We start from the raw sequence: 62,820 nt of genomic DNA on the forward strand, positions 1-62,820 counted from the left end.
AGTTTCTGAGAGCCTATAGAATTACATCTGGTAACTTTTGCATTCCTAACACAATTCCAATGTAAATAAACAATATTCTTAGCACTGATTACTTTTCAGAAATTCTCCCAAGGCTATAAAAATCTCTATAAAATTGAAATCCAACCACAGTGCTGTTATTTTGAGATCTTGTACAAGATAAATATAGTAAAGATAGGGTGTGGTTTCTAAAGTCAAAATGTTTCTACTACTTCAGTCATAAACACTGGAAAAGGAAATGTTTTGCTGAAAAATATAAGTGAAATATTTAGGTTAGAATCTGTAAAATTTGTATTGGAACACCAGATTCCTTTGACCTTCTGATGTCCTGCTCTATTCTAACTAACAGAATCTCTAAAAATACTATAATGTGCAGGTGAGATATACAGTTGTCTTCAGAAGGGAGCATGTTCTTTCAGTTTGTTTATCAGTGGTCCAGGAATAACCTGCATAAAGTCAGCCTTCCTGTGAGCAAGAATGAATTGCAATAAATTAAGTAGTCTGGAAGATATTATGCAATTCTTAATGCTTGCATTAATCCATTATTTCCAGTAATCTACATTCTTACAATTACTGAGTAGTTTAAAAATTAAAAAGTAATAATAAATGTTTATTAAAATCAACGCTTTTATGCTTTTAGTGCTACATTACATTTTTTATCTAGCTTTCAACTCTTGAATGGTATAGTTATCATTAGTTTTTTTTAAAAAATAAATAAATAAACCTAAATTTGAATGCTGGGAGACCATGCTGTATGTCTATACACCTGGTTGTAGAGTAGGCCCCTGTTTTAGGCTTTAGGCTTCTAAATTAGTTTTCATATTATTTCTGCTGCTATTATTGTTGGTTTAGTTAATCATTTCAGTAACATTGCCAAGGTAATCACTCCAGTTGGAGTTCCATTGGGTTAGGATTTCTAATAGCGTAAGGTAAATATGTCTGCCAAACATTCAATTGAAATTTGGGCAATTATTAAAAAAAAAGCAAAAAACTGCATATACTTACACCAGCCATTTAATATGAGAGAACGGTACAGTCATTCAGAACTCAGCGTATTATTTCCCAGAGTGAAAACACGTTCTGTCTTAGGCAGATTCTGATGCAGATTTGAGCCTTCAGTAAGGCTCAAAGCATATAATTAGTACTCAATACTTAAGGCTTTAGAGCAAAAAGTGTTGCTGAATCATTGTCTACATGTAGGCAGTAGCTATAATACTTACTTAGGAAACCTGAGAAACCTTTTTCATGTGGTGTTTTAAATGCGCCAGTGTGCAATGAGAAGGAAAGTTCAACACAGTGTTCAAATACCTACTCTAAATAAGAGACCTTGTTACTTCTCCTTTGATCACGTATTCCATCAGAAATAGCAGTGGAAGTGCAAAACATGCATTAATGATGTTGCACTTCTGACATTAAAGTGCTAAATGTATCTGTTAATGTAACAGAAAAAAATTGTTCCCTTCATCTAATGCAGGCACAGTAAATCCATGGGTGGACTGTTTCACCAGTGTTTTGGGGTTATTCAGTTCTGATTTCCTCTGCAAGATTGGTTGTTACATAAATTGGATCTGTCCGGAGGAAACTTTCTTTTAATGTTTAACACATTCTTAAATGCTGTTCTATCAATCTCTGTTCTGCGTCAGATTGTAATTTTTGATCATATCATTCTGACTGTCAGACTGTTTTTTAACATGTATTACTGTGGCACTGCTGGAGCATAGGTTTCCACTTCTCGCACACATGAATATAACAGTAGCATTGGAAATGACTAGATAAATAATTTGCTCCATGATGATTAGCCGTAGCTTTCTAAAGCTTATTTTTTACAAGAACATAGACTTTAAGGTTTGTGTTTAAAACACTCATAATAAATTCACATGCTGTCATGCCAGAAGCACTATGGTTTAACTGAGATCCTCATCTGCTTTGTGTGGTAGCGATAAGGGCTGATAGTGAACTTGCTGAAGGTTCCATTTGCTAACATTTGCTTTTGTCAACCGGAACTGAAACGTTTTTTTTTCTGACTCAATGTACAGAAGTAGGCCTCCTTAAAATTGAGTATTTCTTAGAGTCAAAGATAAATGTTAGCACTGCCTTCTAAAACAGAGGGCAGGCAAAATTAATCTTTTATCACAGCTCTTTGATGTTCACTGAAATGCTCCTCATAAATTGCAAGTAAAATGAGGCATCATTTAATACAGGCAGTCTGTGATTTGGGAAAAAAAAAAAAAACTTATCTTTCAAAATAGGCACAAAATACCTACTGGAATATGTATTTGAATTTAAACTAATTTACTTTATGGAAATCCTGAATCAAGTTATCCTTTTAATGGAAAAATGTACTCACTGACAATAATAGAAAAATTGATAAAGTTAAATCACCATTAATACTTGTTATAAACATGCAGCATGTTAGAACTTTAAATCATATATTGCTTGTTCATTGCTGACATGAAACTTTGCAAATACAAAATAATTGAAAATTAGCAAATCAGCATGTTATAAAAAATGCAGTACTGCACAAAAATGTAAGTCTGTAATGTCTGCAGGTAGGTGTGTGTTGTTCCAGAAGTTGCAGTTACTTATTTTATTGCATTTCTTTAATATATGAGCACCTGATTGAACTGCGCAGTCCCTGCTTATTGTTGGATTGGACTAGATGGACTTCATAAGGCCCTTCCATCTTAAATGATTCTATGATTCTATGATCAGTTTGAAATCTGAACATGTAAAAAGAAACTTTATTTAAAAATTCATCTCATTGTGTTCTGAATGATATTTGTTAGTGCAAACAAGTATTCAGTGTTCAAAAGGTATTCGTATCACTCTATAATGATAGGTATGAGGAGATCCTTTATATCTCTGCTTACTTTGAAAACCATTTTAATATAGTTTCATAAAACTGCATCTCAGTGATATGAAGGAGATGTCATATACTCTTCTAGAATTTGCCATGAAGAATGTTCTTTCTGCAGTTGCCACTATATGGTTATTTTTTCCAAGCATGTTGAACTAGTGCCAAAGCTGAAGGACAGGGCTGGTTTTTGTGGCCTTTGGGAAAACTTTTTATGTTAACTAGAAAAAGTGTAATTTATATGTTTTCACTGAAGTTAGCTTTTTCTTTTAGCCTCTGGTTTCAATGCTAATTCTAATTTGACAGGCCTTATTATTAGAATTTTTAAGGCAGATCAGGCTGTTGCATTAAATGACCTTTTAAAACTTTTTGTTTTCCTTTTCTTAGGATATTCAATTCTTCCTTCAAAGAGATGAACCAGCACAGACAATTGATGAGAAAACCACATGTAATGACAGTGATGTATGAAAACCTGTGGTTCATATACAAATTGTTTTTCTAAAATGTATGTAAGAAATGAGCGCTAGATCTCCATCCCTCCCTCCCATAGGAAAGGTTTATTCATTTACTGTCACGAGAGTCAAATCCTGAAGCACTTACACATTTAGTTATTACTTTGAAAGTTATTACTTTGAATTAAGAAGAAGAAGAAAATAAGGAAACAGCAACCAACAACAGTAAAACCATTAAAAACAAGGAAAGAAATTTATGAGTTCATACTAAACAGTCTGATATAGCCAAAATAAAACTTGTTTCTGAACTTAAATGGAGCTGATTGTGTTTCCTAAAAAGAAATGGTAGAAGAATAATATACATCACATTCTAGTAAGTGAGTTAGTGTATCCATTCAAATATTGTTAACGTATATTAATTAATTTTATTCTTCAATTGTTTTTCTAAACATGTTGCAGTTCACAGGGAACAGCCACAGCACAGGCTGGGCTGGCCCATGGGCTGGGTGTGCCAGGGCTACTCCACATGCATTTCCACATTACTCCACATAAATTTGGTATTAACCTGAATTAATTTTATTGTTTCACATAATTGTATTCAGTTATTGACCTAAATTCAATTTAAAATCATCTCTGTATACCAAAAGAGAGTATATATAAAGATAAATACAAATTGTAGGCTTTTGTGCATGATGTGTGTTTGTCTAAAAATTTCTGTGGCACTTGAGAGGTTATTGTATTCTTTGGCAGATTAAACAGTCTTAGTAAAACTCTCCTCATTTACTGCTGAAGTCGTTTTATTTTTTCTACATCCTCTCCAACTCCTGCTTTCTTCCTGCTGCAGGTTGTTCTGGGGCAGTTCTCATATTTGCAATCTGACACCTGCATTCCATGTTCTATTACTTGCTTAGAAACGTAGTGAATAAGTAAACACTTCAAAATGTCTACTCATACCAGGACACTACTTTGTCATTCTGGGATACTTTTGTCTGCATTTTGTCAGTGCCCTGGTAACAAGCACACCAAACATTTAAAGCTTCCTTTCTCTGGTTTGATTCAGCACAGTGCTCAAACAAATGATGCTCTCTAAGAATACAAATTGTCCAACTGAAGTCAGCTAGCTTGTAGGGAACCAGAAACGTTTGTTGAGAAGTGCTCTCTGCACAAAATACATTAACATTTTTATTGCTTTTTATTAGTTTTTAGTCAGATATGCTTGACATATTATAGTATTTGCATAATGTGTTGATATTCCTTTTTTCTACAAGAACTATAAAACGATTATGTACAAAAAAGTAATAGCTAGATGTAAAACAGAGAAACTGGCATAGTGATAGACGATGTCTAGCAGACCAATTTCTGACGTATGTTCTGTCTTCTGTAATGATAAAATAAGAAGCACTTTGTTTGATTTTTAAAACTTCCTTATGTCAATGGTAAGTTCATTTTTTCTGTTATTTCAGACAGCCAAATTTTGAATGGAAACTTGATGGACTAGTGTAGCAGATCGAAGGATCTATATGTGATATATGAATTCAGAACTCATAAAGCTTACACTTCAGGCAAATAATGTTGTGTCTCTTCAGTCTACGTGTTTTGTGCTAACCACACTAGCGCATTGTAGCTAAGTACTATCTTAGAAACAGATACAACCCTGCTGTGCCTCCACAAACCATGCTGAAACCTCAACATCCTCGTTTTACTTACGACAACAGACTGTGTGATGCATACAAATCTGCTTTTCACCAGAGTAAATTATTTTCATAGCACATGAAACTCAGTCAAAATTTCATTGTATTTTATCCCCAGTATTCTTTAAACGTGACATATATATACTCACATGAGACTCTGTCCTTTTTTAAATGTGGTGAAAAATACTATGTAGGTATAAAAACTTACAGTGTGGTTCTCTGCCTCAGGCTTGACTTGGAGTCTTTACTTATTTTTTGCTTTTGTTCCATATCTAGTTTCTTTAATTAAAACCAGGTTCAATCACTTAGTGTTAAATTCTAACTTTACATATTAAAGTTTCTCCATGTGAAAATAGAAAGGCATTCTTTTCAGAAAGGCTTGCCCAAGATCTGTAGATACTAATAAGTTAAAAGGGAATTTCAGCTACTAGAACTCATAAATTGCTCTTTCAGGTAGGATTTTTAAAGGGTCATTATTTTGTCATCTGGTATATATTTTATTGGTGGCCTGAAACAGAAAGAAAAAATATCACTGACAAAATTTGAGAGTATGAATGAGTTATGAAGCAGTGCTGAATAACAGAAAATGAAGTGGATTGCATGGCAAAGAATAAAGGAATACAAGCATAGCACAGTGCATGCATTTATATGGTTAAGGCAAAGTAGCATAGTTTAAAAGGCAAAGAATGTAGACCCTGTATTCCTTTAATACAGTTGATTATCATGGTGGATATCTTGAGTTCCCTTCATAACACCAGGGCTCAGAGCATAAGGAGGTGCTTGTACTTATGAAAGGGGAAGGACGAGTAGCAATGCATTCAAACTTGGCAGTAGATGTGTATCATATTATGGTTGGTATGGTTGGTATCTGTGCTTCAAGCATGGAGAAAACTGGTAAGCGTTCAGAGAAGAATCACAGGAACAATGGCAAACCATGTTTTGAATCAGAAAATTCAAGGAACTTGGCATTTTTGCTTCAACAAAGTAAAAGTTAAAAGGGGTTCAGATTTTTCCTTGGAAGGATTCATGTAAAGAGTATACAAAATGCATAGTGTACAAAGGCATAACAGGATTCAATGGCTGGAATCTTAGGTTTCAAAATAGCACAGATTTTTATCGGGGAAGATTGAGGGTTGAAGGAACTTGCTAAATGTCATGCTAAATTCCTCATCGCAGAGCCACAGAGTCAAGATGAATAATTCTTTTAAATCTATATTGTGACTGAAGTTAAGACATAACTGCACTTCTGATATTAAAAATATATAATTATTAAAAAAAAAAAAAAAAAGAAAAACTTGTTCAACTATGAATTAATTGTATGCTATGTGTTTGGTCCTGTTTTTATATTTGCTGTCTTCTGTTTTATTTCATTTACTTCTTTGTTTGTCTTAGAAAATGCAAAGAATAGCCAGCCTTAAAAAAAAAAAGTTTCAAGAGAATTTGTAGTGTCAGTATTCTTATCATAATTAAAACTACTTACTTTTCATCCTTGTAATTATGTCCCTTCAAGAAAAAGTAATCTAACCAGAAACTACTGCTGACTTTGGTAGTCTCTAAACACTGACTGGCATAAAATCTCACTGCAAAAATCTGTCTCAGCGCATCATTCTGTAATGATTCCAGGCTGCATGAAAAGCAGCCCTCCAGGCACATCTCTCATGAAATGGTCTGGCAGAAGAGTCAAAACATTGTACAAGTTACCAGAACATTTTGAAAAAGCAGTATTTTACTTACTTTAAAATGTGGCTACGTGATGTCACATTGTCACCATACTAGCAAGTTCCTCAATCTGCTCTGTGGTCCATACCTCAAAATTTCCACTGAACATGAGGTTCAGCCATTTTTCACAACTGAAGCAAGACATTTTGTGAAAGGCCTCATAACTGTGCTGAATTTTGTTATGCCTGTAGCCTGCCAAAGTACTGATACCCACTGAAAGGAGAACAGAATGATAGATATAACCTGGATAATGAAAATCAAGTGTTGCTAAGCAAAATTATTGTTATGAAAATAAAGCAACATCAATTGAAAAAAAAAAAAAAAAATAAAAAGCAAACGGAAAGAAGTTGTTCAATTTATCAGTACAAATTACTTGCTTTGGTACTGCTTTTGTTACCTCTAACAGATTCCATAGCAAATATACACGTGTAATTAAAATGCAATTTTATTTCATTCCTGATTTTACAAACTTTCCTTGATAGCAACATATAAAATGTTTTCTTTCCTTTGTTTTTACATATTATCTATGATGAAGATTGTGTAGCTTGACATCTGATCCCTAGATATCCCTGTATATTCAAGAAGGACAGATGCAAAGCGTTGTGCCTTTGGAAGTAGTAACCCCTTGCACTGACAGACACTGTGTGGTTACTAGCTGGGGAATAGCTCTGCTGGGAAGGACCTGAGAATCTTCATGGACAGAAAGCAGAGAATGAGTCAGCATGCCCAGACAGCAAAAGCCAGCAGTACCTTGGCCTGTATTAACAAGAATATACACAGCAGGTTGAGAATAATTACTGCCTTTAGACAGCACTCATCACTTCCACAACACTGTGTCCAGTTTTGGGCCTCCAAACACATGGAATACATCAACAAAGAGTAGAGGGTTGAGTGGAAGGACACTGAGAGGTTTGAGGGGTAGATCACTTTCCTGGAGATTGGAGTCTGGAGGAACTGGGTTAGTTCAGCCTAAAGGAGAAAAGTCTTTGAGGGAATCGGATACCAGTTATAAAACACCTATGACACAGTTGTCAAGGAGACGAAGTCACACTCTTTACTGTGGACAAGAGATAATGGGCACAATTTTTAACATGACTCATTCTGAGCAGGCAGAAGAAAAAGCTTTTTCCTGTGGTGACAGTCCTGCAGTGGAGCAGGTTGCCCAGACAGGTTCTGCAAGCTGTTCCTGGAGGTTTTCAATGCCTGATTCCATAAAGCCCTGAGGAAGCTGGGCTGGCCTCATGATGATGATGCTTTAATAGGAGACTGGACTAGGTGACCTCTGGATGTTCCTTCTGAATTATTCTGTGATGTTAAATCTATTATTATCAGGTGTACTATTTCAAATTGTCGACTTCATTGATGTCACACAAGCAAAACTAATTGGCTCTTAATAAGTAGTTCTCCTGAGAATGAAAATAGATAAGAGCCCTATCAAGTGCTATTACTTACTTCGTGAACACTATAACAAGAAAAAAGAAAAAGTGAACATGATTGCTTTCATCTTTCATATCAGCAGATATGACTCTGGCTATTTTCAGCTAGCACTGCTGTAAAGCAGGAAGTTATTTTCTACCGTCAGTTTTAAATGTATGCTAGATTTCAGCTTTGTCTTTGTCATATAAGCAATAAGCACTTTATGATTAAGTTGACTCAGAACTGAGAGATAAAGCACCACTACATACATTCAGTTTGGAAGTGTTCATTTGGCAAATGTAATAGCAGGGGAAAATTCCTGAAATGTGAATATTCTATATATAATTTTAAAATTCTGTGAAACATTTTTAATTCTAGATAACTGTAGAAGAGGCCCTTAATGAATGATCAGGAGAACACATCAAGGAATATGTGAAATACAGGAGGCTTCACTGGTTGCATACAGGCAAACAAGGGGAACAGAAGGGGAATGCAAGAATCGATTTGTGTGCATCAAACTTGGGTGATGGACTGCCAGGATCCCAGCTTAGTCTTCTGCTGTTTAAGCATGGTGGTGATTGTCTGCAGCAAAGACTGCTGGTTCCACACAGATAGTTTCAACAAAGGTATGGAGTGCCCAAAGCAGTTTGGAAGGCCACAAAATCTGGAACAGCAGAATCTGTTCAAGTGAGGAAGCAAAGGCCTATGCAACACTGAAAGGAGCTTGCCAGGCGCACAAAATCACACAGTCAAAATGGCGATGTTTTGAAGTAAGAGGTCATGTTCTTCAAGGCTTGTCTGCTTCCCACTTATATCTTAAGACAGGTTATAGGAGCTGTTCCAGGTCATTGCTAACTCTAAAGAAACAGCATTTAATTTTGTCATTGCATAATTATTATTTTGCTTTTATTTTTATTAATACAAATAGAAATGCCTACCAAGATCAAATGATTGTTTCCAGTATTTAAAACAAAAGGCTGTGAAACTGCTATGAATTTCAAGGCCTATGGGATGGTCAGCACTGTTTCCTACAGGGCACACTGTTGGTCCGAATTGAAATTGAAATCAACCAGAACCCCAGATCCCTTTCCATGGAGCTGTTTTCCAGCCTCTCATCCCCCAGTCTGTACATATAGCCAGGCTTTGTAGAGTAACAAGTGCAGAATCTGGCACTTAGCTTTTCTGAATTTCATGCTGTTGGTGATTGCCCAGACCTCCAGTTTTTGTATGGCCTTTCTGCCTTCAAGACAGTCAACAGTTTCTTCCAATTTTGTGTCATCCACAAACTTCTATAGTATGCATGTTATGTCCTGCATCCAGACCACTTGTGGTAATGTAAAAGAACACGTCCCAAATGGAGCTCTGGGGAACCCCACTGGTGCTGTCAACCTGGTGTAACCATTTAAGTGTGAGCCGTCACCCACTGCAGTTTGTTTTACTCTGGCTGTGTGCTGGACATTTTATCCAGAAGGACAGTGTTGAAAGCTTTGCTGAAATCCAAACATCAACTGGCCTCCCTTAGTCAGCTGGGTAGTTTGCTTGTCAATTAATATTGTTTAATAAGGCTTTACCCTTGTAAACCCTTGTTGGCGCTGAACAATCACTGCACTGTCTTTAAGGTCTTTTTCAACTTCTAAAACAGTTTTCTCATTGATTTTAACAGGCTGTGAAACTGGCAGGCCTGTTATTGCCGGGCTCTTCTTCCACACTTTTCTGGATAATTGCAGTAACCCTTGCCAGCATCCTGTTGATTGGAACCTCTTGTTAAAAAATAATTGAGAAAGGTCACGCAATGACATAGGTCAGTTTTTCAAGTGCACTAGGATGAATTAAGCACACGGCAGAACTGTTTAACCATGACAGCTTAAAATCAAGTATTATATGCTGATCTTGGTTTAGCATTGCATTTTCCTTTTGAGCTTCATGGTGATTAATAGTGATACAATGACTTGTGGGTTGTTTTTTTGTTTGTGTTCTTGTTATTTTTTTGTTTTCTGTTTTTTGTTTTTTTAATAGTGGGCACATCATTCACATTGTTTCTAGGAGGAAGCCTGAAGGAGAAGATGGAAGGTCTTGTGGTTAGGGTTCTGTTCTGCAATAAGGATGCATCTACTTTGTCAAGCAAAATGTAATTCAGAGGTGTCAAAGGGCAGTGAGTAAGTTAATTAGTTACTTTGGGCAATAGAAACAGTCCTGCTGCCATCGAGGCTGGTATTTTATTGTACTTCCATCACTAAATTTAGAGAACCTGAACTCCTTACCATGTACTGCAGCAGGTAATACATTCCTAGGTGACAAAAATCAGTTTTCTGAAAAATGCCTCTCATATTTTTGTTCTTGTATCAGACAATGGAAAGTACCAGCTTAGAATCAGCTGGAATCAGCTGGAATCTCGAAGAATACATTCAAGTTACTTTGAGATTAATGCGTATCTCTCTCTCTCTCTCTCTCTCTCTCTCTCACTTTTTTTTTTTTTTTTTTCCCTATCACTTTTAGCTACAATTAACTTTTATTTTTAAAGAAACACGTTTTCAGTACCACAGCCTATTTGGCTTTTTTTCCCCCCTTACCACTTCCTTTGAAAATCTCTTGAATTAGATGAGCCCTCTGAGGCTTAGCCCATGGAGTGTTTTTACTTCTCATTACCTGAATTACTTAGGCTACTCAATAACTAAAACCTTCTATTTTCCTCAGTTAAGCTTTTCCGATGTGAGCAGCTCTTTCTTCAGTCAGGAGTGAAGGACAAAGAGAAAAATCTTTCTTCTACTTTGTTCTTGCCAATCTTATTTGTAAGCACAAATCGGTGAAATGAAAAGCTCCTTAAACAATCCAAAGTTGAGCAAAGGAAGGGTTAGGGTGGCTTCTCAGAAACAGATGAATTAGAAGTAAGAAACAGATTTCCTCTTCTATACCACTACCCACATCTGAACATACAAACAACAAAAACAATGGTAAGGTAAGGAACAAAACGACGACAAACTCAAAAAGAAAAAAAAAGAGAAAGAGAAAAAGCTGATACTCAGATAAAATCAAAGACTGTTTCTTACGTTCAGTTTGTTTTGGAGCATTTATATTTAAGGGGCGATTTTTTGCTGATACTGAAGTAATTCTTATTGATGGTTTTAGAAGTCTCCATTTGTTTAGGAGAAAGTTAACAACATCATATGCTAATTTATTATAACAGCTAATTACTTTCAATATTAAAGATGTGCACCTCCTCTTCAGATTTCTACCTTCAGATTCCGCTGCTGGCTGAAAATTTTTGTTTCTTTTAAAAACCAGTTATAATGACCATATTTTTTCCCAATTTTTCATTCATAGGGAATAAAAAAAAAAAAAAAGATCTGAATTTTTGATTCATCTCCACATATGTCTGTGTGGACATTCTTTCACATTACTGAGTTCTGGAATAAATCATTGCTGGTATTTGGCCAGATTTACAGTCTGGCTAATACTAAGTTGTCCTGTCTGTGAATCAAATCTTATTTAATATTCACAACTCTCCCATCCTATGTCTCATCAATAAATCACTATCAAAGCTTTCTGATAAGTCTTTAGAGTAAAATAAGTCATTTATAAACAAACGCTACACAGTTCAAGACCAAAACAGAAGATTAAAATAACCAGTGAACCATTATTGCTGCAGAACATGGACGCAGTTTCCTTTAAAATGTGCTATTGACACCAACTCTGCTCATATGGACCTGGTAAGGATTTGGGAATTGTGCAGTCTTATCTTCCAGCAGCTTAATTCATTACCCATGATATTTAGAGCTATCCATGAGCACATCAGAGCTCTTGGAGGCTTAGTTGGGAAACACTAAGCTTGCAACAGTGTTGGTTTTATGCTTGCAATATTAGCGACTTAAGCACTCTAAGAGTTAGAGGATAGGCTTAGCAGTTAAGTAGACTTAGGTGCTGTAAATGGTGTTTTCAGATCAGCATTATTCATTGGTGTATTAAAATCCAGAGGCAAGAGTTGATACCAGGACTGGATGAACTTACTCACCTGTCCTATATTTTGAAACATGGACTCATTCTCATGTAGTAGAGGTCTGAAAATTCTTGCATTAGATTGAACAGAATTAGGCTTGCACAATATTTGGAAAAATATGTTACCAGAGGTTTTCAGGATAACACTGTAATAGTGGTGGGTTAATGAAGCTACCTGAGTTCAGCCAGGGTACACGACCAGGCTTTTAGCTCAGATGGGTGTAAATGACTAGGCTTTTAGCTCATACAATACACACAACAGAAGTCAGGGAGAATTTCAGAAGGTTAGCTAAAATTTTATTTCTATTGCAAGCATAAAGCATGATTGTATTACATAACTTGACTCCATATGAGGAATCTCACCTGTTCTCTGAAGTGCAATGCCAAGAATACTGATCTTATCATACATTCCTGTTTTTTAAAACTTTACAGGGAGTTTATGGGGAATTAATAGTTAAGCTGAATTTGCAAGATACTAAGTTAATCTTATTCTATCATTACTGTGTTATTAGAGATGTTACTCCGCAAAGGATCACCTGGTATAACATAAATACCCAATGAGTGCAGTTTAAATAGTTTAGGGAAACAAATACATCAAGTTTAGTTAGGGAAGAAACTGTATACTTTAAAAAAACTTCCAATACATATTTTATTGTTCCTCCTTAACTCAAGGGTGCATGAACATGAAAAGTAGACAACTGAAGGACAGGAATACTTACACAAAATCAAAGATGAAAAACTACAAGTTTTATACTGTAAGCAGAGAATATATCTTTACTAATTTTCAACCGACTGCTTAAGCAAGTATACTCAGCTAGACATGCAATAGGAATAAAACAAATGGTGCTGGAGAAGGAGATGTGTAATACTGGGATATGGGATAAGAATAACCTTACATTACCTAAATAAAGGTAAATTGAAAGGGTATTTTCTCACTTCCAATAGCCAAGTTTAAATACGCTATGTTTCACACTGCCACACACTGATGTGGCATATTCCCAGTTGTTCTGGCTTAATCAGTTAGTTTTCCAACAGACCTTTTATCTTTTGTTCTAGAGGCATATTTTGGCAAGCAGGACACCGCAGGCTGACCTAATTTGATTTGAGTAGGTTACATATCCAGCACACTCATAAATACAAGGTGACCTAATTTAGATCATGCATTACTGTTGTAAAGGCCCCTGCATTAGCTTGATATTCACGCGTGTGCAAAAAGAAGGTGCTTTGGAAACTTTTGAGGCAGCCAAAACAAATGATGTGAATGTCTCGGTAATTTCTGTAGCAACAGTGACTCAGACTTAATCATTTACATATTTGAATTTAACACAGATGCCTAAAGCACCGTGTTTCTATTTCAAGTTTGAAATATCCATATCGGCATTAATTAGGACCTTTTTCTATTTTTTCTTCTTCTTTTTTTTTCTTTCTTTTTTTTTTTTTTCTTTATTTCCTTTTTTTTTTCTCTGCCTTCTTGGTTCCATAGCAAGTTTTCCTTTAGTTCCTCCCTTTCTTCATTGTGTCTCTAACTTGTACTGGAGGTCTAGAACATCAAGTTAGGTTCAGTTAGACCCTCCTGTTTAAAAGAGAAATGCTGCTATTGTAAGGGGAATTTGTGATTTTTATTCTTTTCAGCCCTGCTGCTGTTCTATAGTTGTTTTGTAGTTCAGATAGCATTTTGAACAAAACTAGTGAGTAGTGCTCCTGAAGAGTATATCACTGGGGAAAAAGGAGAGGAAGGACAGAAATGGAAGCCGTCAGATCTCAGAGAGTGCACTGAAGATGTTGAGACCTACTCTTTGGCAGCAGAAATACACAGTCTCGGTCTATACTGCTAAATAAAGTATAAAGACTATCCTAACTTGATGCTAAGCACAGGCTGGCTGGCAATCAAGATGTTCGGGATTAACCTCTCAAGAGCATAACGGCTGCCTTCACAACACATCACATTTGAACTGAAGTCTGCTCCAGGACTCACATGATATGATACCTCTGTTTTTTTTGTGTGTTCAAAGAGTTTTGTGTGACCACCCATCAGAGCAGCCTTGCTGTAACATGAGCTTGGAGATACATTCTGCAATACTTCCAGATATTATGCTTGGCAGCCTGAAGTGGCATCTAAGGATGAAATAGCAACTGAAACTGTGTTGGAAGGCTGTGGAGAGTCAAAACTACTACAGTCCTGTTCATGCATCTCGAGGCATTGTTTTGGAATTGTCCCACAGTGCAGCATGGATCTGCATCGTATGAGAGCTCATTTCAGTGGTCCTAGAAAGAATTTGAGTTTACCCAGCAAGTCAGCAGAGTGGCAGGTCTGGGGTGCAGTGCTCAAACTGTTTTCTCCCAAGCTTTTAAAACCAGTGTAAATGTACCTTGCCTGACTTTGACACTTAAATATTACTGGTTTTGCTACACATCCTTAATCTTTGTAGCATTGTGGATGCTCATTTTAAGCACTCATATTAAAAAACAGATCTTCTATTGCAGACCAGTGTCTCCAAGTGGACACTCACCAAGTGAGTTCTGAAGAATTAGTCTGCATTGCATGTCAGTTAGATCTTCCACTTAGCATACTTGGAAGAAAACTGTCTAGATAGAAGGGAAGGGAAGAGAAGGGAAGGGAAGAGAAGGGAAGGGAAGGGAAGGGAAGGGAAGGGAAGGGAAGGGGGAGGGAATGGGAAGGGAAGGGCAAGGGAAGGGAAGGGAGAGGAAGGGAAGGGAGGGAAGGGAAGGGAAGGGAGGAAGGAAGGGAAGGAAGGGAAGGGACAGGGAGGGGAAGGAGAGGGAAGGGAAGGAAGAGGGAAGTGGACAGGGAAGGAGAAGGGAAGGGAAGGGAAGGAAGAAAGGGAGGGAAGGGAAGGGAGAGGGAAGGGAAGGGGAAGGGAAGGGAAGGGAAAGGGAAGGAAGGAGGGAAGGGAAGGGAAGGAAGAAGGGAAGGGAAGGGGGAGGAAGGAGGAAAGGGAAGGGAAGGGAAGGGGAAGGAAGGGAAGGGAAGGGAAAGGGAAGGGAAGGGAAGGGAAAGGGAAGGGCAAGAGGGAAGGGAAGAGAAGGGAAGGAAAGGGGAAGGGAAGGCAAGGGAAGGAAGGGAGGGGAAGGGAAGGAAGGGAGGGAAGGAAGGAGGGGGAGGGAAGGAGGACGGGAATGGGAAGGGAAGAAGAGGGGAGGGGAAGGGATGGAAGGGAGGGGGGAAGGGAAGGGAGGGGAGAGGGAAGGGAAGGGGAAGGAAGGAGGAAGGATAAGGGCAAGGGAAGGGAAGGGAAGGGAAGGGAAGGGAAGGGAAGGGAAGGGAAGGGAGGCCTTATTGTCTTGCAAAGTATGTGATAGTACATTTTCACCTCTGAAACTACTTTGAAAGAGAGATTTCATATACAATTAAATAACTGTGTAGTGAACTATGAGAAACACATAGACCACAATCATTCATTCCCAATGTGTACAACCAGCAGCAGGTTGCCTGCATGCTAGTAGCTTGTCAGATGAAACAGTTCTAACACATAAACCACAGGCAAAAGTGTCACGTCGCACCTGCACCTAAGTGAACCACTTGTACATCTTCAGAGTAACTAAAAAATCTACATTGGTCAATGTTTTTTTTCAGAAGTATTCTTGTTTACATTTACACAATGAAAGAACTTATCAAGTGATGAGTTCAAAAGAGGTAGAACAAAACACAGTGAGATGTATTTCTCTTTGAAGATGGGAAACTTTGCATAAAAGATGTTATGCACTATTTGAGGTAATCAGCTGGAGCTTGTCATCTGAAATAGCTGTCACTGACTATATTTGCAGAAGTAGTAAATTCCTGCAGTGGTTTTGCAGGCACTGGTTTTCTGTGAGTTCACTGTAGATGAAAGGCTTTCAGAATAAACTGCATGAAAAATAGCAGAGCTCTGAAACCCATCACTATATTTCTAAGATTATCATTTTCAAATAAATTTTCAAACAAAGTTTGCCAATTTCATTTTTTCCAGTCAATCACAAACTGATCCAAAGACATGGAAATGTATTTTTGGTTCATAAACTTCATTTTCACTTTGAATTAGCAGTTTTCATTGTGTGTTTCAGTCCTATGCACCTTTAGTAATTTGCATGAAGAACACACATTCCTTTATATACAAGGGGATAAAATGAGAGGAAAATGAGTAACACATATTCTGGTTCATACATTAACAACTGCCATCACATCCAAGTACAGATGTTTGTAGCAACTACAGAAAGAAAACAGCCTTCAAATATTTACGTAAAAAAAATATTGCTCCTACAACTACTGGTTAATAATATGCAAAGAGAAGAAGAAAGCTAAATGGGTCTGCTGCTCACCAAAGCCCATGAAAAAATCTCACTGTTGCAGCTTCCCACTGCCCTGAGCATGGGAAAGAGCCTTGACAAATAAGTTATCAATCTCCTTCTGTTTCCAAAATCTCTGTTCTGAGGCTTTCTAGCTTAACTACATAACTAGTTCCAACCAGTTCAGGTGGTTTAACTCTCTGTAGTCCTCTGTCTGTTATCTGCTTTACTGATCACGATTGCTGAACATTCTGTTACAGTAGCTGAGTATGCTTACACTGCAACAGAAAATTTCAAGTATTCAGCCCACACGAACTTTGTAATTTTTATAGTTGTAAAAACATTTTAATATTTTATAGATAAAATTTTCAAGTTATCAGTATTGGCTGTGCTGTGTAAACAGGAAAACACTGTTTTTTGATAGCTTCCTATCTGAACCATTTTCGTGTTTGCATGTGTGTATGAGTTGATTGTCAGGAAACTTCAAGATTCTGCATGTTTGTTAAAATACCACTTCTGTGACAATGTAAACCATGGTCAGATAGCAAAGGAACTTGGGGCAGATTCAACAAAGCTGTAGAGGACCAAGAGCTGTCTATCTGCCTGCTCTGATGCACACCATGGTTCCCACACTGCATCCACTGTTGCTCTTCTCAGTTGCATGACTGAAACCCAGAGACCATGTTATGGTTTTACATAAGTGAACAATTTTAGGGGAAATAGAGTGAAGCTGAAATAAAAGTGGAAATCTAAATTTCTTAAGGTGAAGAAGTTGCATTTTTTTGTAAAGTCTTTTTGTGGTTTCAGAAACGAGCAGAAAGGAAAGATTTTGTTGTTATTTTTATTACTTTTGAAGTGTAATATCCTGGTTCATGATCTATCAGTTGTGGTTTGGGACAGCTGCTATCCCTTCATTCATTAATCTATACCTTTCAACTACTAGTTGCTGCTAATGAGATTGCCTTCATTAAGTATACATGTTATACATACATAAGTATGGCAGAATTAGAAATTACTCAAAAACATACAGTTCTGGTAAAACATGGTCATTCTTTCCAATCCTCTTTCCTAACCTGCCGTGTTATTTATCCAATTACTCTTCTCAGCCATTTCAACTCTTTGAATCTGATGGACAAATGAAAGGAATAGTGGCTGAGATTTGAGATGCTGGGCATCTCAACATTCCTCTTACATAATCTAAGTCTCGAAAGAGTCAAGATGAAGTCACTTTCAGTACAAGGAATTTCTGCAAAGCGTTATACATTTCACTTTTCTTAATTGTTGAGAGACAATTCCAAGTGATCAGTAAAACTGTCACATGTAAACCAGGAGCTGGGAAAAGAGGCTGTAAAATGGGAAGAACACTATTCGGAGCAATATCTTGGTATACACTATACCACAGAAGAAACTATGGACAGTCTTTCCTAAAACAAGTCCTCAAAATCAGGAATCCATTTTTAGCTACCCAAATACATAGTCAAATATTTAGAATGACCAGCTTCTAACAGATCTACATAGGATGCTGAAGAGCTGTGAAAATCAAGAAAAACACTCATTAACAAAAAGGTTATAATGGGATTTTCCAAAGTTTTCCAGTCTCAGAGAAGCACAAATTCCAGTGTACGATTTTTCTCATTCACCTCTATACTTTGAAAATCTTTCCCTAGAATGGGAGCTAAACCAAAAAGTTCCATTTTGAAAAACACTGTCTACTCAACATGAAAAAATAAATTTAAATGTACCAGCTGAGGAAGGGCAAAGTCATGATTCTAATAGCATCTGTAATGCCAGACTCTTGCTTCTCCCTTCAAGGTTTCTTCACATCGAATATAAAGACATGATAGATACTTCAGCCTTTGAAATGAATTTTTGATAACAAGCAAATAAGCAAATCACTGACAAGGAAAGAAAAACTTTTGTTAACGCTATAAATATGATTAAGCTTACTAAAAGAATTATAATATTTCACCATACACACTAACATAATAATCCTGGGTGTATCTCTGACTGTGGACTGTGATGCTATCTAGTTTTTCAGTGGTTATAACATCAAACATATGACCTTTCTCCTGAGTTTTCTTTAAGTGTGGTTAAGTCTTCAGAGAATAGTTTGGTATATTCTATTGGGTGTGAGTTTTGCAGAGAAATGAAACATCCAGGAAATGGGAATATTCAAGTATGGTAATATAAATGCCGAAGTCTTGAATTGCCCAAGTAACAATTTGACCACACCTGAAGTTGTCAGGGAATGAGGAATAGTACTGTGCCATCAGAAAGGAGGATCTAAAAGATTTGACACCAAGATGCAGACATCTTCCTCAGATGTTCTGGTTCTCCTTTCCAGTCATGTGGGCAGAGAGCCCAAACCATCAGTCTCACTTGGCTTCTTAAGAGAAGTTCTTTGTAGATGCTACTTCTGGCTAGGACCTGGAGAGAAACAATGGGCACTGCCTGAACCTAGGCAGATGTACATGGAGATATCAATCCTTCTATTTTCTGCTCTACTTGCACTTAGTTTCATACTGAACATTTTCCTCTTTTAATCTCAGTTTGAAACAAATGTGCATTTCAGCAGCTGCTGTCTGTTGTTGTTTTTCCTCTTTGTTCATTCAGCATTCAAACTTTTGACTCCCTCTTTGTTTTTCTTTTCTCTTTCAATTTTTTTCAACTTTTCCCCAGGCCAAGGTGATTCCACGCAGGTCGGCACTGCTGGCACATTCTAGTTGTGAATACAAATGCTTTGAAGCCAAGATGCAGTTGCATCTCACTGAGAAACAGGCTGTAGTGTTTGCCATTGAAAGTGAAACCAGTGGAGGAGGTATACTTGTTTTCATGTTTTGTTTCAAACTCCACCTCAGGCCAAGGTCATTGAAAGGTTGGGCAACCTCCATAGCTCGTAAGCAATCCCTTGTTTATTGCCTTTCAACAGCTTCTCAAAACTTTCATGCGAAGCCTTTGCACAGGTTCATGAAACTAACAAATTCATAACGTCTTTGGCATTTTCCCTTCATCTGGACTTCAAAAGCAAAACTCCTTCCTTTTACCATATGAAGTGAAATCTAAAATACAAATTTTGCTTTTTGTAAGAAACGCAGTGCCACACTTATAAATCCAGACTACAGTAGGTAATGTTAATCTGCTAATCATAGATGCATAGAATTATTAAGGTTGAAAAAGACCTTTAAGATCATGTAGTTCAACGTGCAACCACCATGCCCAATAAAATAAGTCCCTAACTTATACATCTACACTTTCAGTGAAAACCTCCAGGACAGATTCCCACTCTTTCTGAGATGAAACTTTTCCTAACATCCAACCTGAACTTCCCCTGGTGCAACTTTATTAGCTTCCTTCATCCCTTTGGCTTTTATCTGTGGAATGGGATCTATCAGCAAGCAGAAACCCCATGGCTAAATATAAAGTATCCAAAACCAGCCATAGCTGCAGTTGTCATATGCCTAAAGATTGTATTTAGACAAATCCGAGTAATTTTTTTAGTAGTTCAGATTTTTAAACTGAAGGGGGGAAAAAAAAAAGAAAAAAAAAAAACCAAGAAAAAAAAAACCTAAAAACCATAGGAAATATTTATAAAAAGAAAGAAAATTCAAACATATTTAATTTCAGGACTTCAGGAATCTGGTTAATGTATTTTGCAGAACTAAAACACATTCAAAAATACTTTGTTGTCACTGAAACCATGTGGGTTCTTTTTCTTTCCAACATCGCGTTCAAAAATGGTTGTTGAGCATACTTGGTCTTGACTGAGCAATACGTCTGGCTGTACTTCTTATATTTCTTCAAGACTTAGAGAAAATAATGTAAAGGCGGTCTAATATTTCATTTCTTATGCTTTAATTCAGGTTGCTGTGGAAAACAGATGAATTTATTTTTCCTCAGCATTCCCTAGACATACTTAGGAACTTAAAGGCAAATGAAAGAAGCCCAGAAGTATTAGTTTGATTGTTTCTGTTGCTGCTGTTGCTGTATTTGTTAAATAGGAGGGAATATATCACCATTTTTAGCCCCTTGTGCAGTTTTGGGGGCTGGTCTCATAATACTTAGAAGCCTGAGTGAAGTGCAAATCAGTCCTTTATGTTTTGCTCCTCTCAGAAATATATATTTTTTATTTTCTTTATTCTTCTTTCAGCATGACAGGACTCTGTTGTTAATAAATTTATTAGTGCTCCGGTAGGAAATTCAAAACAATAATTTCAAGCATCAATACCTCAAAGACAAATGAAGTGCAAAGACACTGTGCAATTTTTTGCTCTTTGCTCCTTTCTTCAGGACGATGTGGAACAGGACTGAATATTTTCAACTCTGCAATGCTCAGTGCAATCTAAATCTCAATGTAATTTGATGATGGAGGAAGCAAAATGCCTGAGTAACTACATTCAGTTTCGGGACATAATTCTTACCAGAGCTGGTTTCTTATCTAACATATATACATAACCTTTTCCTTTCTCTGAGGCTTTAGGTCTTGTTGTCCATGGTGATGCTGCCTTAAGCAGTAATGACTCCCACATGTTCCCACTCCTGGACGAGCAGAATACCAAGAAAAAATGATCCTGAAGCTAAGGAGAGGTCCCTCAAAGCAGGTCAGAATGAGAAATGTCAAGAAACAACAATAGTAAAAAAGTGTGAATTTCTAGCATAGAAGTCCTCCTCCTCTCTGCTGAAGCTGGTTGGATGATTTCTGCTTCCGAGCACATCTGGGAAAAAAAAAAAAAAAATCTGAATTATATTTAAGTAAATATTTAATGCATCTAGCAAGAGTCTGCTTTATTGCTGACTTCGGCTTTACCAAACTCTTTCCTAACAGCAACAAGAAAATAACAATAACCATGCGTTTTAGTCAACTTTTCAACCCTCATTTTTTCTAGCTAAATCTAAAAAAACAAAAACAAAAACAAAAACAAAAAACAAAAAACAAAAAACAAAAAACAAAAAACAACCTTTGGCAGACTTTTAGAAAGTGCCGAAGCTTTAATGTAAAGAAGTTTACAAGCATGTTAAATTAATGCATATATGTAAATATTATATTGAAAGAGGATGGACTCAAATAGTTGTCAAAAGTCTGTCATGAATTAGCACCCATGGCTCATAGAAGGGGAAAGATGTTGCGCCATCCTTCTCTCCATCCCACAGTCTACTTGAGGTACAGGGCAGAGCAGGACAGGTCGGGGAGGCAGAGGAACCAACACCCTTGTTCTGTAATTAAACTAATTTATTAATAGGCCAGGGAACTGAAAACAAAACAAAACAAAACAAAACAAACAAAAAAAGAGTGCCATAGAGAGAGCCAAGAAGCCAAACAACTTCTGAGAAATGTTATTAACATGAGAAATATTCATCCCCAGTCCCAAGCTGTGTTGTGATTTTCCCCAAAGATATCTGTCTGGAACATACCAAATGAATTCATCACACACGAGGATGTATGTATCTTCTGACTGTCACTGTCTATAGAACCTGTATTCATACTGAGATGTGTTTGGAAGACCTGTTTAACCACAGGTGCTGATGGATCTCCTTGAATTGACATGTTTGAAATGGATAGATGGTAAAATAATGACATTTAGCATCTTTATATTTCTAAAAAAATTTAGAGTGAATTCAGAGGCTTTTTCCTTTTTTTTTCTTTTTTCTTTTTTTTCCTTTTTTTTTCTTTTTTCTTTTTTTTTCCTTTTTTTTTTTTTTTTTTTGAGACAGAATTTAAACAGACTCTGTGTCCTCCATGTACTAAAAAATGAGTGAACAAGCTGCGTAAAAACTGAAAACTTGTAGACGGTTTGCTTGATTAGTCATGATCTCTGGCTGAAAGGCAAGCAGGAACACAAGATCACCTGTAGCAGTCAGTGGAACTGCATGACTGCATGCATTTCAGAACCACAGGACACAGAAAAAATTCCTTCTTTCTGCAGTGGGGTTATCATCTGGCCTCAGACTATGGCCAAAAATGTCAGAAGGCTTGGGGTAACTCGGAAACGCTAACAGCGCTGAGACTTAATGAAGAGTGGCACACCACTGGGAAGGACTGGTATGTTTTTGCTATACCATCCAGAGTCTTACCTGTTTAAACAGCTTTTTTCTTTTTTATAGAAAAGAAGATCCTCTCCAGAGGACCTAAGTCTGTTACAACAGAATAAACAAATGCATCCCTCTGCTCAAATTTTTAGCCTAGATTCAGGAAAACATCTTTTTCTTTCTTGTGTAATGCTGAATTAGGAGACAGATGCAGAGTAAATTCATAGCAAGAAAGGGTTAATTCTGTCTTCTTTCTGCCCCTTGAGTATTAACACTTCAGCTATCCTAAAGTTTGGACTCTTGTAAATTTTATTTCCCATCTCCAACACATAAGAGGAAGACACCAAAGTGAGACTGATGGACCTGAATGCTTCTTAGAAATCAAATAACTTTTGAAGCAGAGACTGAGAAGTAAAAGAAAATGTACTTTTGCTTCTGTTTCTTTCTTTATACTGGGGGTTTTTTCTTCTTTTTTTTCTTTTTTTCTCTTCATTGTGGTCCCTCATTTCCCCACCCAGACAAAATGCAGCTGTGATAACATGGAAATCCCCACAGTAGCGCAGCTCTGTTAATAAGTTTGTCTGAGGTTCAGCCAAAATATTATTTCTGAAAAGTCTTTTTCTTTTAGTTTGCTTCAGCTGAAACAGGAAAAAAGAAAAAAAAAATGATCAAAGTGATAGCCCACTCAATTATAAACAAGACAAATTTAAAGTGAAAAGATGTCATTTCTGGGCAACAATCAGTTTGCCCAGGAAAGCCCTCCTTACCGACATTTCTAGTTGAAAATGCGGTAGAAATTAGCTTAAGGATTTCTAGAGTAATATGATACCAAATATTACTAAGGTGCAGGTGTTCTATATCAAGAAAGGACAGGCCTTCAGGACATGAATTCACTGAGACCCAATCTCTGATTCACGTTTGTAGTCAAAAGGCTTAGAGTCAAGTTCAGAAAGGTCAGGAGGGAGAGATGAGAAGTTATCTACTCCTAAAGTCCTGCCAGTTAACTGGGACCTCTGAAGGGCCGTAATTATTATGGGGATGTTGTAGGAATGAAGACATTTCCCAGATAACCCTGCAGGCTCCTCTTGATTAGGCCTAGTTAGGCCAAGGTGAGGCCATTTCCAGTGGCTCCATGGCCCTGCACCCAGCTCATGTTCTGCTTTGTACAAGAGGCGGCTGCAGCCCAGTAAATCCCTGCAGTACCTGTAAGTGAGATAGATCATGGAGATCTATCTAGCTGATGTTTACCTCCATGTCACCTTGGGTTCAGTGGAGAGAAATGACCATGTTTAGAGGATTATATTTTGTCTTTTGAATGCCTTATCAAAAGGGACCATTTCTTCCCATTAAAATAGAACTAAGGAGCCCAGAAACACCCCCACTGCCCCTCCCCAGCTGAGAAGGACACTGGTCTAGACATGAGGGTTGAGTTTTTGTCATTTTGGTGAGTGGTTTAAATTCTTTGAAAATGAAGTGCAAAACCACTGTGGGTTGTATGTCACACTTTTTATAGTGTCATGACTTTTCAGTTTGCTCGGGCATTGTTACCAACTTTGCCCTCAGTTTCCTTCATGTCTGCGACATAAAGCTTTTTTTGGTGCTGCCAGTGCTGAGCTGAAGCTTGCTCTCATGTTTCAGATCTTCTGCTCACTTGTAGCTAGCCACATCAGTCAGCTGAGAGCATGGCCTTGTAATGCATAACAGAGCATGCTGGTGTATACAGCCAGAGAAAGTGTGCAAAGAAAATATTTAACCCCAACTCCATTTTTTTTTTTCTGCCCTTGCTTTGTCCAAAGTCTAAAAAAATGTGAGATGTACCACTTTTGTTCTCAGAGCAGAATTTTGTAGGGTTAATATTGTAAATCACAACTATTTCTGGTCAACATTGCCTTATTTGGGCCTTAGAATCCTTAGAGTCCTTGGAGTTGGAAGGGACCTTTAAAGGTCATCTTCAATGAACAGGAATACGCACATCTAGATCAGGTTGCCCAGAGCCTGGTCCAGCCTTACCCTGAAATTCTCCAGGGATGGGACATAACCAGATCACTGGGCAGCCTGTTCCAGTGCTTTGCTACATCATTGTAAAATACTTTTTCTTTATATCCAGCCTAAATCTATCCTCTTTGAGCTTGAAGCCATTTCCCCTTGTTCTATCACCACAGACCCTACAAGAGTTTGTCCCCTTCTTTCCTGTAGCTCCCCTTTAGATACTGAAAGGCTGCTATTAGGTCACCTCACAGCCTTTTCTTAAGGTGTTCCATTCCATGGATCATTTCTGTGACCCTCCTCTGGATGCACTCCAACAGGTCCGTGTCTCTCCTGTACTGAGGTCTCCACACCTGGATGCAGTGCTCCAGGTGAGGCCTCACCAGCACAGAGCAGAAGGGCAGGATCATCTCCCTTGCCCTACTGGCCACACTTCTTTTGATGCAGCCCAGGATACAGTTGGCTTTCTAGGGTACAAGGGCACACTGCTGGCTTGTATGGTGTGAGTACTTAAAGAAAAAGTAACAGTAATTATAATTAGCATTTCATAGCTGGAAGATTTTTCTCTCTTGGACCTGTGTATCTCCATTGAGAGGAAAGCAGATCTGAGGTCTGAACCACTTTCTCACAAAAATCAGCAGCAAAACTCTCACCAGATAGAATAGGACTGTGGTCCATGCAGCTTGCTCTTGACCCACTGGACTTCATCAGTGTGTTCAGTGGGCCTGTCCCAAAAGGTCCTTAGTTTTGAAGTGGGAAATGTGTTTCAAAGTAAAAGCTCTGCAAACATCTTCTCTCTGGCTTCCTGCTCTCTGCCACTAGTCATCCTTGCCAGCATGTTTACATTTCCCTTGCCTGTGGTCTCTTTATCAAGCAATGGGTTTGTTCTGCACCTAGTATAAAGTCAGTGAGTGAGGGTTTCACACACACACGTCCTGCACACATGCAGCATGCTCAGAATGACACGGACAAGTACGGTATTGAGCATTTTCATCTTGTTTCTTCATACCACTTTTGGGGAAAGTGGTTGCACCTCAGCAGATGGTGACGGTGAGTCATTTCATGTTCATCTTTGCACTCTTCTATGATCTTGAAAACCTGAATTAAGAGCTCAAAAATGCAACTGCTGGGTTGAGTATGTTAATACTTTAGCCTCCAGACTCTTTCTTTTAGTGCCAGTACTGGAGGTGTATGCAGAACTGAAGGATTATCTGTATGATTCCCAAATCTCCTGTCCCTGCAATGTTCAAACTTGTTTGAAATGAAGGAGATGATAGCTGTGTGCAGAAGCCATGCAAGATCAGACCTGCTAATCATTTCTTACTGCTTCTAGTGTTTATGTGAAAAGTTGAACCTGTGAGTAGGGAGCTGCTTTACTCTTTACTCTAGTCTGGGATCACTCTGAGCTGCCCACAGACAATGCTGAGGTTCTGGCTTCTCTTTCTCTTGGAAGTTTCCTCCACAGAAAATTTCTTAATGCACCTCAAGTGTGGCATAACCTGTTCCACTACAAAATAATAACTTTGTGGTTTGTTTTTTTTCTTTAAACAGCTGTGGAAGTTGTATCTAGGAATAGTCCCAGTCTCTGTCAGTGTAGCAGCTGGTCCTCAGGGGCTTCTCACAGCCCATCACTAAGAATATTCATCCATTATGTGACAAAGAATTATGAGCTAACTTAACAATTTAAATTCAGATTTATTGCAGGTTTCATCATCTTATTTGGACAAGTGAAAATTGTTAGAAGCATCAAAATCAAAAAGCAAAACATAGAAAACAATGATAAAACCCACTGTCTTTTAATCTGCTATCCCTTTTCTCAAAAGGGATCTCAAAAACTGCGTTCGCAGATTCTGTATCAGATCTGCTAAACATTTAGTTGTCTGATACGAACAAACAGCAGTGAGAGAGATTGTTGCATTTTTCTGAAGGACGTGGACTGTCACTCAGTTAGTACTAGCTTTAGGGCACCAGAATTTCATTGTATGGGAGCAAAAGTGTCTTCTCTTCTGGAAGGAGATGTTTGTGTACCTATTCTCTCTCACTCGTTTAATGGAAAGGAATCTCTTGCCTCATTGTCATGTATTGTACAGCATTAATGTGTACGTGATTGTATACAAATATTGATATATATTCTCATATAGACATAGATAGGGTAAGCATAGTAAGTTTTTGAGTTAGAGGAAAACAGAGCTACAAATTGCAGCTTCTCATACTTGTTTCTTTTCTGTTTATATTTTCTGTTTATATTTTGTTTATACAATTTGCAGCTTCTTAGAGCCAGATTTTGCAAGAAGCTGCAACAGTGAGAGGTCAATGCCAGTGATTTATAGCTTATGTCACTGACATCCTCAGGGCTTCCCAAAAGCATAGGGGAGAAGACCTTTCCTTGGTTTCATCACTAGCTTCCAGTAAGCCAAAACTAGTATTTTGCTTAGAATTAAAGAAAAAGATGCTCAGAAAATCCACACAGAGCAATCACCAACTTCTCTTCATGAGTGTCAAAGATCTGGCCAACAAATTAAAGAAAAAGCTTATTTTGGCACTTGCCTTCATCTCCTCCTCTTTGATGAGTGTCAGGCTGCCATGTCAGAAGTGCTTCCTCAGCTTTGTCCCTGGCCTGGAAGAGCAGCCCCAGGCCAACTATAGTGGGGCAGCCATGAACCTGCAGGTGGGCACAGGCAGAGGCAGGGTGCTGTGAGCAGGATAGCCCAGTATCAGTGGCCTTCTTCTCCAGACTTGTACAGTTTATGCAACCCACAGCAAAACTGTTGTGAGGAAAAAACAAATCCTTCCTGAATCAAATCAGTCCTAAGTCAGGTGATGGGCCGTCTGCTGCCATCAGCATTAGAGATTTCACATGGCCCTGTCCATGCAGGTGGCCACTTTGTTGACACAGCAAACTCAGTCACTGAGCCTGCAGGCACTTACCATTGCCTTCAGTTTTACACATTGTGGTTAGTCCTAGTGGCTTCCAAGCATAAAGCTGACACACAAGAATAGCCCCCGCTAGCACTCTTGGTAAAGGCTTGTAAGACTCCTGCTGTGATTTGAACATCTCTGCTGGATGTTGGCCAAACCCAAGGGATGACCATTACTGAAAAGATCAGTTTTCTCACATCATAATAACTCTGTAACAAGCCCTGTCTTGATTTCCGTATTGCCAGGCTGAGATATCTGTCTGGTTTGGGCTTCTCAAATAGAAAAAAGTTACTATCTTGTAAATTTTTAATTGTGCAGTAAGTCCTTAGCAATGTCGGTCGTGTTGGAGTCATTGAAACTGTTTATGTAATGGATACATTTGCATGCTGAGTTTCTGAGGGTTGGGGTATAACTGAGGTGATACACATATGTATCAAAAAGAATCACTCAGTCCTTGGCAAAAACATAGGAAAAGCATTTCAAATTTCATACTTCATTCATAATCATTAATTATTATATATTCAATGATTAAGACATTATTTCAACAAAGAAGGAAACACATTATCTGTTATGTGCATGTTCAGTGTGAAAAAGACAAGGTTAGTTTTCCTTGTGCTCAGCACTGAAGACTCTCTGTGCTGTTTAAATGTTACATGGCAGCTGGAGCAATGTAATTTACAGTCAGACCAACAGAGGTTTGCAGATAGCTTAAAAAATCATTCTGATATGCTACTTTTTAACATGTTTATCTATTTTGTGTGTTGATATCAAGTATAGTATGTGTGATTTTTATATTCAGAAAATACCCAGCAGCACTGTCTGTGATGTTAAGGTAGGATCTGACACTCTAACTTACAAATGTCAATGTTGAGGTAGCTGCGTATATAAATAAGCTTTTCTGCTGGATCTTTGTAGCTGAAATCTTAGAGGTGTGTGAGTGAGTTTGAGAGTATCTACCTAAAAAGTGGGGCTTTTTTTTTTTTTTTTTTTCATTTTATGTAGATTCATTTCAGCTCTTTTTTTTTTTTTTTTTATTATTCCTTTAATTTTGAATATTGGTATATATATATATATGTGTGTGTGTGTGTGTGTGCTCACTCTTACCCTCATCACTCTTACCCTCATACATGTAATTATATCTAGCATCCACTTTTGTAGCTACACGTCTGCCCAGACATCTCAGAGCTCTGTTTGACAAGACTTTTCCCACGTTAAACTGCTGCAGGGCTTGTTCAGGAGGTGCACGAACCTTTGTGTCTCTCTTAAACATGATAGCCAACAGGGTAGCACCCTACCTTCACTGTCTAAGATGCACATAGTATTTCCTCAAACCTGCAGCGCTGGTGGAAGATGTCCCACGTCTTCATCTTTCATCTTTTTTTCACTAACTCCCCATGGGACAGGTGACACCAGACCTGCAGTGAGAAAGGAAGACCTGGAACAGCTTCTTAGCACCAGCTGCTTCCAGTGGCAAACAGTCACTCTTAGCTTGGGGGATAGATCAGAGAAGCATCAGATGCACTCGTCCCCCCTGCTAACCAATGCAGGTGCTAGTGACAGCAGCCCACTGCTCAGCCCTGCACTGCTTTTGCCTATTGTTCTGCATTCCTGAATGATTTCTAAATTACTTCCCTTACTCAAAACTCATTTCAAGATGCATTTCTGATGAGAGGCCATCAGGAAGCACTGGCTGTTAGGAACCCTGGGAGTGACACTCTACTTTTAATGCAATCGACAAAACTGTCCTCTGCTTTCTCTCTGCTATTAAACTGTTTTGGATCCTCAGGTGTGCTTCCAATCTGGATAAGGTCTGCTTCTCTCCATCAGGATTGGCTTGGGATCATGGGTATCACCAGCGGTGTCCAAGTGGCTGCTCATCCCTCAGTGATCTGAGTCCACTGGGCAACAGCAGGAATGGAAGGGATTTTCCACTGAAAGTATTTCCATGGGCATTTCCCCATAGTGTAAATACAAATATGTGAATCACTGATATCCCTGGAGAAGTCCAAGTCTGAAGGAGATGTCCAGCATGGAACAAGCACTTTGGAAGAGTGGGAAGGAGAGGACCAAGAACTGGGAATAGTCCCTGGAAATAGGAATATATTTGAACATCATCACAGCTACGCTGAGCCCCTGGTGGAAGGGATAGGAGCATTCCCACCTTGAGGATCTGCTCAAGGGCTTGTAATAACTTCTTCATTGTCTGCTTGGCTACCGTGTGTGACATTTAATGAAATCAAGTTAAACTGGCAGTTCTGCCAGGGAGAAGTCCTCTCAGAAACATCAGCTTTTGTTTCACTGACATCATATATGCCAAGTGTAGGACACGAGACATATGTTCTTAGTCAAATCACGATTATTTTATGAGTCATCAAAGCAAATTTGCAGGAAAACAGATGTTCTGGCTGAATTTCTGACGTTCCCCTCCTCAGTCCATTGGTGACAATGTGACATTTCAGAAGACTAAAAACTTTCATATAATTCCCCATGATTTTCAGGAACCTGGGGACTGAGCACAGGCAATGCAGAGCCAAGAAGAGGCTGCTGGGGGCTGCTGGGATGCCTGGTGCAGGCAAAGTGCTGGCGGTTGTGTGCCCCCCCTGCTGGGGGCTGTTGCTTCAATGCTATGAGTGTTTGATCTACTCCCAGGTTGTTCTGCACTGTACAATTTCTGTACAAATAACTGCTGTTAAAACTAGCCTGTACTTATAAGCAGGTACTAGCTTTGAACATCAGCCCCAGACAATTTTGGCAGCAGCTGTACAGTAAATATTCCCCAGTGTGTATTTCTGTGCTGTTTATTTTTGAAAATGTTTTGGTCCTTGACATGGCCATCTGCTTCACCATAGGCACTGTGAATGTGTATGACTCCCCTTTGTGTGTCTGAGGATAGCAGCATTTTGTGCTTCCTAATAAAAAACCTGTTTGAGATAGTTCTGAGATGATTTTCAAGTTGAGACAGTCCCAATTTTTCTTGTTATGAAGATCGTCCATAACTTTTACAGTGAGAGTGCCCCGTGCCTGGGGAAATTAAGTGGTAGAGTGCAGTGGTAGAGTGGACAAGATATGTTCTCTTTTCTCGTATGAAGAAGAGATTTGCAGAGATTCACAGAGATTCCAAAGACAATATTACTATACCTCTTAGCTCATAAGTAACAGAATAGCACAGACATAGGTTACACCAAACTGTCTGTGATGCAGTGTTGTTTGACAGTTTATGGACTGATCAAGCTTTCTTTGCTTCTTACAAAACAGATGGGCTGATCCTCCTCCTTTACCACATTGTAAAGAAGTAACCTTCTTTACAATGAAGCTGTAAATTGAGTACACACCGGTTTGCTTCAGTAACATCCTATTAATCTCTCTCTAGGAACCTTTGGAGATGATGAACCTGATAATTTTGACATTGACTGTTTCAGCCAGCTGGAATTTAAGGATTCCTACAGCAGCCTGACCTGCAATATTACAGAGCTGCCTCCTCACAACACTAACTATACCCTGATTGTGTGGTAAGTGCTAGCAGTCCATCTTTTGGTAAACTTCTGGGAAGTTGAAATACCAGTGAGTCACACTGCCAGATACTGGGGAACAGGAGCAGAAAAGCCGAACTGAATTCTATTTGAGTGCTTTACCAAATTCAAATACTATATTTAGTGAAGAAGAGCTCGCTGAAACAGAATCTAACCCCAGCAAGAAAAAAAAGTTGACTGGAAGGATCTGTAAAGGGCATTACGACACCTCCAGTACTCCTCCTCTTGCACCTGTTACTCTGAAACATTTGTTATTTCTGGTGAAGCAGAGCTTAAACTGAACCCATTTTTCCTTTATACTAAATTATATTTAAAGTAAAAATAAAAAAAGAGAGAGAGCAGATTCTGGTTTTCCACTGGAAATACCACTACCTATGTCAAGACACAAATCAAAGTTAAGCGCCTCTCTTTGCACACACTGACATGCTGAATGGCCATAATGAAACAAGCACACAAAAACAGGAGAGTAACCAAACACATCAGTCATTTCCACTTGCAGCTGAGGCCATCAAGTTCTTGCTCTGTATTTTTTAACTGACACATCTAGATGAAGAAGTTCAGATTTTGTTTCTGTAACATACTGCTTTCTCTCTGCCTGATTCTCCCGGAACATAAAGTACTATGGCTGCGAGAAAAAGTGGATTTTCCTTCACCTTTGCACCTTACTATTCTAACCACAACTTCCACCCTCCCCCAAGCCCCCTTCCCAAACCTGTTTTAATAGAATTTTTCTACTGCCATGCATTTTACTCTGGATTTTGGCTGCAGTTTTATATCAGTCCACAAGCACAAGAGGTGCATAGATGGAAGAACAAGTGGACATATTTCCGTTTCTGAAACAATACCATGAGACCTTCATGGACTGACTGACTACTGACCCTGTATATAATGCCATTTCAGTCAACAGGAAGTTCCTCATTACTGTCAAGGAATACCCATACTTATCACTTCATATTTTAAAATGGCAGCAGTAAGATCGGTTTTAAAGATACATTGACACAAGCATCTCCAATGTAATAATTATTGTTTTGAACCAATGTTCTCTTGGAGAACTCCAGGCTCTTACTGTGACTCATATCACTTGGTTGTTATGCCCAAATACCATGAGGAAAAGCGCTAAAAATCTTTCAATCTCCTCATCTGCATGTTGTTTTTTTCTTGATTAATATGGTATCTCACTTCACTTTATCTGAAATTGGCAACAAGAATTTGTCCCTTACAATTTTACAGTAAGACTGAGAAGAAACTAATACTGTATTGCTTTGGCCAACAGTACCAAGGAAGACAGCAGCTACCCGTGTTTCAACATGGAGAAACTGGAAGATGTTTATTTTTTGCAGTTCACAGATATACTCTCAAATAAAGACATTTGTGTGGAATATGAGATAAAGAGAAAGGCCTGCAGGAGTCTGATTGTAACTGACATTGGTAAGACAGTGAACATTTTGGACATTATTAATGTATGGTCATTAGTGGAAGGAAATAAGATTGTCCAGGGTAAAACTTAAAGGTCAGGGAAAGGGATGAGGTCTGGATCTGGGTGCCGATAGAGTGTAATGCTTCAAAGTCTAACACGACTAACACCCATCCAAAACGTGCATCTAAATTCTGGCTTTTAATAGCCCAGAACTGGATGTAGGTTAAACTATGCAGCTGGTCAAAGCAATTAATCCTGTGCCTGAATGAATTACTAAGCAGGGACATTTTGTTCATCTCTTACTAGGACTTGCACAGTATCAGGGCTTAACAGTTCAGTTCTAAAATGAGCTCTTCCACTATTAGAAGTCCCACACAGTGACCACGGAGTTGAAAGACCTCATTTTTTCAAGCTCTGCATTTTGGTGGAGCCTGTGGTGCTGAAAGGGCACAAAGACCCCAAGAATGATCACGTCGAAACCACATCTGGGACATTTTTAAGCTCAGGAACTGCTTTCCAAGAACAAATGTGACACACTACATTCTTAGGTTCTGCTTGACACAACCTTGCTTCATCTGGTCAACACTAAGTCCCTTTTGGGACCAAAGTATAATGCTGAGCTGACCCAAACACAAAGATCATCCAGCTCAGGGCAACCTTCACTCTAAACTTACATAGTCATCCTACATGGGTTTTCACTTGTAAATGACTCCATTATATCTTGGTTTGTTATTATTTGCAGTCAAGCCTGAGGTACCATTTGACATAAACATAACATACCAAAAGGAGGCAAATGAATATGTCATTCATTATAGTACACCACACTCACGGAAGAAATACTTAAAGGACAAATTAATACACCAGATAGCCTACCGGCAGGAAGAAAGCACTTGGAAGGTAATTATATATTGTTAAGATTACCTAATTTCTGAAATTAAATGTTGCCATACAAATATCAGTATCATGCAAAAACTCTCAGTTTTTTTTCTTCTAGTCAAAGCAAGTCACAGCTGACAGTGTTCTTGTCTGTTTGGTACTTCTCTGGGCTACAGAGATTTCATTCATTCGTACTTAGTCTTTGGCATGGAAACGGAAGGCATAATACTGTGTCAAAACAGAACCATCAGTTCATTACCAACAGTGTAATAGTAATGATGTTTGCTTTGGTGGTTCTGCTCTTATCTTCTATGCCTATTAGAAAGTAATTGTTGCTTTTTTGTTGTTTTTTGTTTTTGTTTTCTTTTTTTGTTGTTGTTTGTTTGTTTTAATGTGTTTAGACCATAGAATCGCCATACCTTCAAATAAAGTTACTGGGAAAAAACCTCAAAGCAGATGCATTGTATGAGGTGAAAGTACGTTCTCAGCCCAATGGAGATTACTTTAAGGGCACGTGGAGCGAGTGGAGCACTTCGAAGAGCTTCAGGACCACAGGAGAACACTCCACAGAGAACTGTATGGGCAAAAACTACTTTGGTCCAAGACAGCTAGGGGGTTCTCAGGCCATAGACTAGTTTTCCCTAGCAGCAGCAGTAAAGAATGTATGGGTAGGGGTGAATTAGTGGCCATAGTAGTTCCAGCCTTTGGAGGCACCTAGATATAGTGTGGGCTGAGAATCACATCAATGCTGCCACAAGGACACAGCAAGTAGCAGCAGAGAACATGGTGCTTCATTGCAGCTGGGAACCAGCCTGAAGCTCAGCTAAGGCTGGAGCCATGACTACCCAAAATCTCCCCACCTATGTGGAGTCAGTGAAACACACCATTGCTCCAGACAAGTGGTAAGAAGGCACAGTGCTGTGCATTCATCCCCAATAGATTGTCTTAGGTGGCACTGCAGTTAGAGTGTCTAGCAGAGGGGCATGTATATGCACTGACAAATGTTCTGTGTTTGCCTTTAGATAGCAGCTTGTTCGTTATCATACTCTCCATCCCAGGCTTCATTCTGTCAGTTGTCATGATTGTCCTGATTCTAACATTTTGGGAAAGCAGGTAATGTAATCTAATTATTTTAATATGAGAAAGTCGCAAGCCAGTCCTGTTCAGACAGCTCTATTGCTTTGCCTGTTGCACTTGTGAACTATTCTCTTCACATTTCTGAGCCTCTGTATCATGCCAAAGGCAAAGAGTATTGAGGGAAACATGAGAGACAGTACTGGCAGGCAATAGATGGCCTATTACACCTCTGCTGCTTTAGTCCTGGGCTTGAAATACTGAGATCCTTGCAGATCTGAAGCCATCATGAGACATTTACGTAGTCGGTGTCTCACTGGAGGCACATTTGACTCAAGAGCTTCAAGCAAGATGCAGAAAAGAAAGCAAACTGTGGGTTTGAGTAAAGTCCTGAGAGGTATGGAAACTGCATAGTGGGGAGGTTACCTCTTTTTCTTTCACAGTCTGAGTCAGCAGGATGCTGCTTTTGGAAGTGGTGGGGCACTGCTCCCTGTATCAAGAGCTTGATGTCAGCTGCAAACCCAGCTTGGTCCCCATCCAATTGTGTGGCAAAACCACACAAAACTGATGACTTTTTTGTATATACTGACTACCAACAGTAGATAAGTACCAGTTAGTAGACAAATTTAAGAAAATAAACACATACATAGATAATCTGGTAGGACTGGAATCAGAAGTGAAAAAGTCCCAAATTCAACACAGGAGATGAGCATCCTGCAAGGTGGAGGCCCAGGGCTGCATGGTGGCTCTCAGCCTCTGCCCACAGCAGCTCTGCTGATGTCTTCAGGGAATTCTGCATACAGGCCACTCAAACAGGGGCAATATTTGATCCTTGCTAACTACTGAGTTACATGTTGGGATTGCCTTCCTATGTGCCCATGTAGCATCAGTCAGTGCATGTCAAGAATACTTTTGATAATTACACATTTTAGACACCTGAATTGTCTGCCAGGGCATACTCTCTGGTGTTGTTTAATTTACTAGCACAAATATAGCTTGAGATTTCTAGCTCTTGCTATTCAGTGATACTGAGTGTTATATTTTTGTACATTTGGACACATACACAATTACACATGCGAAGAGAAAGATAGATTTGTATGTATCTATGATATTATAATGTTGCTGAGATAATGCTGATTTATTTTGCTATACTTACATCACTGCAATCTTGATTTTTAGGCAGGGAAAATACCTGCCTGTATGTTGCCTGGATGCATCATGGTTAAGGGTTTCCACAGCAGCATAGCATCAGAACTATGCTAGAAGTAAGAAGAGGGGACAAATCTAGAAGAAGTGGGACAAAGCAATACTGCAGATTCCGGAAGCACAGGAAAATGTCTATGGGTTAGGAAAACATGCAATCCTTTGGCTAATATAGAGGCAAATTTCTGCAAACTTGCACTTCAACCACAGCCTCTTTTTTTTTTCACTTACAGAAAATGGTTTCATCATGAAAAACCCAATTAGCGCAGATAGATGCAAATGAGGTCTTTGCCAGCACTATTCGCTGCTTTCCCAGTACTTGATGAAATGTCTTACTTTAACTGAGATGGTCTGTGCACTCAAAAGAATAGTGACTTTTAGGTGACCTTTATATCTCTTGTCTTTGCTCCTTTTCTGGAACTTCTCTCTGTCATTATTCTGGGTAATGCAAGCCACTGCTAAGGCTTTGTGAGAACTAGTACAAGAAACACAATGTGATCATCTGATATCTCAATGTGTCTCATTTTTGCTGCTGTTGAACCCCATTACGTCTACTGTTGCACTTTCAGGATCAAGCCTGTTGTGTGGCCAAACCTTCCTGATCATAAAATAACACTGGAGCGACTGTGTAAGAAGCCAAAAAATGTATGTATTGCCACTGTCTTTTTCACCTGATTATAGACTACTGGGAATAAAATTAATACTTGTGACAGAAGGAACATATCTTTGCTGCACAAACCAATCCGTCAGAAATGACTTCTACATCCCACTCAAGAGAGCTAATATTTGCACAGGCAGATATTTGTGAAAGGTATATATATAACAGACATTTCAACCAAAGCCTGAGTTTCGGACTGTGCAAAATAACTATAGAGGGCTAGAGTACTCAATATGTGAAGAAAAGTTGAAGCAATTGGGTTTGTTTGTGGGAAAGAGAATGTTGGAGAGCGTACTGATACCTAAGTGGTAGGAAGTGGTGAGATACTCTCTTCACAAGGATGCGTGGTGACAGGATAAAAAGTAACAGGCCAGCACTGCTTCAGGGAACACTTCATCTGGATATAAGAGAAGGACCTTTTGCTATGAGAACTGTTAAATCTAGCAGACTGCACAGAGAAGCAGTAAAATATCCCTTACTAGAAACATTTGAGTCTTGGCTTGACAGGGACCTGAAAAACCCAGTTTAAGGTCCTCTTCTGGCAGAAGGTTGAACTGGGTGCATCCCTGTGGTCCTCTCCCACTGGGACATTTTAGTGCTTTTATGAAACTATGGTCACAGAGCTGGATGGGAGACCCTTTGCCAACTTTGGGCAGTATCCAACTACCCTTACATGGCCAATAGCATTGCTCATAGATCATAGATCACAGAGTACATATAAAAACCTGATGGGTAAATGATAGAAACAGTAACAATTAGGATTAATTGATTGCCTATTATGTTTAGTATTATTTTTTCACTAAGGAACTCATCTGCTCTGTCCTGTCAACACTCCTGCTGGTGATTTACTAGCAATTTCTTAATTTTCAGGCTCTCACATCTCTTGTGCTCCCTAGTGCAGGGATTCCTAATGTATTTCAAGAAATGGTAACATTTAATTTATCACATTGCTAAACTGGGAAGATAAAATTGAAAGGAACAACCAGGTTCAGCACCCTCATTTATATGAAATAGCTGGTGTGCAATGAATAAGTGGCTTCAAAAACTCTTTGAAACACCACATTGCGCAGAGCATTCCAGTGATGCTACCTGCAAAAGATCACAGAATAGATTCAGGTTACTGTATAAAATGTTATTAAGCAGTGTTGCAGTTAATTCTCTGCTAACCTACCTTTTAACCTGCTCAGGGTTATATTCAGAACTAAAGAAATAACAAATGCCTTTCTAAAATTACATGAACTCTTGATACATCTTTTCTGTTGCACAGATGGCCAATGTTAACTGACCATGCTGTTCCTTTTGCCATGCAGAATTTTGATATAAGCTTTAACCCAGAGAGTTTTGGTTATGTTTTTATCCATGAAGTGGATGGAATTCAAGCAAAAGCTGAACAGGAGAATTTTCTGCAGCCACCACCTACTTCAGAGACAGATATCCCACCAAAGTTTAGGAGTGGATCAGACCTGAAGCAAAGCCCTGCAAGAACTGACAAAACCAGCCTGAACCTGTCTGTGAATTATGGAGGAATCTGGTCTGCTGAGGCTCTTCATGGATTCCTTGGTAGCAACCAGTCTTCAGACACTGCTGACATCTGCAGCTCTGGCACGTACGAGGTGTGCCACAGCAGTGGGGTGCCTCTGTGTGATGATGGCTTTCACCTTCCTTCTGCTGCTCCCTTAGATCCTCCAGGACAACCTGGACCAGAGCCCCAGAATGTCAATGTGATGCCACCTAACAGTGAATTGAAGTCACCAAGTGATGAAGAAGCCTATGTCACCATGTCTAGCTTTTACAAAAATCAGTAGGCCTTACAGATACCACAAAACACTGCCTTTTCCCTAGAGCAAGCAGGATACTGAAGCTCTCTATTTTGTTCTCCTGCACTCTGTCTCATCTAGTTCCCACCTCCACCACACCCTGCTCACAGTGCAATGCTGTACAAAGAAGTGTGGGTTCTTCTGCTTTTCCGCGAGTGACCTTCTGCCCTCTGCATCCCAGCAGCAATATCCACTGCAGCAGAAATGAAATTTAATTTAATCTGATTTTAATCTTCAGATCTGATTAATCCAGAGCAATGACGCTGCACTCCTAGGCAAGGATAACAGCAGGTCTAAGAGAGGTGAAGCCTTCTGTTAAGTTCTTACTAATGCCTAAACAAGAAACATGGCAAGAAGTTCAAGTGAAACTGAATTTGATCTTCACTAGACCAAGAGTAACTCCTCTGCAGTTGGTGGAAGTCCAAAAGTTTGTGAAGCTTGTGGACAGTAAATGACAGTAAGTGAGAGTTGCTATCAAGCATTAGTCACCTGAGGATTCAGAAGATCGGTCTCTGCAAAGGCAGATGACTGAGTCCACAGGAAAAAGCACATGGAATCACTTTTGGAAGATGTTTTCTCAGACTGATTTTTTTGAAAGATGAAAACAGCACAAAACCCAATATGACACTGTCTTTTGCTATTGGTATATACATACCCCAGAACTAAATTCAGGATCCATACATATTTCTGCTACAGTCATATGTTTAAGACCCTCAGTATCTCATGTCATCTATTTGCAATTTTTAGCTAAGAAAACGAAACAAAACAAAACAAAACAAAAAAGTAAATGAAAAGCAAAGTCCTACTTCTCTCTGTAACCGAACTGGGGCTACAAAATGCATGTTGCTTTCTTTTTCTGCAGCTCTTGTGCAAGCAGTAATGCATCATGCAATTATTTTCCAGGACAGAAGGGATGTGCAGGTAATGTTTGTTCACTAGAATAATCACCAGTGGCTCTGTCTCCATATGAATACTTTCAATTGGGCCAGGTACTTTTGTTATGTGACTTCTGGTCTAGGAATATGGCTGGAGCATCATGAATCTCACCACTGATCCAAAGACCCATATTTCAAAAAAGCAGTTTTTAAATAGCCTGGAGGTAATGAAGTTTTAATGTTATGACCCAGGAAGTCATCCTGTCCCTTCCCATTTGTCTTTCTGGACTCTGTGCCCATTTCTGAGGGACTCCCCAAGTGCTGCCACTGAGAGGACTGAGCCACTCCACTGTCCCTGTGGGACGCTGCACACTGTGGAGCACACGCTTGGAGACAAAGCTGCTACAGCCACGTGGCTGCATGATGGCCCAGCAGTGTGGCCATGGGAAATCCAAGCCACCTTGCTGTGCTCTGGGATCAAGGTTCACCAGACTGTGAAGTGCCAGCTCCTCTAGCTGCTTGAAATATCCTTCATTGACATGTCTATGTTCCTGGAGTAAAAGGGCAAAAAGAGTCCTCCCTCATCTTCACAGCTACTCAGATGTTTTCTGACTGCTAACTGAGAAGCTGTTATATCTGATACAGTCTGCTGGAGAAAGCCAGTGCTCCCAGGACTGCTGTCTGCCACCCCCAGGTCTCTGCATGCACAACGGCCTGGGGTTTGGCTCATGAGAGTTCACTGACGTTTGCAGAATTTTTCATCATTGTCACCAATTTACAGACTGATTAATACAGTAAAACAAGGCGGAAACCTGGACATTCATTTGCTTTATAATGCTTGTTTTTATTAAAACAAATAGCTGCTGGTTATGCTCACACTGTGCAGACTTGCACAGTGCAACTGTAATGTGGAGAGAATGTGCTGGAAAGATATCCTGTTCCAGTAGCACAGTGACAAACAGAGGGGATAAATGAATAAGCAAAAGCGTATCATAAAAATCCAGTACAGTACGTGCTGTACTTGTTCTGAACTCATACGTACATTTTTAATGAATAAGATGTCCATTACCCATATCTATTTGCACTATTTACACAGTAAGTTACCCACACGTGACAGTCTTCCTGTTTATCCAGAAAGGTACACTGCTTTTTAATACAGGAAGAGCTTTAGCGACTTGGTGTATATTTGCTTTAACTGCTCTGGAATTGTTACATTTTTCCTATGTAGTAGTAATATTTTTTGCATAGCTGCTAATGTTTGAATATTCATTCTGTTCCTTATGTCTTATTTTATTTAATTAGATAACTCGTAATCTTGGATTTATAACATCCTTACTGTATTAAAAGGACGTTGCTATTTGCATGACCTATTCATCTTGTTTTCATATCTTGCTCTATCAGCACTGAAAGTAGGACAACTCCACAAGTTCTGTCCTGCTTCAGCCAGGAACAATCCCAAATAATTCTGGACAGCTCAGGAGTGTCTAAGTGTGGAAGTGGTGCTTTATGGCTGCAGATCCTCTGCCAGGGGCTCACAGCTGCTCTGGGAGCTAGAAGCCTTGACCAGCCCCCTGTGTGCGGCCACAAGTCCTCAACAAGAGCAAACACCCTCAGGCTTGTGGTGGAGTGTGTTTGTACATTAAGGCAGACTCTCATCTAGGTTGAATCCTCAGAGATGCTTCAGTAACACAGCTGAATGCTGATGAATATGCAGCCAATAAATACGAGCCAGTCTTTTGTTAGCACATTCTTTCCACAGTAGCTTTTCCTCATAAAGGTTACAAGTTAATTCATGTCATATACATGTGTTACTTTATTCCAAGCATGCATCTGGGAGGAAGATAAAGTATTTTCAGGAAAGAGCGCAGCCAAATTGGGGGAGGTTTAGGGTTAGCAGTAAGGTTTGCATAGGAACCTGTCTCTCGGAAACAGCAATGAATACCTGAATCACATCAATAGAATCACAGAATCACAAAATGGCATAGGCTGGAGGGGATGTTAAAGCCCACCTATTTCCAACCCCTCTGCAAGCAGGGCTGCCCTCCACCAGCTCAGCCTGCCCAGGGCCCTTGAAATCTCTTGAAAAATCAGTCACTGGCTATTTTGCTGGTGCTGGGTCGTGATAATTCAACAGTCCCATTTTCAGCACTGCTGAACATCACATGCTATTTGATATTCACTGAGGTAAATGCAATGTGTATATACAGAAATAAAATTGCTCAGTAACTTGCAGAGCTTTTCTAGCAGGAAAAGAAAAAGAAGAAGAAGAAAAAAAGGAGGAATACAAATAGGTACTAAAACAAGATGCACCGCTCATACTCCTGGTCTACAGACAGCTTGTAGACCTCAGTGCATACATGAAAGTCAGTTCTGAGGGATTTCCTTACTCTACACAACAGCATTTCCCCCATTGCTGTTCCCAGCTCCATGTCAACACCTGCGTGCCATCCGGCTCCGCTTTCACATCCTGTGCCCCCTTCTCTCTAGCACAGCCCTTCTCACCCACGCCTTCTACATCCTGCACTTGAACTCAGCTGCACATACTGTCTGCAGAGAGTCAGGCTGCCCTGCACTGTGTGCCGGGGGCTGACAGCTGCTGTGTGTTGAGGCACTGGGCTCCCCAACTCCCAGCTCTTCCTGTTCTGATGGTTTGTCTGCCCTCATTTCTATCCTCATCTCTCCTCAGCTTCTTTGCATAATGCAAAGATCCTCTACGAGCACAAAAATTACCACCCCTGAAGTAAAATGTCTTTTGTCAGTTCTAACGGAATTGCAGCCTAATTTTAATGAAGTCAAAAAATGTTAATTATCTCCCAAGATGATATTTTTCCCTGCTGGGTTTGTTTACCAGATCTCCTCCACTTGTACATGTTCTTTGAAAATGACAGTAAAGTGCAGGAAAATGTGATGTAGGGTCATAAGAGATTAGCTAGGGGCTGAGCAAGGGGAAGCAGGAGGGGTGGCTCTTCTCTGCCCCTCCTGGGCTCAGGATGAGTGTGCGTTGTCTGCATTTACACTATGATTCTGTGGTGCAGCAGTGGGAAGGGCCACACTCACTGTACTTTTGACTTGAGCCAGTCATCAATTTGTTAAGAATTTCTGAAGCTATCTTTTAAAAGCAACTAATGTGTATAACAAAGGACATGCTATCTCTGTGAAAGCATTATTTTAGGGTCAGAGTGTTCCATGTTGCTGCGATCACAAAGAATCCTGAATTAGCACTGCTGTGTCTAAGAGGATACTGGCAAAACAAACTGAATGTGTCGGCACACAAGAAAACAAATGCTGATGCTGGAGAATGCAGGTGACCCTTTACACAAAGCCAGTCCTTTTCTGATAAGTGCCACTTGTTGACACATGGAGCCACAGGGGTATGTACGGGACACTGCTGGCGTCACCACTTCATGCTGCTCACAAATTCGGCTCAGAGCAGAATGAGGAAAAAAACACAACAAACAGAGCAGTGTTTCACTTCTTTATAGCCTCTGCTTCCCAACAAGTTGGGGCAAATGGAAGAAAAAGTCAGAGTTTCTAGGATTTCTGCATTGTTAAAACAAAGTATGCACTGCTGTGCACTGAGGAACTCACTGCAGAGTGGAAGCTCAAAAATCCATCTTTTGTAACCTAGGAACGAGAAAAGCAAAGTTTAGAATGTATGATGGCTCTAGGCTGCAGCACACAGGTGTTTGTGTAGAACATGCCCTTTCTTTTTTCTTTTCTTTACTTTTTTATTTTTTAAATTCCAGAAAATTATTTAGCTGCTTTCACAGAATTCCAATGTTTTGGTTAGACTGTCTTGACCGAACATCAGGATGCACTGCCCCAACAGGCTCTCACAGTGCACCTAATCCAGTGTCTCTGAGTGCGGACTGAGCTTCCTGTGTTCAGAAAAAAAGTTGTTACGCCCTGGAAAAATGAATCTAAGAAAGGTATATTCTTACTATCATTAAATATTGACAGCACAGTTTAGGTGCTGTGATGAAATTATATTTTTCCAACACTAGCACTGTCACCAGATGAACATGGTAGGCCCCAAAGGGCAATCAGGCAAGAGAAAATGAGAGCCAAAGAAATGCATTGGTAGGGCTAAAGGAAGGAAGCTGTGCTATAGGGTCAGACTTTGTCTAGAGGAGCTCTGATCATAGGAGAAGCCACATAAAGTGGGCATCTGGCAATGACATCAGGCTTTCTGCTCTACCATGGGCAGCTGAACGTTCTGCTACTGCTGGTCTTGGCACAGAAATCAGGGGCATGCCCAGCTGAAACCTCTGGTCTCACATCAGCAAGGTGGCACAGCTCTGTTCTGCCCTCTGTTTGAGGGCTGAGTAGTTGCTGCCATGCTGGCTTTCATCAAGCAGTGTAAGCAGCTGGTTTCATCTGCATAAGCCTCAGCCATTTCTATCTGTCCCTGCAGCTCTGTGCAATGCTCCAGCAGTGCCAGCCAGCTCTGTCAGTGCAATCACTTGCCATGTATGTGTATACGCGCTAAGTAGGCAGAATGTGTTCTGGCTGCCTAAGCCAGAAACTCATGCTGAGGGAGGGAAATGTGACCCAAACAGCTGTGGATCAGATCAAGCCAAAAAGCTCCCCTCTGGGAACAAAAACAGAAAGCCGCAAAACCACACTGGGGCAAAACCAACACCAAGTCATGAGTGAACAAGCAGGAGCAGCCCCAGCCTAGAAAGGACCAAAGAGAGAGCCTGTGCCTTGTGTGGCATGCAGGATCATGGTGATGCTCTGATAGCTCAGGTGGGGGAGACCAGGAAGAACAGACAACAGTTTTGCAGCAAGGCTGGAGCCGAAATACAACTTCTGGTGTTGCCCTTCAGCCATGCAGATTCAGATGTTCCTACGGTTTAGGCCATCTTGTTTATCATTTGTTGCACAATCAGAAAGAAGAAGTAAAATGTTTGAGCCTGAAGCACTGACTGAGATCTGACAATCTTGATGCCAGCGCCTGATATGGTCGTGTGCATTGCCACCTATCTCCCAACATCTGCTGTCTGCACTGTGCAGCCCTAGGCTGGGAGGACAGCCTGCACACTATATATCTGCAGCATCTGTACCCAGCACACAGCAACCTGCAGCTGAGTGAATTGGGAAAGCCACACAGGACTTCCTCCTGAAGGTGCTGAGGAATGGGCTCTGTGGGTGATGAGCAGGGAGGTGGGAGAACAGGGTCAGTTGCTAAAAAAAAAAAAAGCATCACCATTTTGGGTTCAACTGTTTGGCTCTATTTTTCTTCCACAAAATCCTCCTTCTAGATAAGTAATTTCGATTCGGTATGAAGGGATTAGTACTGGGAAGACAAGCAGGCTGGGTGTCATGGTTATTCAGATTTAAACTTCCATTGCCCTCAGTTAGATGCCAGTTCAACAAATCACAGACAAGTCTGAAGCTACGAGCTAGCAGGTCAGGAGGAAATAATATCTTCATTTTGTGATGCCCACAGTCTGTTAACATTACTTTATTTTCATTTGAAACAGACGATAGCTAACATGACACGATGCCCTGTTCTGGAGCCAATTAGTAAATGAAAATGAAACAGATTGCACACAAGCTGCCAGGACGTGTAAAGCCTCCATTTCACAGCAAGTTTGTTTTTCATACAAGCTATGTTGGCACCTCAGTAGCTTTCCAGTAATTAAAGACTCCTCTTACTGTCAATGCCAGTCACAAAGAGACACTTATAGAACCATAGAATCATAGTAGAATTACCCAGGTTGGAAAAGACCTTGAAGATCATCAAGTCCAACCGCAGCCTAGACATAGTACCCTAACTCTAACAACCCTCTGCTAAATCATATCCCTGAGCACCACATCCAAATGGCTCTTAAACACATCCAGGGATGGTGATTCAACCACCTCCCTGGGGAGCCTATTCCAGTACCTAACTACCCTTTCTGTAAAGAAGTGTTTCCTAATATCCAACCTAAACTTGCCCTGACGCAACTTGAGGCCATTTCCCCTCATGTCTTTCCTGTGCTGAGGTGCCCAAAACTGAACACAGTACCCAAGGTGAGGCCTCACCAATGCCGAGTACAGGGGCAGGATGACTTCCCTAGTCCTGCTCACCACACCGCTCCTGATACAAGCCAGGATGCCATCAGCCTTCTTGGCCACCTGGGCACACTGCTGGCTCATGTTCAGCCGACTGTCCATCAGCACACCAAGGTCCCTTTCCATCAGGCAGCTTTCCAGCCATGCCTCCTCAAGCCTGTAGGGCTGCTTGGGGTTGTTGTGGCCAAAATGCAGGACCCTACACTTGGCCCTACTGCAACTCATGCCATTAACCTTGGCCCATTGATCCAGTCTATCCAGGTCCCTCTGTAGTGCCCTTCTCCCCTCAGGCAGATCAATAGTCCCTCCCAACTTGGTGTCATCTGCAAAGTTACTGAGGGTGCATTCAATCCCCTCACCCAGATCATCAGTGAAGATGTTAAACAGAAGCAGTCCCAGCACTGAGCCCTGGGGGATGCCACTCGTGACTGGCCGCCAACTGGATTCCACTCCATTGACCACAGCTCTCTGACCACAACTTCACACAAGGTTACAGCACTAGCCAGCGTACAGGTATCTGGAGGCTTCCAGTTCAGATAAAATAACTGAGTTTGTGCAGCCTTTACTTAGCAGCTGCAAACTTCTATGGCTTCTACTGAGGTAATGGCTAGGGAAAAAAAAAAAACACAAGTTGATCTTGCAGAGGACCAGTGCATTCAGGGCTGCAGTACTTGAACTCCTAGGAAGCTAGACTAAGTAAGAGCAGAGACTTGAGGCTCATTTGAAAGTACAGTGTATAAGTCTATACTGCTTTTAGCTGGCTGCCAACCTGAAACAGAGCAAATGCTGCTGTGCACAAATTTTTTGCTCTGCCACAGCAGCAACAGCTCAATCGGAGAGAACAGCAGCATGACATGAGAGAAACAGAAATAAGACAAAAGCAAAAGAAATTAAGGCAGGAATAATTAGATACAGATTAGAAGGGGGAACCCTTCCCAGGTGCCACTTTTGAAAATGTTTCCTTATTGTGCTATTTCCCTACTTGCGGCATGAGGGGAGGCCAGCAGATCTCAGAACTCAGGCAGCCCTACTGGTGCAGATAGGACAGCAGGAGAGATGTCAGTTCCCATCCTTCACACAGCATCAGAAACAAAAGATGATAAGTAAGTTTTAAGTTCTTAAGTTCCCAGAAAGTTTCCTGAAGTCATGAGCTTGGCCATAACCCAACACAAGTATAAAAAGCAGTAAGCAACTTTCAGTGTCGGTGTGTATGGACAGCAGGTACACAGCTGGTAAACATTCCAGGAACAGAGGGAAGAAAACGCTGTAACACAATTTTATCCCTTAAAGCAAACCATTAGTGAAATGGTTTCAGAGTACAAAAAGAAATAAACCAAAGGCACAGAAACAACCAACAGATCAACACATATTTGAAGCAAGGGATGTGAAGGAAATAGGCTGCATATTGAGCATTATTGGTTGTAAGTCACAGAAAAATCAGGGTTTAAAAGAATCTTCAATGCCAAAAATTGGTCCATGTCTCTCCTGCTTGATTTGTTCCTCCTTCAGCCACCCACACTCAAAGTATAGCACTCTGGCAGCTGCTCTGTCCTGCTGATGAGAGCTTGGAAGACGGGAGGTATTGCAGTAGAGGAGTGCTGTCCCTCTAGAATGTACTGAGGAGGCTGGTCCCTCCTGGGACACTGTCTCTGGTGCTGCATCAGGCCATCACCCTCCCAGAACGTCTCATTTTCCTCCTCTTGCATCCCTTGCCCAACAGAGATGGAGGGAGAAAACATTAAAGAACCAGGGGAAAAACTGTGATGTGAGAAAAGCAGCTCATCTCAAGGAAGATGTGTGAAGGATGCAGGCAGAAAAGGGAGAGATCTGTACAGTGTCTGGATGCCAGATCTGCTCTCTGATTGTGCTGTCCATCCCCTGAGGCTCAGCCTACCAAAGCATCTGGGAATTACTTCCTTAGATTGACTGTAATTGGCACAGTTACAGGAAGCTGCTGTTTGGGAAAATGAGCATGTTGTTGTGCATACACTTAATCATGGGAACCTACAAAATATGGAAGTAAAGTCTTGTTCATTTAATCATACAATCAAAGTTTCCAAGCATTCTTCATCATGACGATAAAATAGACATCGGTGTCTATTGAGGCGCTGACTCCTGCATAGTAGTTCATGAATTCTTCTGTTGTGACCTGGGGCAGAAGAATTTAAAATAGAAAAATAAACACGCATTTCTTTTCAAAGTAGAATAAGTTAAAACCAAATACTGGGAAAAAACACTAAACAAAATCCAATACCTGACATTTTGCATTGTTGGTAGTGAAAAGGAACCCAACAGGAAGAATTAAGACAGTAAAATTTGTAGAGTTGATATCTCTACCAGAAATAAGAGCTCCTTCAAGAACGCTTGGATGCAGATTAAATGTGCACAGTTAAATTAATCTCATCAGGAACTAAAGTTAAAATCAGTGCTGCCCATGAAGACAAATGTTTTAATCTGATTTTTTTCCAAGAATGCTATCACCTCGTTCTTTGCACTATCATTAATGAAAGTAGATTGGGTTTCTGGTGCAACCCAGAAACAGATAGGAGCTTTACACCCCTTCAGCAGAGAGAAAATATCAGTGCTCCACACAAGTCTCACTTAAAGAACCAAAAACATTTTTAAATAGTGAAGAGATTTCAATATCTTTAATGGGTATTTGGAGGATAAAAATGGCATGTATCTCTTGTGATATCTTAACTCTTGATCCATAGGGGTTATTCTTTCAATAAAACATCACACAGAAAAATATTTATTCTTATAGGATTGTGTTTTTCAGAGCTAAGCAAAGTGTTGCCAACACGAGAAGCAAAGCTTACTGCCTGTCCCACCATTACAATTGAGCACAAACTTTCCTGACCACCTTCCTTTCAGAGGCATCTAGCAAGAACACATTGAAGAGGACCTTAACAGCAAATATTCAGCCTTGAGCCATTTCAGCTGAAAGCTTTTTAAGGGACCATTAGTGATCTCTGATTCTTGCACAGGAATCTGACAGACATTTCTCAGAAGAAACTGCAATCTGATGAGCTACCTTGCATCAGGATTGTTGAAAAAAGACACGAGGCATCAGAGTAACTTTTCCTTAAGGTCAAACACTATGGTATTTTTGAGAAACAAGGCACTGCAGAAGCCCATTGGAAGCACTCAGTTTATCAAGGATCAATCTGAGGACACATCTTGTTTAATGTATTCATTCATGACCTTGGCACAAAAAGTAAGATTATTTGCTGGGATTTTCTATACACTGCCAGAGCTGCAGGTAAGGCGCAATTCACACAGTGGTACTTCTGAAAGTGCCGAAGTAGAAAAAGGTTTAAAATTCAGCTCTACCAAGTGAAAAGTCTTTCCCAAGGGAAATAAAAGCAATCACCTCTCAGCCAGCTGAGAACCTGCCTATTGGAAGCCTGCCTATTTTTTGTGTTTGCAGCCTGGATGGCCAGCAGTACTCTGGGCTGCATCAGTAGAGGGGTTGCAGTAAGGAGACAGAGGGGACTCTTCCCTTCTGCTCTGCCCTTGCGAGGTCCCATCTGCAGTTCTGCATCCAGGTCTGGGGCTCCCAGCAAGAGAAGTAAGTGGAGCTGTTGGAGCAGGTCCAGAAGAGGCCACAAAGATGACCACAGCGCTAGAGCACCTCTGCTATGAAGACAGGCTTAGCTTAGAGGGGACCTCAGGGAGACCTGATTGTACTTTCAGTACTTAATGGAAACTTATAAACTGGAAGGGAAGCTACTTTTGCATGGTCTAATAGTGACAGGACAAGGGAGAATGGCCTTAAAGAGAGGAGATGTACACATGATGTTAGGACGAAATTCTTTACTCAGCTAGTGGTGAGGTGTTGGCACAGGCTGCCCAGAGAAGCTTCCATTTCACCATCACCCTCTGGATAAACCTGTCACTATTGCAGGCTGTCTTTCAAGTAAAGCATCATAGCATTTACGGGTGCTAGAGAAGTGCTAACTGTAAAGTATTTCAACTATTAGGAAACTTGCTTTTGAGCTGGATCTCAGATTTTGTTCCCCCATAAAGTTCCTCCAGTTTCTGTGGATTGTGAAAATTAGCTATTGAGTGGGATAGATTGAAGAAATAATATATGAAAATAGATCCATAAAAGCTACAAGCTTATAAATGTAATCACACCCCCCCATCTGCACCTTCTGCCAAACTCCTTTCCTCTCAGTGACTTGGCAAGATGCATCAACATTCTACTGAGATGTTATGTTTTACCGTACCCCATGTATGTGGCACAAATGCAGATATAGTGGCCACAGTATCAAATAGTATCTAGAACCTTTAATTATTTAACTCAAATTGTGAGTCAGCTGGTGATTTCGTAGCCTGGCATTAGGTGTTTCACTTACCTTCCCATCTTTGTCATAAGGAGAATCAAAATTATCCAGAAAGGCCCTAAAAACTTGATCTTCTGTCCAGTCTCCGTTTTGGTATTTGGGATGGTGTTTTGCATTATACACCCCCCGTAAATCTTCAATCGTAACAACACCATCTCCAGTTTTATCTAACTTCCTAAATGCCTGCATGATGATCTCTTTTCTGGCATTTGACATTGGAGGCTGTTAAGAAATGCCAACAGATTAATTTTCTGTAGTAAAACTGTTGAAACAAAAAAATCATTCAAGGCACATGGGATAACAAGGTGCTGATAGATCATGTTGCCCATGACATAAGAAGAACAATATATCATCCAAAAGTGGTTTGGTAGAGTTTAATTACTGCCTACCAGTAGGATGGTGAATGGAAAATAAGAGAGAAAATGTTTTCTAGAATATTTCTACCAATTTAAAATATTTACATAATCTTTAAGGACTAAATATTTTCCTTCTTAATTGTTGAGACTTCAGCAGAGCAGAGGGTCCAACCAGGAACTGTCACGCTGCGGTTTCACCAGTCTAACTGACCTTATGAGGAGGAGATACAGCATAAAGTGAAGGATAGATAAGTGAGATTAACAGGGTAAAATACGTATGAATCCAGACTACAATATAGGAACTGATGTATCCAAATCAGGAGAGCAGTTCATAAGGATCCATCATAACCATCTGTGTATTGGAAGCCTTAGGCTTTGCCAATAAACTGCAATTATGTGTAAGGTTCTGCCAATCACAGAAGGGTTATTTGTGGCAACTTTTTTTAGCATATTTAGATGGAAATGCAATATTTTAACAGCTCAAGAGTTACAGACACATGGAGTACATCTGCAGAGTTTGCTAATTACTAATTTGTCATTAACTATAGTGCTGTAATTTGCTAGTTCTAATCAAGTTTAGCTAATGAGAAATGTAATGCAGTAACATGAATTCCCAGACTTACTCTCAGTGTAACAAGAAATTCATCAAAATCAATTGTTCCACTGCCATCTTTATCAAATATCCGGAAAATCTCTTGTGCTTCTTCCTTGTCTATCATCATAGCATAATCATTTAATCCTTTCACAAATTCTTTGAAATCAAGGGTCCTGCTGTTGTCATCATCCATAATCTGAAATACTCTGTGTAAAACATGCAAATAGAGGAGAACAGAAAGGAGGAATTAGAGGACACTGCAGAGGTTTAGCACTGAGATGAGGAACTGTACCATCAAAGAGTCACGCATGTCATTGAAGTTTCAGCTGGTCATGCATGGTCCCATTTGTGGCTACGTGGGACAAGGAGGGGGATTCAGGGCATGGCCCAGTTCCCACTCCCTGGGCTAGGTTGTCTACAGAAGGGCATGACCCCCCTAATCTAGGCAGTTGACAGACCATTAAGCAATGGCAGGCACAGCCCAAGGAATGCAAGGACAAAATCTTCAGTACTGAAATGCTTAAATTAGTTACAGAAAATGCCAAATGGTAACAGACATTTTATATTCCTCTTCTCCCTATGGCAGGCAATATGGATCTTGGGAAAGCACTTTTCTTTGAAGGATTCATGAACTTCAGTGCTTCGCCTCGTGAGCAAGTCAGCCCTGTCTCCCAGAACAGGACTTTGTGGGCTGTGCCTTTTGTCTCAGAAGAGGCAAACATGGTTTCTAGCTCCTGCTCAGCCTGCTGCTGAACAAAGTGCAAGGTTTGCCCTGAACGGTGAAGGAGTATTTGTCACAAAAGCAAAGAATTCAAATCTTGAGTGGGGAGTTTTGAGGACCAAAGTTGGTCCTTAGAATTTGGGCACAGGCAGAAAAAGAGCAAGCTGAATAGGATTAAAATCCCTAATTTGTTCTCCAGATCTAGTCCCAAGTGTTTTGGGGATTTACTGCTCACTTGAAACAAGAGACCAGAGTGGAGTGCTGTGGTTTCCAAGTGTGAACAACTACACAAGGCACGTACTATTGTACAACACAGCAGGACCAGAATTTCAACCAAGGCATGAGATTTTGTACCTTTAAATATAGAAACAAAGGATAATTCAAGCTGAACAAGGAATCTGGAAGTGTCTCATGCAGCCTTCTACTGAAAGCAGTGTTAAATACAGTGCTAAACCAGATTTCTCAGTGCTTTGTCCAGATGGGTTTTGGAATCTGCCAGCTTATGGCTGTTGACACTCACCCCACCTCTAGACACTCACTGAAGAGCTTCCCTCTTTTTTCCTATTACCACCTTCTTGCTACTTATGTCTGGGGCCTCCTGCAGCTAAAACTATTGGGGCTAACAGAGAAATTGACTTATTAGACTCACTTGCCAAGTCCTTTGATGCCCGCAGACCCTCTTGCTAAGCACTTCAGTCGAAGTCTTTCTACAGGGTCGGTCGTTTTGGACAGATTCTTTTTAGCCTGGATTGCCATCTCTCGGTCATGCCTTGCTGTACCCGGCATCTGGAAGATAAAGACTCTCAAGCAGACTGGCTTCTTACACATAACACATTGTATTTATGCCAGTCTTAGTATACAGAGCATCCCAAATCCACCCCTTGTAAGGTGCTGGCAGAGCTTTTATGAGGGCTCCTTTCCACCCCTTATTTCCCTTCCATAAAATCCTTTACTCTTTATCTTTCCACTAGTGAAAATGATTGCTTTGACCTGTGCTTCATGGGCCACCATATCTGAAAGGAAAGCTCAGACAATCACATTGCAACTGTAACCCAGATACAAATGGGAAAGCATGGGTGTGAGTTGGCTTGGACTACAGTGTATGAGCTTGCTGAAAGTTGGTGAGCACAGCAAAGGGGGCACTGCTGCATCTCCTACATCCCATGGGCCTCTTCAGTCTTGTGTTTTGGACGTCAGTGTTCTCAATCCAAACTGTCTCGGTGAGGACTGTCATCTTGTCTGTACGTTGTTCTCTGTGCTGATTCTGGGGAGAGGATCTGTAGCCCATGTGGGCAGTGAAGACACGTGGGCTCAGGTCCCTATCCTCATACACAGACTCCACTCCTTATAATACAGCAGTGCCTACAATGGTATTGTGTTTTATGTGTTGACTTCAAACCTCACCAGCTGGGCTTAAAAACAAACAAACAGACAATTAGAGTAAACATTTTTGTTCCCCACAATGGTTTTCACTTCTAAAATAATTGAGAAATTCATTATGAAAGAAAACAGATTGTCGTCAGCTTTTGTTTCAGCCAGAAAGAGCAAAGTTCTCCCAGGAGCTCATTAATGAGTGACCAGGAAGGCCTTCCAGCTACATGAAGTCAGAAGTCAAAAATGTTTTCATCAAAAATGCAGTCAATGGCCTGTCCTTAATGGATGTTTCTAGACAGCAAGAATATAAAATACAGTGAGTTTACTAGCTGAGCAAACCATACTTTTCTTCAGTATTTATATGCTATATCACGCATACTTTGTGTCTATACATCTATCTCTTCATAGTGTGCACAAACATGCATGCTTAGTACTATGTATTATGCCTCTGTATCATATTTTATTCAGAGATTTAAATAGTATGCCAGTGTGGCATGAGGTAAATGATAATTTTTCTCCATTATATACTGCAAAAATCTACAGAAACACATGGCATGTAAAGACTTCAGTATCTCTTTGCCTCGAGCACATTGAGGGCATTTCCCACGTTCATCAAATAATCATTGCAGTGAGAGTCATGAATTGAGAGTAGGGAGGAATCATCTGATATCATATCTATTCCAATTTCCTACACCTCAATAAACGCCACTGAAACTGGTCATTCTTCAGTTATCTCTGCAGCACATAAATAATTTGCTCCTACACACGGAAATATTTCTGGCTGAGAACTTGCTATTTATCGGCTAAATTATTCTGTTATTGAGTTATTTTCATTTTAAATTATCTCCTTAGTCTGAATTTTCCTCTCATCAGATGTTGTTAATATTTTACTAAATAGATATCTATTCTGACTTTGTCTGGATGCAAACACTTGAACCCCTCTAAACCTTCCTTGGCTAAGGAATTAAACAAAGCTTTGGACTGTTGACACAAAATCAGTTTTCAAATTTAAAATACTTCTGATGTTGTTCCTGACCTGCTCCAGTATTTTGCCAGAACTCTCTTTTAGACTGCAACTAAACACTTTAACAGTCTAATGTCTCAGGCAGGAATAATCCCATTTTTTATCTTCACACATAATGGCTCAAAACACTGACAGAAAATACTTCTGCTGGTCTTTGAGAACCTGTACTCTTTAAAATGCTCATTAAAAGTATCACCAGCACCATGCTGTGATAGCAAACTCGGCCGTATAAAGATGTAAACTTGAGCCTGGCTCATAGTAGCATGTCTGCCACTTCCTTGTTTCTGCTGGCAGCTGCTTTAAGCTAAAGATAAACCTTTCCAAGACTGTTAAAAGATTATTTTAAGAAATACTGTAAGAAAAGAGCTACTGAATCATGGCATGGATGGAACATTCACACGCCCTCTCCTCTGCTTTTATATTGCTTTCCATATACACTGCTTCTTCCAAGAAATCCTCTCTCTGCAGACTGTCCTGTGAAATAAAGAGCAAGTGCAACTTATGATCACGTCTGTGCTAGACACAAGTGACAAAATCTATGTTATTCAGCAGGAGCAGGATCTGACTGCTGTCTCTGAGAGGACAAGAGTTACTGAGCCTACAAGCAATTAAGCACTGCAGTGCAAAGCCAGAGTTGCAGGCTGGATTTTGTCTCTTCTTTGCAACAGCGTCATATTACTGTGGGAGATGAAGAGAGAATAAAACACTTAACTGCAACAAGAGATCAAAACAGCACAACTCCAAAGGGATTTGTCACCAGTGGCTGCTCTCCAGGGGGCTGAAAGCTTTTCCTGATCTCTTGTCCTCTGTTTCTTCTTTGTTTACTAACTCAGAGCAGCTCTTCCTACAGGTTGATTTATATATGCCTCTCCCTTTGCTCTGAACAAGAGAACTGACAAACATTCATAGCACAGTATGTACCAGGAGCACACTATAAGGCACCCACAGAATAACCACTGCAAAAATAAATGTTTTCATTAACTAGGGCTCTCTTTTAGGTCTGACATGAAACAATTACACAGGAAGTCAGGATTTTTTGACTGTAGCAATTCACCTCGTATCTTCCAAATGTATTATGCATTAATAATTACAAATAAAGCAAGAAGAAATCTTAAGTATAATTTTATGTATTTATAATTCCTATACTTTATAGATCATCAGACATATCCCACTGTGAAATGAAAAAGAGTCTGCTTAACTTAATTAAATGCTGGACAGCCCTGTTTTGCCACAGCTTGGCTACAGGCAGACACAGCAGTGAGCACTGTTTGTTTCCACGGGCAATGCTGTGTTGTGCAGGCTGAACTACAATGACTGCATTTCCTAACAGAAATGAAACCTGAAATACTGGGTTGGGTTTTTCAGCAAACCTCTATTCGCTCAGCACCCAAATCCCCTTACATCCCTTTTTCACCTGAAGCTTACATCTGGAAAGAGCCAGATGTAACCAAAATGACATTACAGCTCTGCACCACTCATTTACACACCATCCTTCAGCTGAGCCTAGGAGCTTTCTTGGAAAATTCAAGTTTTATTTTCCCCAAGAAACACTCAGGTGTGGCAGATTCAAAGCCACACTGATCTTCGGATTCCAAAAGCGCCTGTCCTGGCCAAAATCCCAAGTCATGCACTGCACTTGAGGAAAGATATCAAGTCTGGTCATCAATTTAAGCTGCTTAAACTAATTGCTTGTCTTTGGGATTTATTCCCACAGTTTCATTACCTTATTACAAACATGAAGATTGTACGACTATTTGATGACCACACAAACATCTAACAAAATAATTGATTTCCCAGCCCCACGGACCCCTCTGTAGCAGGCTGCAGCCTCCCCTCTGCCTCTGACCAATCCCAGTAGCACACATCTCCCTTCTGACAAGTGTGGCATTGCTATTCCATGCACACACGTATGTACCTATATAAATGTAAAATAAATATATTACATATCTATCTATCTATCTATCTATCTATCTATCTATCTATCTATCTATCTATCTATCTATCTATACATAAATAGATCTGTAGGTAAATTAAGCTGCTGTTGGCTGAGACCCAAGCTCTGCAGATCAGAGAAATTCATAGTGAGCCAGCAAACAACAGAAAACCTTTTACCTGCGATGCTGTCCTGCACGTGGGCTACCACTTGGGTTTCAGGGCTGTGACAGCAAGGAGCCCCAGCTGCTCCCACGTTCTCGCCCCACAAGCAGAGGGTACACAGGTCCAGGCTCACAGTAGAGCTTCCTTATCCATCTCGTTTTACTTGTTTACACAGCCAGCTGCCTTCCTTCCTCCCCACCCCCCCCTTTTTGGGAGGCCTGGAGTTTACCAGCCAGTCTCCAGGGTGACAATGGTGCTGCAGCAAGCCCAACCTGCAATGCCATTGCTTCCCCAGGCAATTGCTCGTGCTCCTTTACTTAACCTGATTTTAAATGGAAACCTTCATCCTCCTCCCTGCTCAGAGCAGGGCCTATCTAAAGGCTACAAGGCTGCTCAGAGCACTTCCCCATTGAAGAAAGGCTGAAGCAGCTGGACTTCTTCAGCCTAGAGGAAGGAAGGCTCTGGGAGACCTCACTGCAGCTTTCCAGTACTTAAAGGGAGCTAATAAATGGGACAGAGAGTGACATTTTACCAACTTTGATAGTGATAGGACAAAGAGGGGGAGGGGAAGAGAGCAGTTTTAAGCTAAAATAGGGGAGATTTAGTTTTGATCTCAGAAGGAAAGTTGTTACTTGCATCCATGGTTGGGATTTGGGCTGCCATGCTCATGCTGCCTCCCTCCCAGAAGAACAGGATATATGCTAAGGGCGCCATGGAGATGGTGATGTTTTGGTGACATTTTTCTCTGCTCCACAGCTGATAGGGCTAAGAGACTTACTGGTTCAGTCTTTGACTCAATGTGTAATAGGAGAAGGTGATTAATAGTCTGGAAGTTGTGTTTCAATATAAAGAAATTGCCGCTGTATTTTTTTTCTCGCTGGTTAATTGCCATTTTGGAAGGCCAGACAGTGAGCCAGAGCCTTTAGGGAGATTATGCTCATCTGCAGGAAGAAGCAAATTGAAAAAGGTTAAACACCCATCTGATGAGGGACAATTTATCTCCATCTCGACACCACTATTAAGAATCTTGCCTTGCAAAAGGTCACTAGCATTGTCAGTGACAAACTATGGCACCTTCAGAAAGAGTGTCTTGATAGATTCCTCAGGGGTGACAAGGACCCTGTGTTGTCTACCGTTACTCCCTGGGCTCATGGCTGGAGCCAAGGGCAAGGGCAGGTCAGCAGTGCATGAGAAATGGGGAGAGAGTCCTGTGCTGCCCACAGACCAGAGCGAGTAAGAGCAGGAAATTATTTTAGGCCACTACTAGAGTAATAACATTTGCATCCTGGCAGGCTGCTTATCTTTCATCGACAGGTACTTCCTGGTACTGAACTGCAGCTTGTGCAGGGCTTCATGTGCTCTTTATATCTCCCATCCGGCAACTGGCAGCACATCAGTGCACAACCAGGAAACAATGCATGTTTAATCAGTCACTGATTTGAAAACCATAGCTCCTTGGCAACATCAGCCCTGCCTGCCCACACTGCAGGCAAAGCAGGGACACTGGGGCTGGGGATGGAATGTTCTCCAAGCAACAGCTTGATCTTTGCAAGGCAGCATCCTTACAGAGGGAAGCAGTCTCTGTGTGCAGAATTTGCGGCGTTCAGGGATGTCTGCTTGTTTGCACAGCAAGGCAAGATCTGAAACAGAGGAGTAAGTTGACATGTGGATACTCTGTTGTTACTGCTGGAAGCAATTTATGTGTGTGAGCACAAATATGCAGGTGATCAGCCTCCCTTCAGCACACCCCTCTGAAAATGACCTGTTCTGTTCAACAAGTAAGGAATCTGAGTCTGAATAATGATTAATTTGCTTTCAGGTGTCTCAGATAGCATACAGGTTATATGCTAATATCTGCTTACTGAGAGCAAAGCTGTGAGCAGAGCACAGATGATTCAGAGCTTATCAGAACAGAGATAAAGGCTTCACCAAAACTCTGGAATTGATCCTCTTCTGAACACTGAACCATTTGGTTTTTGTTCATGCTGAACAGGCTGCTCAGTTCATTCTGCCCAGTTTGTGGTTCAGCAATCTGGGGAATCTAATGTAGATGACAAATATGACAGACCTTGCTGATGTTCAGTTTCAAAAAATTCAGACTTCTGTTTGAATTTCAGGTGGAGGGAAGACGTAAGAAATGCACAGTGTCTCAAAGAAAAAAGCCCCTGCATATTTTGCTATAGTTCATTTACCTGCAGTAGTGTTGTTTCTTAGTGTGAATGCACTGTACTGATCCGTGAATATTGGTGCCAAGAAGTTCTCCAGCAATAAGAAGTGAGGGTATAAGGTCTGAATACAAGTGTGTCCATTCTCACTTGGTAGGAGAGTCAGGACAAAGCTTAATTTCTGTGACAAGCTTGGGGAAAACAACAAAACAACAACAAAACCCTTGAAGGATCATAATGCACCAAAGACAACTATTTATGTGGCATAGACTTTTGGAAGCTATTAAAACTCAGAAAGGTTTGCACACACAAAACAAAACAAAACAAAACAAAACAAAACAAAACAAAACAAAACAAAACAAAACAACCCCCTTGTGGTAGATGATATTGCCAAGGGAAAAGTGCTCCCATTTAAAAGCAAACCGTAAACAAATGAAATTGAATTCTCAACTTATAAAATATTTTTACGTCCTGAAATACTGTGTCCATGTGGTTGGCAGCCATGCAGCTCTGTAAGCTGTGCTGATGGCTGCTCTCAGGAGCACTGTGTGTGCACTGATGTTCAGCTCCCACCATGTCCCTGGGGCAGTACTGCCTGCCTGCGTGCTCTCACAAGGAACATCCTCAGCATTTCTCGCCCCTCCTGTGTCTTACCCCACCCCTGCATCTCACTCTGGAGAAGCACAACTTTCCTAACGTGATTTACAGCAGAGGCAGTTGTTATGAAATCTTGTATTCTTCCTACTAAAAAATCCTTTCTCATCTGGAGAATACAAATACGAGGTATTTCACCTGTCTGAAAAGCTCAGCAACTAATGTTTACTGAAAATAAATGATTGTTAACCCACAGTGAAAATTTAAATTTTAAGGATTTTATGTATAAAGTCAGTATGTGCCTTGGTCCTCTGAGATGGGCAACAGGTACGTGGGATTGTGCAGGCAAGATCTGTCCTGGGGGTAAAAGGTGCTAAAGAAGAGATTTCAGTAGTCATTGAGGAGAGGGTTGGGGCTCTTCCTCTGGGCCTGGGCAAAGTGTCAGCCTGACACTGCAGGTAGGGGAAGCTGCTTTAGTTGCCACTGAGATAATGTTTCACTGGTCAGTCTGTGGAGCAGGTCCGACAGAACCTCTTACTTCAGCCTGTGCATTACAGTATTTACAATGACAGATAAGATGCATGTTTTTGTTATTGTTCTCTGGAGGTCTCTCTCCAAGTGTCAGAGAGGTTTTGCTGCCAGTCTCCAAAAGGTTGCTATTGGCATGTGGTTCAAATGCTTTTACCAGCAAAGGTGTCCCTGCCAACAGACTTGCCAACCTCGTGATTATGGCTTTGAGCCAGTCTGTTGGGATGAGTGGTCAAAGCTCATGTGGAAAGAGAGGTGTGAAGTGGCTCAAACACTTTCCATCTGAAGGGAGCACTGATGGCAGCCAACTCAAGTGCCTGCATAGAACTGATGCATACACACAAGAATAGAAGGAATTACAAGTCTAAGTGCTCTCCTCATCTACTTGTTTCTTCTCGACTCTGTGATGTAGGAGTTGCAACTACGCATTTCTAATTCCAGCCTTTGTCATCGGACTTGACTTTTCAAGGATTCTATGTTATAGTCTTGGTGGAATTAAATCTGCTTGACGTATGCATTCCTTAAGCCTCTAATTTCTAGGTTCCCAGTAGAATAATTCTAAGAAAAGATGCTTTCATTCCCTACCTTACTAATGGACACACATAGGTGCCCTTGTCCCCCCAGGGTGAGCCCAAGGGAGTTTGGTGCCTGGTTCCCCGGAGGCAACACTGAGGCTCTGCAGACATCCCTATTGTTCAGCAGAAATATGCAGTCTGCCACCACAGCATGGAGTTCTGATCTGATGAAATGCAAAGATGCTTTTCTTTCCCCATTCACTTTTGGTAAGCAATATTTAAAATAAAATACCAACCCTATTTTTTCTTAATTCTGATTTTTCATGGTCCTCAATGTGAAATGAAATCTGCAGAATTCCCTTTAGTAATTACACACCTCACAGTCCTAAGGGCTTCCTGTCTCCCACTCAGAGGTTTCCAAAATCATTTTAGAGTTTTTTCTGTACTGTTGTCTCTCATTCTCTGATGATGATTCCAAAGGCTTCACCCCAACTGGTCCAACTTTAAAAGTCCTTATTTTTTTTAAAGTAGATTCATTTGAAAGAGTGGGCATACAACCCCCTGCACCTGATCACTACTCCCTGGGTATTACAAACCACTGAAACACAGAAATTGTAGTGCTTAGGGGCTTTCATTACAAGCACAATTTTCTGATAACTTTGACACATGCAAGATTCCAGAACTCAGTCATTCTTTTGATTCCAGCCTGGTAGCATTGTATTAGCACTAGGAAATATCTTGTAATATATTTCTGCACCAAAAGCGTAACCAGACACAGTATGATGTGGGAAGGGAAAAAAATAAACAGGAAAATTACTCTCTGCTCAGAGCTACTTATCTCTAAAGCTTCTAAAATCGGTATCCTCAGTTTCATAACACTCAGCTAGACAGAAATGGATAGCATAGGACACTGTGCATCATAGGAATGTAGAGGAGGACCTAAAACTGGAGGATGCCTCGTCCCCAAAGAGGCAGGCAAGAAATGTCGGGATGTGCAGCTGTGCTGCCCAGTATCCTGTCATTACTACAGCCAGCAGCATGTCAACAGCTTTGTGCTGAGCTTGCCAAGCCTCAGGGAGAGCCCTACCACGCTTGCACTGTCTGAACTTTCGTTCATCTTCCTGTAGCTCTGTGCTACTTTTTTTCTGTGACAGCAGTTTCTCCACCTACCAGCTGCCCACAGCTAATTGGTTTGGAGAAATTCTCTTTTTATATGGTACAAACGCAGTTTTATATAGGTGGCAGTAACAAGTAGCAGATCTGTGTATAATGAGAAACTTAATGCAGTCAGGGAAGAGAGGTGCCAACCTGATGTAACTGCAGAGACTCAGATAAGTGGGGATGTAGAGTGCAGCACAGAGGAGTCTAGGGATGTAATGCTAACAGCTGGAGCGTGGCACTGGCAATAGAAACTCCATGGCTCTTATCAGCATCCAGAGTAATGCATACCTAGAGCTGTGCAAGGCTGGGTTTGCAGCTTACAGAGCATGCAGTGAAATAGCTTCTAACATGCTTGAAATACACCACACAGAATAGATTCATCTGTAACATGGATCTGCATAATGTCCAGATGAGTGAAAATTAGGAAGGTTTGGTTGCATACTGGCAAGTGCACACAAATATATGTGATAGGGTGTGGAAGAAGCCAGCATCATCAACACCAGTTTTCCCAACAAAAGACACCAAAGGCTGAAGGTATTACAGTGTTGTGTTACTGCAGTTTGAAGATACAGACTTTATGACCCAAAGAAACAACTGAGGGGTGAGCACAATCCCAAGAATACTAATAAAAATTAATGTGTGCTACATTATTATCTCTACTATTATTATTGGCACTTTTCCATACACTGAAGTATTTTAACTTTAGTTTCCTCCTTTTTATTCCTGCAATAATTCTTTCATTTTTTCTTTTTTTTTTTTTTTTTTTTTTTTTTTTTTTTTCCTGCAACAATTAGATCTGGAATAACAACTATATACTTAATTCTGCTCCCAGTAATTTCTTGGCTTTACTTATGTGTATGTTCCTCCTCACCCTCTTTGCTCTTTTTTCCTTTTTCTTTTTTTTTTGTTGAGAAGAACAGAAGAAGGGAGAGATGTGCGTGCAGTCTTCTCCAAAGCCAGCACAGGGACAGAAGGCGCAGTGTAACATGTAACACCACTCGGGCTCTTTATGGGCTGTGTATCACCTTGCTGTCAGCAAGCTGCATTAACAGGAAGTTGTATTGTTACTTTTTTTGTGGTTGCTGTTTCAGCAGATTATTTGATGCGCTACCTTCTGCATGTTTCCCTTAGAATGGGATGGTGGGGAGTGCTTCTTACCTGGGAGCTCTGATCTCTCTCCTTGTTTTCCTCCTTTCACCAGACTGGCTACAGATAAGTGTTTTTGCATTTTCATTTCCCCCTCTCTTGGATGCTGATCTCTGTTTATCATAGTACTGTAGAATTCTGGAATTGTAGAATGGACTGAGTTGAAAGAGACCTTAAAGATCTGCCCTAGGCTGGTTGTCCTCCACCAGATCGGGCTGCCCAGCGCCCCATCCAAACTGGCCTTGAACACCTCCAGTGATGCAGCATCCACAGCTTCTCTGGACAGCTCTACCAGGGCCTCACTGCCCTCTGAGGAAGGGATTTCATTATAACTTATAATCCAAATCTCCTCTCATTCAGTTTAAAGTGATTCCCCATTGTCCTGTCACTATCAGACTGTGTAAACTGTTGATCTCCCTCCTGCTTACAAGTTCTCTTCAAGTACTGACAAGCGACAGTGAGGTCTCCCTGGAGCCTTCTCCAGGATGAACAGGCACAGCTCCCATTTCTTCTCAGAAGTGCTCCAGCCCATTGATCATTTCTGTGGCCACTCTGGTCCTGATTCAACAGCTCCACATCTTTCTAGTATTGGGGGCCAATCTGGGTGCAGCACTGCAGGTGGGGACTGATAAGGGCAGAGCAGAGGGGACAGTTTCCTGCCACCCCTCTTTTGTTACAGCCCAGGATACTGCTGGCCTTCTGGGCTGTAATCATATGCTGCTGTCTTGCATACAGCATTTTGTCCACCAAATGAAAAAGAGTGATTTTAAATAGAGGTGAATGTATTGGTTATGTCCAGCAGATTTGGCACTGGTTATCCCAGTGTTCCTGTAAACATCTAGATCGATAGGCCAAATGATGTTATATTACAATTTCTCCTTTGTTTCAAGTCCTTCTCCACTAATCAAATCTTAAATTTCAATCAGTAATGGAGTTCCTGATGGTTAGAGAAATGCAGCATTGACACATGCATCTTAGGCTGATGTAATAGGAGTGCAGAGTTCTGTCACCATGCTTCTCGCTGGTGCCTGTCACCTGGGCCATGTCTGTGTTCACAAGCTGATGCTCTCAACACAGGTCTCTCTCAGTATCTCCATTATGAGATTATTGGTGTTGTATGGGACCCTGCTCCTATACAGACTGCTAGCAGGAACCAGAAAGCAGCCATTTACACAGCACCAGGCCTAGAATATTGGAAAGTGCCTGCATATAAGCATTTGTAAAACAAATTTTCTGCTGAAAGACATGTTCTTTTTAAAAATAAATTGGCCAAACCATCTCATGTGGCCTTGTGCTGGTGCAAAATGTAGTTCGGTCATATGAACAAGC

The 62,820-nt window shown here is 40.4% G+C and overlaps 3 protein-coding genes across 5 annotated transcripts in view; 2 read left to right on the forward strand and 1 right to left on the reverse strand.

Moving 5' to 3' along the window:
• The window catches only part of SPEF2 (sperm flagellar 2), a 73,830-nt gene extending 70,192 nt beyond the window's left edge, over positions 1-3,638 (forward strand). Inside the window, 1 exon segment of the mRNA XM_032441317.1 lies at positions 3,260-3,638. Coding sequence (XP_032297208.1) covers positions 3,260-3,340 — 81 coding nt within the window. The 3' untranslated portion in view covers positions 3,341-3,638.
• Positions 3,639-25,210: 21,572 nt separating this feature from the next.
• IL7R (interleukin 7 receptor) lies at positions 25,211-40,167 on the forward strand. Its single transcript, XM_015848514.2, has 8 exons — positions 25,211-25,487; positions 30,727-30,865; positions 32,160-32,314; positions 33,046-33,200; positions 33,581-33,755; positions 34,202-34,292; positions 36,026-36,101; positions 37,425-40,167. The coding sequence occupies exons 1-8, from the start codon at positions 25,388-25,390 to the stop codon at positions 37,917-37,919; spliced, it is 1,386 nt and encodes a 461-aa protein (XP_015704000.1). The 5' UTR covers positions 25,211-25,387; the 3' UTR covers positions 37,920-40,167.
• Positions 40,168-45,435: 5,268 nt separating this feature from the next.
• CAPSL (calcyphosine like) lies at positions 45,436-55,605 on the reverse strand. Of its 3 annotated transcripts, XM_015848522.2 has the most exons (6): positions 55,398-55,605; positions 53,998-54,177; positions 51,537-51,673; positions 50,195-50,372; positions 49,228-49,437; positions 46,891-47,015 (listed from the first exon to the last, which is right to left on the reverse strand). In XM_015848522.2, the coding sequence occupies exons 3-6, from the start codon at positions 51,671-51,673 to the stop codon at positions 46,914-46,916; spliced, it is 627 nt and encodes a 208-aa protein (XP_015704008.1). In that variant the 5' UTR covers positions 53,998-54,177; positions 55,398-55,605; the 3' UTR covers positions 46,891-46,913. The 3 variants fall into 3 exon arrangements, with proteins under 3 accessions (XP_032297275.1, XP_015704007.1, XP_015704008.1); XM_032441384.1 differs by lacking the exon at positions 55,398-55,605 and having other exon boundaries at positions 45,436-47,015; XM_015848521.2 differs by lacking the exon at positions 53,998-54,177 and having other exon boundaries at positions 46,882-47,015; positions 55,398-55,602.
• Between the last annotated feature and the right edge of the window lie 7,215 nt (positions 55,606-62,820).

This window comes from Coturnix japonica, chromosome Z (assembly GCF_001577835.2).
Source record: "Coturnix japonica isolate 7356 chromosome Z, Coturnix japonica 2.1, whole genome shotgun sequence".
In the NCBI taxonomy this organism is placed as follows: domain Eukaryota; kingdom Metazoa; phylum Chordata; class Aves; order Galliformes; family Phasianidae; genus Coturnix; species Coturnix japonica.

What these genes read in the sequence shown, in the direction of transcription:
- IL7R (XM_015848514.2), top strand. Translation starts at nt 25,388, where the DNA reads ATGCTCAGAATGACACGGACAAGTACGGTATTGAGCATTTTCATCTTG. An exon ending in AACTATACCCTGATTGTGTG is followed by an intron (nt 30,866 to 32,159) that starts GTAAGTGCTAGC and finishes TTTGGCCAACAG; the next exon opens with TACCAAGGAAGACAGCAGCT. An exon ending in AGAACACTCCACAGAGAACT is followed by an intron (nt 33,756 to 34,201) that starts GTATGGGCAAAA and finishes GTTTGCCTTTAG; the next exon opens with ATAGCAGCTTGTTCGTTATC.
- CAPSL (XM_032441384.1), bottom strand. Translation starts at nt 51,673, where the DNA reads ATGCCGGGTACAGCAAGGCATGACCGAGAGATGGCAATCCAGGCTAAA. An exon ending in GGCATCAAAGGACTTGGCAA is followed by an intron (nt 50,373 to 51,536) that starts GTGAGTCTAATA and finishes TGTTTTACACAG; the next exon opens with AGTATTTCAGATTATGGATG. An exon ending in AATTTCTTGTTACACTGAGA is followed by an intron (nt 49,438 to 50,194) that starts GTAAGTCTGGGA and finishes ATTTCTTAACAG; the next exon opens with CCTCCAATGTCAAATGCCAG.